The sequence below is a fragment of the Thrips palmi genome, unplaced genomic scaffold (assembly GCF_012932325.1).
Source record: "Thrips palmi isolate BJ-2018 unplaced genomic scaffold, TpBJ-2018v1 HiC_scaffold_15, whole genome shotgun sequence".
Taxonomy (NCBI): Eukaryota; Metazoa; Arthropoda; class Insecta; order Thysanoptera; family Thripidae; genus Thrips; species Thrips palmi.
Window position 1 is genome coordinate 72,993 of NW_023144624.1, and position 52,597 is coordinate 125,589.

A 52,597-nucleotide genomic window follows, 5' to 3' on the forward strand; every position below is an offset into this window, starting at 1 on the left:
TTTCGCCCCGTAATGGCCTGTGCATGGCCACGAGGGTTTGAGCATACTTTTCGTTTTCGACCGTTATTGAACCTAGTTTGGATTGGTTTAATAACTGTCGAAAATGAAAAGTATGCTGGTCCTAATCCTTTTAGGACCTAACCTTGAGAGCATGTTCCTGAAAGTTTTCATGCCACTACAAGGTACGAAAAAAAAGTAAAGGGGTTAAAGGTGCCGATGTGCGCTAAAAGTGGCCATTACGGGGCGCCTTTCCCTGTCCTACGCCTTTTAACGAGCAATTGAACCATTGCTCTCAGTCTAGATATCGACTCGTAGCTTACCGACCTGACCCCATGGTGGTACCTACGGCGAATGTTGGAATTCTCCTTGAAGAGGCATGAAGCACTGCCAGGACAACAACCATCGTAGTAACCAAAGTACTGTGTAAAGTCATGTTACACTATCCGGGCCGAATTGAATTAAAACCTGCAGTAACAGGGCAAAAACGATACACATATCAGCTCTCGGGGGCCGTGTTTTGTTTAGATCAGTGGCACTAGAGACAGCCGGGACATTCCATGTGAAGTCAACCAGGCCTTAGCCACCATGGGCTCCGATCCGGTTCTCGTTTTCAGGGTTTGTTACCCCTATGGTCCCATGAAATAATCGGTACTTGGTTTTGGGTCCGGCCCCCCAGGGGCTGGGCTATGGCCAATTTACTTTTTTGCTAAATATTGAAACAACACAACTTTGGAGGGCAATATCGCAGCAACCATTCGTCGTAGGTCAAATCCGAGACCAGATTTGGAAAGAGGATGAAAAACTGAATCTTTTTTGTCTTTGAAGTTTTTATGTCCAAAAACTTTTTATAACTTCAAAACTTTAGTTAAGTTTTAAAATTAGCGCCATTTCCTAGATCCTCAACCGATTTTGACCAATCTGGGCTTAAAAGATAGCTTAAACCCTTCCCTAAACGAAAATGTTAACCAAAAAATGTGTTCGGCTTCGTTCCCGAGAGCGAGCCATTTTCGTGAACCCCTGCAACCACGTATTTCACCAAATTGTAGTGACGGCCGCACTCGATACCACACTGGACGCTCTCTTAGGTGTTTTCGGCTCAAAGCGAGCTTCCTTGTTGTTTTTCTAAGGTCAGGGGACCCAAGCGCCTGTCAGGTAGGCCAACAACTAGCAGACCTGCAACGCACTAGTGACGACAGGGTGGCCTGCCTTGCCCCTCGAGAGTGCGCCAGGCAGCGCGCTCTGGGCGATCGGACCAGTACTACACCCCACCACCCCGCCGTGATATCTATACGTGGGGGTGGGTGTTGTTGTTGTTAGTTATTGTTGCACAGCAGGGTAGGGGATTTCAGGCGTTTCAGTGAGCATTTGGGTAAAGTACATGTTTGAGTTTTCTTTGTCAGTCCCAGCAGATTTGACAGCACGCTTCAACGGCATTTCGGAATTAATCTGAAGGCATACCAGTCAATAACATTGAAGATAGAGGCTAGTAGTGTTAAAGAAGATACTTTTATTAGGATATAGCTACAGTTTAAGTAGATACTTTTCTTCATGCTTTCCAGCAGACTTGACAGCACGGTTTAACGTCATTTTGGCATTAATCTGAAGGCATACCCAGAAGATACTTTTCTTTGGCTATAGCTAAAGAAAAGTATCTTCTTTAACACGAAAGCAAAATCGGTGGAGAACAAGTACCAGGTGGGTCACGGACCCCGTGTGAAATGGTTACTATGCAACCCGCTCGGAGCTCTGCATCCGGGCTTGCCTATGCGGCAGTCGGCGTGCGAACGGGAGGACTAGGGGTGCCACCCGTCTTGCCCAGCCCCAGTTGTCGTTCCGCGGACACCTCGCGGCCTCCGCGAGGGCAGCCCGCCGCGGGTCTCGCGAGTCCTCTCGCGGACTTCGCAAGTCCTTTCACGGGTTTCGCGAGGGCAGGCCGCGAGGACACGGAACGCCCGCGAGGACTCGCGAAGCCCGCGGCAGGACTCGCGGAATCCGCGGACTGCCCTCGCGGAGGCCGCGAGGTGTCCGCGGAACGACAACTGGGGCTGGGCAAGACGGGTGGCACCCCTAGTCCTCCCGTTCGCCCGCCGACTGCCGCATAGGCAAGCCCGGATGCAGGGCTCCGAGCGGGTTGCATAGTAACCATTTCACACGGGGTCCGTGACCCACCTGGTACAAAACCACCATAAGACTGTCAAAGAGAACTCAAACATGTATGTTTACCCAAATGCTGACTGAAACGCCTGAAACATCCCCTACCCTACCGAGCAACAATAACTTACAACAACACCCACCCCCACCTGTAATATATCACGGCGGTTTGTCAGGGTGTAGTACAGGCCCGACCCTGGATGGCGGGGTGTAGTACTGGCCCGATCGCCCAGAGCGCGCTGCCTGGCGCACTCTCGAGGGGCAAGGCAGGCCACCCTGTCGTCACTAGTGCGTTGCAGGTCTGCTGGTTGTTGGCCTACCTGACAGGCGCTTGGGTCCCCTGACCTTAGAAAAGCAACAAGGAAGCTTGCTTTGAGCCGAAAACACCTAAGAGAGCGTCCAGTGTGGTATCGAGTGCGGCCGTCACTTCAATTTGGTGAAATACGTGGTTGCAGGGGTTCACGAAAATGGCTCGCTCTCGGGAACGAAGCCGAACACATTTTTTGGTTAACATTTTCGTTTAGGGAAGGGTTTCAGCTATCTTTTAAGCCCAGATTGGTCAAAATCGGTTGAGGATCTAGGAAATGGCGCTAATTTTAAAACTTAACTAAAGTTTTGAAGTTATAAAAAGTTTTTGGACATAAAAACTTCAAAGACAAAAAAGATTCAGTTTTTCATCCTCTTTCCAAATCTGGTCTCGGATTTGACATGGTTGCTGCGATATTGCCCTCCAAAGTTGCGTTGTTTCAATATTTAGCAAAAAAGTAAATTGGCCATAGCCCAGCCCCTGGGGGGCCGGACCCAAATCCAAGTACCGATTATTTCATGGGACCATAGGGGTAACAAACCCTGAAAACGAGAACCGGATCGGAGCCCATGGTGGCTAAGGCCTGGTTGACTTCACATGGAATGTCCCAGCCACATATACACCAGAGATATTGTCAAAAAACTCTAAAAGCTATCTTAATGGATCCCCAGAAATTGACCATATGACACCCATATTGCTCCCGTGCATTAAAATGTTGTCCTAGTGTCTGTCTTAGCGCTCTGGAACTATGTCGAGGTGAAGGTCAGCATTACGCATAATACAAGGAATCTATGACCCGACTATTACGAGTTATTTCCCCAGGGAGCGGCAAGGGACTAGGGAGCGCGTGAAGCCATGCTCGAGCGAGGTGCGGGGGTTACGGACTTTTCTTCGATTGTGAAATCTAGGCCGTTGTTTGCAAAACGCTTTACACAGATCAAATGAGCCCGAACTTCGGGGTGCATTAGGCCTAGTAGACTGCCCGATACTTCCAATTCAACCGAACACAAGGGCGGAAACCTTTACATGAACATGGCGCAGACGAGGTTTTACCTACATTTTATGATTTCTCGTGTTTTTCGGTGCTTTCACTTCACTTTATTATAAGGTAAGGTGGGAGTTTTGGGAAGGGCGATTAGCCTAATGCCCCCTAAATTTCAAGTTCTTTCCACCGGTGCAAAGCATTTTGAAAAACACAGTCTAGTTTTCGTAATCTCGAACAAGTGCGCAACCTCTGCACTGACGGCGCGAGCATCGCTTCACGCTCTCCCTAGGCCGTTGCAACCACCCCTGGGTCTGCGTAGTCTTTATTGGCGTGGAACATTTTTAAGTTACCTCCTATTTCCATTAGTTTTTTAAAATGAATTCGGGGTTAAGTTGATTTGACTCTTTTTACATTAGAATCATGAAGACCTAAGTTGAGTTGACTCTTTTTACATTAGATTCATAAAGAGAGAAGTTGAGTTATCTCCTCTTGCCATTTTGTGGAACGGAGTCATGTGGACTTGCGCCCTTACCTGCCGTGCTGTGCCTGTAACGGGCGCAAAATCTTTTTGACTGGGGGAGCACTGCATGTTGTCATGAGTTATAAGTAATGAAATTCTTGAAATTATCGCTTTGCAACGAGTCCCTGTAAAGCTCTTCACGAAAGCGAATCAAAACAAGGTGGCAGGGCGGGGTGGAGTATGAAAAGTTGGCAACCACGCAACTGTTGGCGAGTAATTCAAACACCCCGGAGAGGCAACGGTGGCCAGAGGTCAACTTTTCGGCTGTTTTTTGCTGTTATCTGGGTGCACCGGCACACGTTGGGCCCCGTGGACGGCGAACGAGGCAAAAAAGATTCACAATATTTTAGGGCATTAAAGTAGATGGTCTAAGAAGCCTTTCCACGGGAGTAGAAATGAACGTCATAAACGTCATGGCATTACCGATGAGGATACGTACCCGGAAAGTCTTACACAACGTACACTGGAAGAAAAATGTACGGGAAAAGTACGGAACGTGTCCGGTCAATTTTTTTACCTGGACATTCCGTACCTTGCCAACCACAGAAGTTCTGTGCATGTTTTCCGTACCAGTTTACATGCGATCCTTATGGAGACCACCGAGAACCAGTTCGGAAGGTCCGGACCTTTTGCGTACCCCATTTTCCATATATTTTCCGTACCAAACCACGGAATTTTTCGCAGTGTGAGTGAAATCACGTGGTTGCAGCACCGCGGCCCGTTCAGCTAGCTTCGTGACATCCGAACTAACACTGTTAAGATCATGGCTGAAACCACTGCACGGCAGTAGGACTAGCATCAACGGCCAGTTCCGTCACGAGTGTTTAATGCCGTAAAAAACTTTAAACCCAGCAAATTGGCTCGTGAATAACACGAAACTGTGAGCTCAACTTCCGGCCTTGTTTCATTTTTTTTTCTTTTAATCGGCTGAGTGACACTGTGAGAAAGATCTCGGTGAATCTTTCACTGATTGGCTGAGCGATAGCGAAGCCTGTTACTTCAGTGGGGTTGAAAAGTTTTGTCTGTCTGTCTGTCCGCACTACTCGTCCTGAACGGCTCGGCCGATCTCGGTGAGATTTTGCACACTTTTTGGGTATGTCCTTGGCTCGGCCCACGCGAAATTTCACTATCCTAGCTCACCTGGTTCAGTTTTTATAGCTGAAAAACACCTAAAAAACGGCGAAAAATCGAGTTTTCTGCAAATAGATCACTTCTGTCTTGGAGAAGGGGGGGTCTGGAAGGCGGAGCCCCCCAGCCTCGACAAGTTAAAAAGGTGACAAGGGTCAAGATCGTGTTATCTGTAGATAAAACAACCCTATTTGGCTGAGCCCCCTATTCCTTTCACTGAAACTAAAACTTAAACTAGCGAAGCCCTTTAGTCCGGCCCAGAGACCCTCCCGAGTGAACCACGACGAAAGTGGCACCTCGCAATGTAGGCAACCTTTGAACGTATCGGTGGCAACAAAAGTCGTAGTGTTAAGCGTTGAAATTAACTAAGTAGGTGCCTTTGATGAATTTTTACAATGATCAGAACCCAATTTTTCAAAATGAACGAACAAACATTCGATTCGAGCTGGTAAAACGTTTAGTTTCGTTCACTGTTCAAGTGAAGTTTTCAGGTTGGCAACGATAAAAGTCGGGTGCAGTTTAGAAGCGTCGTTGAATTGCAACCCCGGTGGGTTTTGTAAACTGACCACAACAACACGAACAACACACACGGAGGCGGTAGTCGGCACTAGCGTTCACACTAGATAAAGTCAAAACTTAAAAAATGAAGTTGCAAATTACAAGTTAACATTCATATTGACAATATTATATGACATTATTATAAATCTTATAAAGTTTAAATCTGTAAGTGGTAGTATTTCTTCTTGTGGCAGCGCTCAGTCATGAACAATAAGAATTCACTTCCCAAGTTTTAAAGTTTCACAGTTTTATAAATTGTGTGTCTATCAACAAAAGTAATAATTTTTAACTGCTAAATTGACATTGGGAGGCACATGCTAACCATTCAACCCAGTTAAGAACCTTATCGTGCACATTTTGACTATATCTCTAAAAATCTTCTGACGCTTACTATTTTAACGTAAAAGGTTGGTCTTCACATTTTTACCTCTACGATTCATTTTGAAAAGATTGTGGAAACCACAACTCTTTGTGTCCATGATGTTACCTTCAACAAAGCTTTTCAAGCTGTGATGTATATAAAACTTGAATATCTTATAGATTTTTGTTAAATTTTAGTTAAATATCTCCCATGGGATCTCAACCTCTATTTCAATCTTCAGTTCAAGCTACTGCTGATTGCGCTTTATGTGGGGTGAAAGGCGGTCTTTGAGTCATGGAGTTTTCGGTGCATGAGGGATGTTACGATGTGAAGCCAAAGAACTGTATTTCAAAATTTTCCATGGGGACTTAAACTCCATCTCAAACTTTGGCCTGCTTACATGGGGCGGTGAGAAAAATAAGTTGTAACAAATGACTTCTTTGGTGAATACAAACAAAAAATTATAAAACCCCGTCCTAAACTAGGAAAACAAAGTGGAAATACTGTTAATCCCACATTCAAACTTAGAAAAATTAATAAGCATAATCAAAGTACAGAAAACAAATTATTTTATCTTTATGAAATGTCAACTTGCAAGTGGGAACTTAGGCTCAGCCTTAAGTTTAGACTTTACCTAGTTAGAATGTAGGGGGTCTGGGGGGCGGAGCCCTCCAGCATGCAACAAGTAAAACAAGGTAGGTTTACGCCAGAGCGCGTCTTGTCGTAACAGGCTTCGCGATGTCTCGCTGCCCGTTCCTCCAATACGCGCCTGGCGTACCTACCTTGGCCTGCGACGCTAGCCTGCCTTCGGCAGGCAATGGATCGTCCATAGTCGGTAATTTTTTTAACTTTTTACATGCCGGGGGGCTCCGCCCGCAAACCCCCCTACATTCTAGACAAAGATGCTTCATCAACAGATAACACGATCTTGACCCTTGTAACTTTTTAACTTGTCGAGGCTGGGGGGGACCCCCCTTTCTACAAGTCAGGAGTGATCTATCTGCAGAAAACTCGATTTTTCGCCGTTTTTTAGGTGTTTTTCGACTATTAAAACTGAACCAGTTGAGCTAGGATAGTGAAATTTCGCGTGTGCCGAGCCAAGGGCATACCTACAAAGTGTGCAAAATCTCACCAAAATCGGCCGAGCCGTTCAGGAGGAGTAGTGCGGACACACGCACACACACACGCACGCACGCAGACAGGAAAAACTTTTCATCCCCACCTGAGTAACTGGCTTCGCTATCGCTCAGCCAATCAGCCAAAAATAACCGACGATGGATAAGCCATTGCCTGCCGCAGGCAGGCTAGCGCCGCAGGCCAAGGTAGGTATGCCAGGCGTGGATTGCTGGAACAGGCAGCGAGACATCGCGAAGCCTGTTACGACAAGACGCGGTCTGGCGTAAACCTACCTTGTACTCAAGACTTCACAGCACCCTCGAAGCCAGCATCTACCGTACAGCCTAGTGTTTACCGCACTTGTTTCACAAACCATAACGTAGTCTTTAAAAAAATAGATAAGGCAGCATCTACCGTACAGCCCACTGTGTTTACCGCACTTATTTTACAAACCATATCGTAGTCTTTTAAAGAATAGATACTACTTCTCTACAGCTCGTGTCGTGCCGTACTTTTTAACAGGCAATACCGTACTTTCTTGACGCAAAAACTGCAATTTTTTTTTTCATTCGGCTGATCCCCCTTTCCAAGATCCTGATGTGCCTCAGTCGGGCTCCTGGACTCCCCTTCCGACCCCTCGTTTGAAAAGGTCTTGCCGAGACCTATCGAAAGCCGCAATAAAAATTTTCAGTCGGTCAACCACCTTTTTCCAAGATCCTCATGTGGCAACTTTTAAAGCGGCCTTTCTCGGGACCAATTAAGCCACTTTGAGACCACGTACTGGCCGGACCCAACCTCGTAGAGCCTCGTGCGACCCGGCATTCGAAAGAACACACCTTTCTGAGTATGTGAGACCCCTGAAAGTCTCATTTCTACGAACAATTTTTTCGAGTTGAGGTCCATTGCTCCACTCTCACAAATAGCGTCAGGAAGGGTTCTCCGGGCGCCTGCTGAGTAGGCAACCCATCCTGCAGTCGTGCTGGTTGGGTGGCCTTCAGCGGGTCGGGGCTCCGCCAGCCACGGCGCGCCTCACACAAACCAGCCGAGGAGGCATTTATTTAAAATTAGCGCTCAAGGCGAGGCCTTATAGGTCGAGCCCGCAGGGCGAGTATTTTGCGGACAAGTGAATTTGTGCGTGTTTGAACAGAGGATTGGTGTGGCACTCCAAATCCAGTGGCAAGTTTCCTCGCCACTGGAGTGGCGTCTTTTCCAAAGCGCCAAAATTTGGCGTTGTCATCCCTGGTTTCCGGATTCCATGCCAAATTTTGGCGTTCCACAGAGAGCGCCAAAATTTGGCGTTCCATTCCCCAGAGCACCACAGACCAGAACGCCAAAAATTGGCGCTGCAAAAGAAATGCAATAATTTGGGTTGGAAAGCGATACCCATTCACAGAAAAATAAATGTGCATACAATAGTTTTCAGTGCATAGGATCCCCAGTTCAAATCACAGCAATTATACTATGAAAAGTAGAACTGGACCAGTAAAATACAAGACCTGCATTTGTATTTTCAGGTTACGTGTCAATGCCGCTGACCAACTATTGAATCACTTCGGTTTGGCCAGCGATTCCTGAGACACTTGGAAAATGGTACTCACATCAACACAAAAAGCTGGATATCACTGAGTCACTCTCTCTTGATAAAGGGTTGACACAGCATGGGGTCTCAGTCCATTCTCAAATCAGGAAGGCTTGAGCTAGCCTCAGAGCCCTAGCCTGGCCCTGCCGCATCACACTACTCCCTCTTCAAAATCTTCCTCAGAACAACACTTGAATAGTTTTGAAATGGCCCGAGAGCACTCAGGCCTTTTGAAAGTACTGCGACACGATAAAACATGACTGACACACACTATCGTTGACCGTGGCGAGACGAAATGCACACAAAAGTAACAATTTGAATGTTTCGTTTGTCTAAGAGGAGTAGCCATGTTTACTGTTTTTGTTGTTTTGCTTTTGTTGATTGCTTATGCGCCCTAACCTGTTGAGTGCGAATAAAACGTGGAGGGCGAATAACATGTTATTCGCACGCATTATGTTATTCGCCCTCCACCTCCACGTTTTATTCGCACTCAACAGGTTAGGGCGCATAAGCAATCAACAAAAGCAAAACAACAAAAACAGTAAACATGGCTACCCCTCTTAGACAAACGAAACATTAAAATTGTTACTTTTGTGTGCATTTCGTCTCGCCACGGTCAACGATAGTGTGTGTCAGTCATGTTTTATCGTGTCACAGTACTTTCGAAAGGCCTGAGTTCTCTCGGGCCATTTCAAAACTATTCAAGTGTTGTTCTGAGGAAGATTTTGAAGAGGGAGTGGTGTGATGCGGCAGGGCCAGGCTAGGGCTCTGAGGCTAGCTCAAGTCTTCCTGATTTGAGAATGGACTGAGACCCCTTGCTGTGTCAACCCTTTATCAAGAGAGAGTGACGCAGTGATATCCAGCTTTTTGTGTTGATGTGAGTACCATTTTCCAAGTGTCTCAGGAATCGCTGGCCAAACCGAAGTGATTCAATAGTTGGTCAGCGGCATTGACACGTAACCTGAAAATACAAATGCAGGTCTTGTTTTTTACTGGTCCAGTTCTACTTTTCATAGTATAATTGCTGTGATTTGAACTGGGGATCCTAAGCACTGAAAACTTTGTATGCACATTTATTTTTCTGTGAATGGGTATCGCTTTCCAACCCAAATTATTGCATTTCTTTTGCAGCGCCAATTTTTGGCGTTCTGGTCTGTGGTGCTCTGGGGAATGGAACGCCAAATTTTGGCGCTCTCTGTGGAACGCCAAAATTTGGCATGGAATCCGGAAACCAGGGATGACAACGCCAAATTTTGGCGCTTTGGAAAAGACGCCACTCCAGTGGCGAGGAAACTAGCCACTGGATTTGGAGTGGGGTGATAAATCGACAAAATCAGAAACACTCCAAGGTTGAGTTACAATTGTTTTAAATGAATTCGATACTGACCAAGACATATTGTTAAAAGCGAGGGGGTATGCACTCTCGTAATAGTCGGTTCACTCTATCTGTAATAGCACGCGTAATAATACGCGTAATAGTCGCGTAATAGCCGAAATTGTCAAAATTTTATCAATTTTGGTGTGTTTTAGGCCGTTTTTAGCTAAATTCCGATTAATTTGTGGCGTAACAGAGAGTAATAGCGTAATAGTCGGTACACAGGTTCAGAGAGCGCATACCCCCTCGGTTAAAAGCCTGAATAAGACTGTATATTAGACCATGCTTTGAAAGATATTACAGTGCTCAAGAAGTTTGCCACCTTTTGTCAAGAGACAGTCTGTTCAGTGCTAGTGACAGACAATTTCTAGCAATAAATTTTTCCAAACAAGACTATCTTTTACTAAATACTGACCACGGTCGTAATGCTCAACTTACAAGAAAATCAGAAAAAAGTGTGATTGAAAGGTACTTGCAAAGACCACAACATTTACATGGTTTATCCTTACTTGAAACATGCAAGTATTACAGCATTGGCCGTTGGAAAGAAAGAGAACATTTTCAGAATATTTCCAAAGATAACATTGGTGAATGATGAAGAACAGAATGAAGAATAATACAAACATAAAGTGCTATTGTACATTCCCTGGAGAAATGAGGAACAATTCACACAACAGAATTTGCCGTGGAAACAATCATATACCCTTTCCAGATAATGAAAGAAAATTGTTTTACTAGAATGTGTATTGCCTAATATAAACACAGTCAGCGAAGAATATGAATATGATGATTCCAATGATGATAACCACGATCAGAACTTAAAGGCTATCATGGTTGCAGCACGAATGGGACCAAACTAGAATAGTTCGCTTATTGAACTTGGTTTGAGACAGATGGATCTTGAACATGCCTGGTCAAATGGTTTGCAAGAAAATAAACAGTATGGTTCATTGAAATATTTAGAAAATTTAATTAGAACGTCAAAGCAAGAAGCAGGATTCGACATAGAGGACAAACATTTTGATTCAACAATGTACAATTGAACAACAGCAGGTCATTGCAAAAAATTTGCTGGTGTTGCTGCTTCTGTCAATTGTATAAATTCTTTCCATTTTCTTGCAGAACCCAGAAAAATTTCATCATTCTGCATTCAGACAACATCAGTAATAGAGAATTTTGCTGTAACCATTGAAATATGAAGAAGACAATACAAAGCTCACGTACAGAAAGATGTTGTACAAGTCCCACAGATGCTGGTTTCTTTAGACATTCTTCATGATTGTAAATATTACCACCATTCTGTCGAAAAATAAACACTGTCGTTGGGAACGCTGAGGTTATGACTACGTGCAATATACGCACAAATTACACACTCACCTCTAGAAAATATAATTCTAATGCATTTCGAGGGGTCCTATTCAAAAGATCTTATCTGCGCGCTCCCCCCAAGACAATCTTATCTTAAACGCATGTGAATTTTACTCAGTTTGACCATTTAATACAGCTACAAATCAAAATCATTTGTGATAAAAATTCACTGAAATGTGGAGATGAAAGATCAAAGAAACCAAAAGTACATGTAAAAATATATTCCGCTTACTCTCGTACGTGTCCCAACTGGTCAAACTGAGTGAAATCCGCATGCGTTTAAAATAAGATTGTCTTGGGGGAACGCGCAGATAAGATCTTTTGAATAGGACCCCTCGATTTGCGTAAGTTAAGTTATTTTTTTTTAGGAGTCTTTCACATGTGTAGGCGACTTTGTTGACGGGGCAGCAGCCTGACTGCTGGGGGTCGGCCAACTGATTCCGAGAGTCGTTGCTCCGTCTCTCTCGCACATGTACTCAACGCCTAATGTGTGCGAGAGAGAGCTAAGACAACGACTTTCGGAATCGGCCTGCAGGCCGAGCATCGCCACACGTCCCGATACGTCTTGCCGCGCCGAAGGATCCTTTTGTCGCTCTGTCTTTGTCCCACTCCTTACTCGGAGTAAAAAGTACGGAATGACGTGTCTGGTCAAATTTTTTACCTGGACCGTCCGTACCTTGCCATCCACGAAAGTTCTGTACATGTTTTCCGTACTAGTGTTACATGAGATCCTTGTGGAGACCACAGAGAACCAGTACGGAAGGTCCTTACCTTTTCCGTACCTCCATTTCCCGTACATTTGCTGCACAAAACCACGGATTTTTTTTTGCAGTGTGGGCGTCCCACAGGAGTGAGGGAAAGACAGAGCGCGACGCGCCGATCCTTCGGAACCAGGCGCCTGCCGCGTTGGGCGTCGATGTTATTTTGACGGGCGCGTCGACCCGTCCACCGCATACATTACGTGCTTTGCACGTCCTGACCTCCGCGTATCCTGTCGAGGAGCCGTCCTTCCTCAATGACCTCCGACCAAGGGAAAATAACTCCAGCCAAATTTGTTCACCGAAATTCATCAAACTTGTAAAATTCACTGACATTCATTTTAATTCCTCGAAATTTGATTGAAATTTATCGAAATTCGACTGAAATTCATTAATTTTGACTGAAATTCGTCAAATTTTGACAAGTTTAACGAAATTTGACTGAAATTCTTAGGATTTGTGCTCCGAAATTCACAGTTATATCCCCTTTCCTCCGACGGACCAGCCTTCCGTCCGAATCAGGCTTTTTCTCATTTGTTCGACAGTCATCAACGACGACACTGCGAGTCCAGTGGAAAATTTGCTTGCAACAAAGTTGGCAAGCAAGCCGTTTTGGAATGGCACAAATTATCATGCCTTGACCTAAAATCTTCGGAAGCTCCCCATTATTTACCGCTTTGTCCGCCTGCAATTCCAAATTTTGGCAAGGTGGAGTGTAATTCCGAGCCAGGCTTGCCAGTTTTTGGGAATCGAAACGGCTTGCCAATCATATGGTGCGCAAAGCAGCCTCTATCTATCTGGAATCAAATGTTGCAAGATTTCTCCGCAGCGAAAGGAATTAGAGCACACTCAATTCGTATACTAAACAAACTGGATATATTTTTTGTCTTGAAAGGGGTACAATAGGCACTATTTTGCTGTTTTGTTTTTAAACAATTCATTTTGTATATTTTTGCTCTGTTTTCGAATTGAATTAATGGGGTATAAGTTAGATTCGGTTTAGAGGCATTGACGCACCACTATCAACGGGCGTCTACAAGTTCGGACGGTCCATGACCGGTCAATCGAGATGCATCTGCGTGACGACTAGAGCGTATGAAACGTACAACTTTCCAGCCTTGCACTGAAAGCAACTTGGGTGTGGAGCTAGAAACTCTTAGCAACCAAATGTTTACGCTCTTTTTTGTCCATAGTTACCGTATTTGTGCAGGTGTAAGCTATTGAACTGGCATGGAAGGTTGGTCTAAGAACACGCCAGAATAAGAGTGCACTGTTAACCCAATTGTGGATCAAGTCCAATATGGTACACGCCTCGAAGCGTGGACTACCTGGCAGTCGTTTAATGCGTACTTACTGTCGGTGTATGTGTAGTTGGAGGGTTAAAATGTAATAACTCCTACTAAACCGAAACAGTCGCTTACGGCTGAGTGTTGCTCGGACGGAGGGGATCAAGGCCATGCTAACTGAGTAACTAGGACCTGAATCTTTGGGAAAGGAGGAACCACCAAGTATTCACTCCAGATGTGGTGCTGTCGAAGGCCCTGACACGTCTGCCTGCGTGTCGCTACCCGCGAGCTGGCCAAACCCAGAATCGCAAGCTAAGCAACAGTGTCGCCAGTTCGTCTTTTCTAGCCCGCGCGATTCAAACTCGCGCCATCCCTGAAACTGGCCCACACTTTTCAAAGGAGTGATTTTACTAGCCAGGGGAAGGCCTTCGGCCTCGATGCTGAGCTGGATTCTGCTGGAGATGGAAATGCATTTTCATCAGTAGTTAATTTGGATGTATTTATTTTGAAAATGGGTCTCTTTTCTTTTTGGGGGGTGATAGCCAGGAAGTATGCATTTGCACGAAGGATTGTGATTCGACAATGGTTGGTTTCTCCTTAAATCGAAGGAAGGGTATTTAATGATCTAAAACTAAATTGTCCAACCTAACCTAACCTAACGGGCTCGTGACAGATCTTACCCTACTCGTGACAGATCTTTCCCTACTCTCGATAGATCTTATTCTCAAACTAAATGGTCCAACCAATCCTAACCTAACCTAACGGGCTCGTGACAGATCTTACTCTACTCGTGACAGATCTTTTCCTACTCTCGACACATCATATTCTCAAACTAAATGGTCCAACCAATCCTAACCAAACCTAACGGGCTCGTGACAGATCTTACTCTACTCGCGACAAATCTTACCCTACTCTCGACAGATCTTATTCTCAAACTAAATGGTTCAACCAATCCTAACAAAACCTGACGGTCTAATGACAGATCTTACTCTACTCGCGACAGATCATACCCTGCTCGCTTGGACTATTGAGCTCGGACTGGGGATTATGGACTAAGGAGCTTGGACTATAGAGTTTGGACTATAGAGTTTGGACTATGGAGCTTGGACTATATGGAGCTTGGACTATAGAGTTTGGACTATAGAGCTTGGACTATGGAGCTTCGACTATGTATACGCATATGAATATAGTAAAAATAAACAGAGGAAGATACCTCTTGTAAACTAAAGGGATGGGGGGGGGGGGGGGGGGGCGGACAAATGAGCTATTCAAAATCCCAAACAGGGTGCTTCGCTTCGCTCAGCAAACAGGGTGTGGATGAAACATACCTAGAAGACTTCACAGGGTACGGTTTGGCTGAAGCATCTCGAGACGTCGAAAGTTATATTTGAGCAACGCAAGGCGTGGGAGCCTAAGGCAGCGACGGGATGGAAGAGAGAGAGATTGGTATGACGGAAGAGCGAGAGGGACGGAGTGGTGTTGTGAGTTATGTACGCCTCTCTATTGGCACCGTCGAATATAAAAGCGGACCGCGACCGCCCGTGCCTCACAATGCCTGAAGCAGTGAACACGACGAGAACCATGGGGACTTTCTCGGTGAGTTTTGTACACACTAAATGTTTATTATACAATTTTGTACGTGCCTCTTGCACGATTTTGTGCATGCGGGGAATTTGCATAATCATGCGTGAAAATGCATAAATTTATGCAAATTCACGCACAATTTTATGCACTTCGGAACACAAGTTCAAAATTAGGTACGCATCACCACGTACAAAATTGTACATAAACATTCAGTGTGTAGCCTGTACGTACATAATTCATGGAAAATTTTATACCTGATCGAAGGAAAAAGGATTATCCAAGGTGCTACAAGACACAACTAACCATCTCTTGTTTTGAGAAGTTTTCTGCCAGTAATGGATACTTTTTGAGGGCGGATAATAATCCCGCAGTTTGGAAAAAAACCTATGCGATTGGGAAGAGTTTGCGCCATGAGGATAATTCAAGATATTAGATCAAAGCTACTTCCAGGCCCTCCCCTCTCATAAAATTACACACTCTGCACTCGAATGAGCATTCCAGGCCAGACCACCTGGGACTCCAAATTTTACGTCTCAGATTTTGTTAAGGCCTTACGTTAGGTCAGGTCGTTTAAAACACTTATCTGAACACATTTTTTTAAAGATGAGGGTTTTGGGACTGCTTTGTGCTGAATCTATGTTCCTAGATGGAACAGTCACTTTACCATTTTATTGAAAAAAGCTAAAATTTCATCTTGCGCGCGCTAAGTTTCTTCGACAAAAAATGAGACCATTGGAACGCTCCACAACAACCACCTCCAAACCTAGAACAGAAAGTTAGAACAGCTTTAAAAAAAGTCATGGCAAGCTTTTATTGTTTAAACGAAAGTTAAAACTTTGGTTTTGAGGGTTTTTTCTGACAAAGACTCTTTGTCACGAACATTCATCGTAAATTCATGAAAATTCTTCGTAATTTACAAATATCTTCGTGAATTGATAAAGAAATTTTGGCATCATATTTGCCCGACACCTGCGTTAACTCACAATTTGTATTTCATGTAGTGCACAGTCTCTCGTTCGCTGATTTTCAATGTTCAGTTGCTTTCATGTTACTAATGTGTTGCAGACGAGCCTGGTGGTCATCATGGCTGCAGCCATGGTGTCAGCGCAGTATAGTGGAGGTGGTGGTGGTGCCTATGGAGGCGGCGGCGGCGGCCCCTACGGAGGTGGCGGTGGATACGGCGGCAACGGAGGCGGCGGCGGCGGTAATGGAGGCTATGGTGGTTATGGAGCGAACGGAGGCTATGGAGGTTATGGATCGAACGGAGGCGGCGGCGGTGGTTACGGAGGCTATGGAGGCAACGGAGGCTATGGAGGTTATGGAGGCAACGGAGGCTATGGGGGTTATGGAGGTGGAGGAGGCGGCGGCGGCGGATATGGAGGTGGAGGCGGCGGAGGCGGTTAATATCACCGCTTAGACATCATTTTTCTTTGACCGCGCCTTTACCATGCCTGTGAATCTCGTCAACATAAAGTTAAAAAAACATATGTCAAAAATTGTCAAAATAAAATATCACGTTTACGAGCAAGCTGCTTCCATTTTAGATCCTGTGCCTTATCGATCTCGTCTTCTTCTTTGCAAACCAAACGCCAACTAAACAAGATTATTCTTAGTGAATTGGAGTTAATTTTTTATTTCTTTGCTGTAAATGCATTTTGTAAATCCCTACCATGTTTCAAATTTTTGCGGAAAATTCATGTAAATTTCCGGAACTGTCTTTTTATTCCTCATTGTCAGTCCGCGGCAACCAGACTCCGTGCAAAACTAAAATCAACCAGGATGCAGATGCAATCTTTTGACCCATTCGATCTGGCCTCTTTTCAACTGCAACCGTTTTTGGACTATCATTTGATGATTGTTTTGATTATTTATCTTTGGCGCAAAACACATTCTTTTCTTTTCTTTAAAAAAAAACACATTTGTAGTCCATGACAGTCATGGCGTTTATCCTTTTCACTACCACCGACCATATTTCTTTGTAGAAAACAAGCTGAAACACTGCAAACCATACTTACCCAACGACATTTTGGCCGGATCAGCCGAGCCGGAGTGGAGCACTGAGGATGGACAGATGTAGGCAAGTCCACGGTTTGAAAGAGCAACATAGTAACACCTATTGCCTTCTTACAGGGAGGTTTCCAGGTAAAATCCTAGTGAGCGAGTGCAAGTGGGTGTGAGTTTAAGCCTGGAAATAGCACAGAGAGTGCAAGAAGTGGTAGGCCCCTCGGGTTCCGCACACTGCACTCTCAGACTCGCACTGAGTTTTCGTTCAATGACTAATGGGCCTTTGTACGCATAAGCGTATTACAATCAATTTCGTCTTGACAAATCTGTTTTGATTTCTTTTGAACGTGATTACAGCCTCGTCCAGGCCCGCGGGACCAGCCTTGGGACCAGCCGATTCGCATTCAAACGAACGTGACGTCACTTTCACGGCCCAGTGCTTCTGAACGAAATTCTTTTCACGCGCACAAACGTCAATGAATATTGATAAAATATCGATTGGAGGAGGAGGGTGTGCTTGTAGCAAGTAATACCTGTGCTTGCCGCAGGCTGGGGGATGCAGCGGCGACCGGCAGGGGGGGAGAGGGAACCGTGCACTCACCCTCACCGGCAGCTTTGGGTGCCTTCTTGCGCGTCGATACATTCTCTTCTCTATTCTCTTCAAAATCACTACATCTCCTGACTCCAGGTGCCGTCCCAAGTCAGTAGTACACACAAAGTACTCTAAATCTTCGAGATACACCGCATAAGCAAAGCCTTAAACAGATGAACATCACATGAGCCCAATTTTCACCCGTTTATGTTGCACTTTGTGACTAAAGAGGTTAGCGATGCAGCAGGAGTACAAACACCACACTCCACAAACCAGGAGCACATGTCCAAAGCACATTTAGAGCGGCACAAGATGTGAAAATCAACTCACGTGGTCATGTTGAGAATGGATGGTGTGTCCAGGGGAAACTAACAATTTGAAGAGACGAGGGAGTTGTGCGAGCTCAGAGCCGGCCAGACGGCCACGGGCCGCCCGGACCCTTCCCCTCCCCTCCCCCGGCCTCCACCTCCTCCCCCTCACCTGAGGAAAGGGGGAGAGGAGGAGTAGGGCGACGTGGCCGAGCCCCTGCGAAGTGTTGGGTAGGCCAGCCCGCCCAGCAAGCGCACCTGCGTGGCTGCCTACCCTGGACGTCGCAGGCGCTCGGCCGCGGAGTCGAGGGACCGGACCGAGGGGGAAACGACTGAGAAATTTTGTGTACATCGGATAGGGATAATCCCGGATAACCCGCGGATTACCTTCGGATTCCATCGAAAAATTTCCATGATTACCATTGGATTGCGCCGGATTACCCCGGATTACCTCAGAATTTCCCCGGATTACCCCGGATTACCGCAGAATTTCCCCGGATTACTTCGAAATTTCTGGTTATCCGGATAGCGGATAACCAATTTGCTGTACATCGGATAACCGAAGTCGTTTCCCCCTCGGACCGGACCGAGTACTAACGTATAGAAATAGGGAGAGTGTATGTAATTAGAAGCACATTTCAGAAGTGCAGCCTGGGAGTGTATTGGAAATGACAAGCTGAATTGCATGAGGAAACGCACATCAATGTGCACCCAGGACTCGATTCGAAATCTGTTGTAGTGAGTATTGTGCGTATTACACTGAGAATGAATTGGTCACCACCATCACCCTTTAAATAGGTGATGCAACTTCGTTGCCCAAATTGTGGTGACGAAAAATTCATCACCCGAAATTTGGTAACAGGCGTTTGGTCGCCCAAATTTGGATAACGCCCTCGGCGACGCCGTGAGGTTCCCGATGACGTCCTTCCGGGGCCACCACGATGACCGGAGGCCTCAACGCCCCATTGGGTCATTGTGGTGGCCCCGGGAGATCGTCATCGAGGACCTCACGGCGTCGCCAACGACGTTACCCAAATTTGGGCGACGATTTTATGACTGCCCAAAATTTGGTCACCGCGGGCTCGTCACCCAAATTTGGGCAACGGCGCGTGCGTTACCCAATGAAAGGGCGATGGTGGTGACTCTTTCATTCACAGTGATTCTGTCGTAATGTAGTGGAAGTTGCACGGGTGATTGCAGCGAGCACTGTAATCGGCTACTTCGCTTGCAACTGTGGTTCAACTGTGGGCTGAGTGCATGCACCCAACTGCAGTTTGCAGTTGCAATCCGGACAGCATTCCTAACACAGATTTGCTTGGTATATTTTCTACACACAAACTACAGTCGCAACTTGCGGTTTCTACACTGTAGTCCAAACTTAGTAAGGACTACAGTCCTTTCCACCCAGGAGTTAATCCCTTAAGATTCTGGGCGTGCATGAGAAGTAGCTGGACAGGAACGGAGGAGAACGCCTCCTCAGAATGTCCTGAGCAACTCCAGAGTACGCCATCATTGGGCATTGCCATCCACTCAAAAATTTAAATTTCACCCGGAATAATTGCCCTTTCCGGGACGGTCCCTACGCTTGCCGATGGTTACCTCGGCACATTGAGCGTGCGCGCACCGGATAGACCCGTGGACAACTTCGGGCTGTCCGATACCTGCGTTACCATCGGCTAGTCCACTTGGTTGGGTGGTCCACCCGGTCCACCCGACTCGCGTTCGAAAAGTCAAGTTTTAGACGCATCCTTGTTGTGCTTTCGACAGTCACTCAGCTATAGATCGACCTCAGCCACTGCCACACAGAATCGGTTGGGTAATTTCAGGATTTGCGGATAGGTGGCAAGTTTACATGCTACAAAATTGGCAAGCCGCTTTGATCCAAAAATTGGCAAGCCTGGCCCTGATATACTTCCCAGTATGACAAATATCCACGAGCTAATGAGGATTTCGGGTCTAAGCTTGCCAAACTTTTGGCATTCGAAACGGGTTGCCAATTTTGTGGCACTTGCCACAGGTTTGCAGTTGGAATTATATTCTTACACACATTCGCTTAAATCTTGGGTTAGATAAAGGACACTTGGACACGTTTTCACTCTATTTTATTAGATTTCAGATTTTCAGCGTTTTATGTTTCTCAGTAATTTAGAGTCGGAGTGAATATGTCAGCGGATCGCCATCGGCATCTAGAGTCTTTGTGGTCGAAATTGGTGATCGTTGCGGTTGCCACCTTAGGTGTTGAGTAAAGAGTTGACAGTTTGAGGGTGACAACCATAAACGTCAAAGCTCATGGTGACCAAAATATCACTGGATTTCGCGTCACTGTCACTGTTGGTTTATTGACTAGTATCCTGGCGCCCCAGGTGCGCCGGCGCCGCCTGCATTTCCGGGAGCTCCTGCTCTTCCTCCAGAGGTGCCGTATCCACCTCTCTGTCCCCCGCTGTAGCCGCCTCCGCCGCCGTTCTGACCGCCGCCGTATCCGCCTCCACCGCCGTTTTGTCCGCCGCCGTATCCGCCGCCGCCGCCGTTCTGTCCGCCGCCATAACCGCCTCCGCCGCCGTTTTGCCCGCCTCCGCCGCCGCTGTAACCGCCGCCGCCGCCGTTTTGTCCGCCGCCGCCGTAACCGCCTCCACCGCCGTTCTGTCCGCCGCCGCCGCCGTACCCAACAGGACCTCCTCCGCCGCCGCCGCCACCACCGCCGCCGCCGCCTCCTGCGGACAGGAAAAAAAAATCATTTTTCAGGGCTATTTTACAGGATTTTTAATTGGTGATACCTAAACTACACACGTCAAACAAACCTAGGGTCGTCTAGATTTAACTCCCACAAAGATTCCTTTTCTGGATCATTAAAACACTATTCTAAAAATTAAAGTACAACGCTAATAAATGTGATACTCTGAGCCACAATTAATGGAACTGCTTTGAACTTAAAGTGTTAGAGGACCTCACTTCACTACGTACAAATTCTTCATAAAGTTTTAACCAGACATTTTTTTCAGTGTGTGTTCCCTCGGCAATTCTTTTTTTTCCGTTGGTACCTCTGTAACGAGCTCTGTAATTTCCGGAGCATGAATTGTTCGTACGGTGCACGCACTAATGAATGACAAGTTACTTACCGCCGCCAGGAGCGCCGGGTTGTCCAGGTTGTCCGGGTCCACCGCCGCGGCCGCCCTCGCCGTAGAGAGCTCTCAAGTCCCGGCCGTCGGGGCCGAGGAGGATCGCGTCATCGCGGGCAGCGACGCACACCGTCGCCACCGCCAGCATGGCCACAAGCTGAGACATGAGAACAGTCGACACGCTTTAAAACTTATGAAATTTTATTACCACAAGACAGGTATAAACTATTCAGTTTGTAGTAATACGAAGAAATCGAGGAAGAAATAGTTCGTTAATAACGAAGTATTTTCTTTGTAAACAAAATACTTTGCTATATCAAGCTACTTTCTTTCGTGCGCACACTTCTTGTTTATGTACAATTTTGTACGTGGTGATGCAAATTCCACGTATGCACAAAATCGTGCAAAGTTGCACGTACAAAATTCGACTTAAACATTTAGTCTGTGAGGCCTAAAATAGTTTGAAGCGTTTTAAGAGGAGAGGTGTCAATGCCTTCAAGTTGGCAAAGAAAAACGCCTCGTCTGGGAGTGACGCGCTGAACGAGGAACGGGTCAAGTTGCGGTCGATGACCCGTCCGGCCCACAGACCCACATCAACACACTCCATCTACGCGCCGCCAAGTTCAATGTCGGCACTAGGAAGGTCGACCGCGGCAAGGCCAGCAGCTCAGTCGGCCACACGAACTTTTTTAGCGGGGTTTTCATTTTTTTTATCGTGTTGGTGCGCCACTATCGACTACTTTGCTCACCGTCCAGGTCGCCATGATGCCGCCTGCTGTGCTTCTCGCTGAGTAACACAGCTGAGGCTTAGCCAAGACGCTTTATAGACGAGTGTCCACTTGCCCTTCCCCCACCAGTTTGTCACGCGAGTTCGAACGGACTGTATTCAGAGACAAAAGGCAAGCAGACAGGAAGGGGAAGATGTCTCCCTCGCCTCCTCCTACACTTTCTCGTCTCTCTCGCTCTCACGCATCTCTTCTGTGTTCGACAGCTCTCTCTCTCCCTCCCCCTCTCTCTCTCTCTCTCTCTCTCTCTCTCTGTTTTTTTTTTGCGCATGAAACTGAGTCAAACTTTAAATGGTTCTTGGTAAATCCACGTACATTCATGAAATTCACCTCAAATTTACGAAGACTATTACCGCAATAATAAAGAGACTAGAGCAATTTTTCTCCGAAGATACCTTTTGTTTGGAAATTCAACCAGAAAGCGGAATGAAGACCAAGGGGAATAAGAGGCACTTGAATCAGTTTTGGAGGGTTTGACGGGTTTAAATCGTGTAATTGATCTTTGGTTAATTTTTGACTATTTTTGGAACCCAAATGAACAGAATATTCACAAACTGTTGAGTATAACTTTGAAAAACTTAATTAGTCACGGTTTGCCGTATTGTATGGATTCATCATCGTTTAGCAAATTGTTTAGACGGCTTCTCTCGCATTTCACTCAACGCAAAAATAATTTTTCGGGCGTGATTATTATTGTATCAAAATTAATTTATTCACGACCTTCAATGTAACCGGGCCCCCTCCCCTCCCCCCTAAAAATTAAAACATTTTTCTCTCTCTCTCTCTCTCTCTCTCTCTCTCTCTCTCTCTCTCTCTCTCTCTTTCTCTATCTGTTATCGGTTTCTTTCATTCCTCTCTGCGCCCACTCTCCCTCTGGACCCCCTCCCTTGCCCCCTCCTCTGCCTGCCTTGTATGTTTAGAATGAGGAACGACGACGCCGGCCGGTACGTGCCGCGGTGCGCGTGCGTCACTCAGCCACGGGCGGATCCAGAGACGGTTTGGAGGGAAGGGCGGGGGGGGGCAAAGTTGCGTACGCACAGAGGACAAGACTTTTTGACATTTGCAGGCTTCGGACATTTTGACACCCACGTCCAATAGCTTCGAGACTCACCCTTTTCTAACATGTGCGTTACCATTTGTTACCATTTTAGCTTAACACGTCGCAAACATTTTTAGGGGTTCCCAAGAACCCCTATTGTCCGAGGTCCGTGGATTCCTTCCCCCCCCTCCTCTCCGATTTTCAAATAAACTGCGCTAAACTATTTCAACCATGGAAAAAACGAAAATTCCAATTTCTTTCGAAAATTCATCGTGGAAATTTTGCGTAAACTAGAAAAACATAAATTTGCAACAATCGAAAACGAGAACCGTTAATGATATGAAAAAATGGTTCGAATAAAAAATGTGCCACTCCTCAAAACTAAACCTCCTGGCTCATCAAAGTAACGAGAAATCGTCTGTGTACTGAGCAAATGGTTAAAACATGAAAAAAAAATCTCCATGGCAACGGCATGGTCCCATCGTACCACCCGTCAAAATTCAAAGTCGCCGATAAAGAGAAATCAAAACGCCGTGAAATTCGAAAATGCTAATGCTAACGCATTGCACGGTGTCCCGACGTTGGAACATCTTTATAGTCTGTCACTAGTAAAAAGTTCGTAGCAGAAACGACGCATCAAATTAATTTTCGTGGGTTGGCACCGATTTGCTTGCCGTCTGCGCCCTTTCGAAAATCGCGAGGCTGAAAAAACGAGTAGGCGCGCATTGAAACTGCCCCTCCATTGTTGCTGAGGTTGGATTGTTTGGCATGCTTTTAAAGGCGGCGGTTGTCTTGTCATGTTTTCCTCAATTCTGTGGAACAATTCTTACTCACAACGTAAAAATAGCACGATGGTTGGTTTGACAAATTTTATAAACTCGGGAGGGGTGATTTCGGAACGCGGGTGACTTTCGTTCGGCGAACATGAGCACTGTAAGTCGCGAGATGGAGTGAGGTGGTCATGGTTTTAACTGAATCAGGTTTGACCAGAACTCTTTCCTATTGGTTAGTTTGAATTTAGCGCATGCGCACTTTGAAATTCTTGGGTTTTCTCTTAATCATTGAACAGTTGACACTGGCACGGTCCAATACATGGCTATTTCAAAATAGCCAAATGTGAAAATGGGAACACCTTGCAATGCGATTAGCATTGGAATTTTTCAAATTGGCATGCCCAGACTGAGCGCCTCTGTGACCTAAAAGAACGTGCGTGCACTGGAAACCAACGTCTGTCACGTCGCATTCTTTTCCACACGCAAACTACAATGCCAATTTGATCGTGACAAACGGTGAAAATCGACACTTAAGGGGGCTCATACATGTTTAAAGCACTTCGTAAAAACATTTTTTTTGTGTAGAAGGATCAAGATTTTATGGTTTTTGTGTTAAAACGCTTTAAGATAATTGAGTAAGCTTCATTTTGACATAAAGTAAAGTGACTTTGGACATTTTGTAGAAATTTAGTAGAAACGTTTAAAATTTTGGTTCTCGTTAGATTTTCTTCCCATACTTGCTCAGATCTGTGGGGGAGAAATCAGGGACAACGAATGTGACACACTGAACCGCTTTGTCACATTACTTCGGGTGTGACACGAAATCAGTGGGTGAACTGTCAGATTAAAAAGAATGGCATACAGGACATGAGCCCCGTCCCGTTTGAGCCCCGATGGTCTGAGCCCCGACCTGAGCCCCAACCTGAGCCCGGGTTGAGCCCCGACTTGAGCCCCGACCCAAGCCCCAATTTTCAGAGCCCGGTTTGAGCCCCGACCTGAGCCCCGTTTGAGCCCCATTTGAGCCCCACTTGAGCCCCGTGGCAATAAATCATGCAAAAAAATGCCTGATTTCAGGTCGCGGGGCTCAAATGGGGCTCAAACGGGGCTCACGTCGGGGCTCAATCCGGGCTCTGAAAATTGGGGCTTCGGTCGGGGCTCAAGTCGGGGCTCAACCCGGGCTCAAGTTGGGGCTCAGGTCGGGGCTCAGACCATCGGGGCTCAAACGGGACGGGGCTCATGTCCTGTATGCCAAAAGAATGTGACACAGTAGTACTGTCACGTTCGTTTCAATGTGACACGCCATGATTGTCAGATCATGAGGTCTCACGTTCGTTTTAATGTGATAATTTGGGCAGTAAGGCACAGCACTTATTACTGGGAGCTCCAGTTAGTTAGTAAGAGTGCAGTCACCAGATTACGAGAAATCACTTTTCAGCGTGCGGACAATAAATTGAACAGAAAATGCTATCAATGTTTACGATGTAGAACAAACGACATTGTTTTGATTTTGGCCCCTGTGCGAAATGGGTCTGTCCGATTGAAACCAGTCCGAGACAGTCAAGAGCTGCCCAGACTGCTGAGGGCGATGTCCGGATCCGACCGGATCGCCAAACAGGCGATATCTTTGGTCTCCCGCCAGACAGCAATGAAGGGTTTCCCCAAATCGCCAGCGAGCTGCGTCAGCGTGTGTGCGCGCATATGGGTTGGGTGTGTGTGTGCGCGCGCGCAAGTGTGTACGTGTGTGTGCTCTGATCGGGCACCTTGACGTCATGTGCCCAAGAGGTGATTGTTGTTTCATGTGACCCGCTGTCTCCATTTTGGAGAACCAACGTCTTGACAACGACTCTCTTATTCTGAGAGCAAGCACCTTTGTCAGTTCCATCGACTTTTAGGGCGCCTCAAGGTTCTTTATGTGAAAGAGCCAATAGGCGATTCTGAAGGGCCTATGTAGTTCCCCGCCGAGATTCCTTGCAGACAAACTAGTCGATGAATGATAGCATCTGATTCATCCAAGAAGCGTCTGGATTCAAAGGTGCCCCCCATTGAAACACCTTTGCCTGGTGTGGCCGTCCATAAACTTTGTGCAGCCTGGCACAGGTATTTGCTGCTTTGCTCAGACCCTGCTCCCTGCAATGCGTATGAGAAGGTGGGAAAGGTGTTTGGCACCAAAACGCCTTTGTCAATGGCTGGTAAATGCGAGGGGGAAATCACTCGCGTAATAGCCGGGTCACCGATTCCGAGTATTACGCGTAATAGTAATAGCGTAATAGCCAAATTTTTTAAAATTTTCTCTATTTAGGGTCCGATTTTAGCCTGAATCTGGATATTTTGGAGCGTAATAAGTCTTCTGTAATAGCGTAATAGAACGTAATAGGGAGTAGTCGGGTCACAGTTTTTAAGAGTGATTCCCCCCTCGGGTAAATGTTGGCAAAAGAGCGCCCCAGGCCGAGGAGCAAACAGCTTAGAAAAATTGTGTACACCGTTATTTCAAAGTCACGTTATTTCAAAGGAAATGTACATGAAAATTCGAGTTGTTTCCTCAGTCGAAGATTGCTTTCTTTCGTTGACTGGTTTGTCTGCATAAGGTGCCTCGGCAGAGAGCGAAACTTTTAGGAAGAAACGCCAAGGCGTCCCAAAAGAAGTAAGAATGTACTCGGTTCACGTAGTCAGTCACCAATACTTCAATAACACGGCGTAGTAACCGGTAGTAACATTACTGATCTGCCCGTTAAAACAAAAAGTGACATATCCCGGTTTATCGGTTTCTCCTTTCCACGAGTGATCTAAGCTTTGTCAGTTCTTTGCGAAAGAATGAAAAATGCACCTCAAAAAGTCACAAAAACCGTTAAGTTTATTGTTTATTTAACGTAGCTTTTTCATTATACATTTTACTCTGCTAATATTTGGAAAGAGTCACAAAATGGCTGAAGCGATGGACTGAACTTCTTAAAAACAAGAGAAAGACAGCAAAAAAAGAAGACTTTTTCTCAGAGTGTAGTGTGGTGCAAACGGCCAATCACCGATTCGAACGATCTGATTGACACTGACGAGTGGGCTAAGCTGGAGTAGCTAGGACGAGTGGGCCAAGCTGGAGTAGTTAGGACGAGTGGGCCCAGGTGGAGTAGCTTGGACGAGTGGGCCCAGGTGGAGTAGCTTGGACGAGTGGGCCAAGCTGGAGTAGTTAGGACGAGTGGGCCCAGGTGGAGTAGCTTGGACGAGTGGGCCAAGCTGGAGTAGTTAGGACGAGTGGGCCCAGGTGGAGTAGCTTGGACGAGTGGGCCAAGCTGGAGTAGTTAGGACGAGTGGGCCAAGCTGGAGTAGCTAGGACGAGTGGGCCAAGCTGGAGTAGCTAGGACGAGTGGGCCCAGGTGGAGCAGTTAGGACGAGTGGGCCAAGCTGGAGTAGAGGCCGACTAGGCTAGCGCCGAATCGGCCGACGTTCCTTCGGGGCTCCTCAGCCCTGCATCCACGGCGGGCACGGTGCGTCGGGGCCTCGGGGTCCTCCGGGGCCGCCGGGCGCCCCGCCCGAACCGTAGTGTCCTCGCTGCCCGTCGCTGGAGCGTCCCTGGCCACAGGCACGGCCAGCACCGCCGCCGCCCCCGCCGCCACCACCGCCACCGTAAGGACTCCGGGCTACGCGCATGAGCCTCTCAGACAACGCCTCGGATCTGCTCGGCGCAGCCATGTGCAGGACCACGACGGCCAGCACCAGGAACGCAACCTGCAGGCACAGAGACGATCATTAGCGCTCTGAAAACCATACAAACTATTTAAGGCCTTACAAGGAACCGCAGCTTGTTTTATCAAAGTATTTGGAGCACACATAAGCTTACAAAGAAAATACTTCGTAATTTACGAACTGTTTCTTCAAAAAAGTAAATTATAGTTTACACTCTTATCATTCCAGGACGCGACACTTTGAGAGCATTGTGTCGCACATTCGTTTGAATGTGAATTGGCCAAAAATTAGCTTGTTCACATCCAAACGAATGTGACACTTTATCACGTTCGTTTCAACGCGATGTCACGCGCTGGGAATGAGAGTGTAAATGCTCAAAACACTTCGTAAGGTTTGAAGCGTGTAGATTAATCACAGCTCACGTGACGATTTCGCCGTTTTCCCTAATATTCAACGAATCTGGCAGGCTCGTTTCGATAGAGATATTAGTTAGAAGGTAAATTTCGTCACGTTCGTTTGAATTTGATGCCACGTACGTTAGAACTTGACACGGCCGTTTCGTTAGGATGTCACGCTCGTGTGATCGTGGATCAAACACTTAGCATTTTTTAAAGTATTGCAATTGCAAATTACTGTACTCATATTCTCTCTTTTTTTTTTAAGACTTTCAAAGAAATTTTCAACAAATGGGAAAATGTCAGTGCCGGGCTGTGTCGGCCAAAGTCGACAGTGCGATACGATTGCAGAGTCGCAAGCGACCAGTGCACGAGTGCACTTTCAGACTGCACATTTCGCTCAAGACTATCTAGCAGAAAGTTGAACCCTACGTTTGAAGTCAATTCATCCCACCCCTTCCATCTACCCCTGCCTACACTCTCAGCCTCCCATTGGCTTATTCTCTCTGCACTGTGGCAAAAAGGTACGGAAAATCCTGTTAATTTTTTTGCCAGTATTCTCCGTAGCCCTCTTATCAATATTCTCCGTAGGTTCTTACAGTATTCTCCGTAGGTTCTTACAGTATTCTCCGTAGGGCCGTACAGTATTCTCTGTAAGTCCGCACAGTCTTCTCCGTAGGACCTCGAAGACAGCATAGTCCTACGGAGATCACTGTAAGGTCCTACGGAAAAGACTGTGCGGTCCTACAGAAAATACTGTAAGAGCCTACGGAGAATATTGATAAGGGGCATACGGAGAATTACCACAAGCTGTTTACAGAATTTTCCGTAGCTTTTTGCCACAGTGATGGCTTATAAAGTTGTTGTTTTTTAAGAGACATGTACATAATCGTGCGTAGTTACTAGTACATACTAGTACATACTACGCCTGTTATTAAACTTTAAAAGCTAGAGAGAAAAGGTCAATAAATTGGCAATGATTGTCAATACGAGGCTGAGAGAGCAGGGCATGTGACGGAATACTTACCGTCACTCTGGCCATGCTGCGCGGTGTCCTCTCTAGCAATGCTCCAGTCGCGGCGACCCCTCGCTTTTTATATCTGACGTCTGACAGGCCGAGCCGTCCGGTCGAGGGGCAGTCGGGTGGGTCACGGAGTCGGCGTCGGGGGCACCCCGAGGGGGTAAACCAAGGGGTCCCCCACTTGCAAAATATATGTACGCTAGAAGGAGACAATCCCTCAATATTGCGTCAGAAAACGCCTGCAAGTCTCTGCAAACTGAAGTGTGTAACATAGTACACTCTTATTGAAGCATGCTTCCAAAGCACACTCTTATTTACATCATACTTGCCAGGCACACGCTAAAATAGAGTGTGCCTGGCATGTACACGCTAAATAAGAGTGTACCTTGGAAGTACACGCTCAAATACACTCGATTAGTCCTATCTAAAAGCATGGGCCAGTTTGGAGAGTAGGCATGAAGCGCGACACGACACAATCTTACAATCTTTGCATGCTTCAAACATTATTGTCCAGGAGCAATCACTAGGTAAAACCACATCACCGGAGAAAGCTAGATGAGATTATATTTTTTTCGGTCAAGCGATTATAAACTAAGTGTCGTTAAAATCTCAGACATCGCTTAAATTTTATGGTCATTTTTCACCTTTTCATTCATATTTTTTTTGAAATATTTTGTTCATTCATTTTTGTTTTAATCCAATAGAGGATTTTCTCTCTCGCAGCACGTTGAAGTGGAAATGAAAACCAAAGGGGTCTCCCACCTAAAGGACAAGATGTCAAATATTAAAATTCCCAAAATATTATCGGTTACAACCCCGGTGAAAATTGTTGTAAACAAAATCCTCCAACTGGGGTTCCCTTCAGAGCGCAATGCACGGATTTAAAGAGGTTTTGACCGAATCTATCGACGGGAAACCCAGACCGTCGTCGGTTCGGCGGGGAATGACCCAGATATCGTTGTTTCGCATCCAAGAGGCGCAACGGCATCGCCCGCTGAATTGCCAGAGACTATCTATTGTTTATAAAAAATCTCTGGGTTTTTTTCGCTATCGAAAGAACCGTCACGTGTTTCAAAGGAGCCAATCGTTTAGCGCTGGCCTGCTTCATAGCAGCCCCATCAAGTCTGCTAAAACTAAGGTAACGTCGTGAAACACTTGATGTGAAGACGTCGGCCTGTGACGTGACAGTCAGTAACCAAGACAGAATTTCTTTGTTGAAAATTTGACGAAAAGTGAACGGTATGTTGTGGAATCTGCACTGTAAGCGCCGACGAAACTAACCACGTCGATTTGGACTGAACGTTTACGTTTATGACCCCCCTCCAATGACAAAATATATACTGTATGTACTTGCATGCACTTGCAAGTACACAACTACAAATGCATACTCAGCTGAGTACACATCTACGTAAAAATGTGTTCTCAGTTAAGTATGCATCTGTAGACGTGTACTCAGCCAAGTATGCATCTGTAGATGTGTACTTCCAAGTAAGCATCTGTAGAAGCATACTGCGCACTTCAGTTTGTAGAGTACCCGCCGAATCAACTGGTAGGTCGATTCAAACTACTCTTTTTGACGGCGTTAGATGTCGAGGGAGAGGGGGCCTGAGAAAACCTTACAAACTATTTTGGGCCTTAAAAAAAAGGTATTATGCATAATAAGCTAAAGAAATCTTCGTAATTTACAAACTTTTCTTCGTAAACAAAATATTTGTTAATGTATCAAAATACTTGTAAGGTTTTGATGCTCAAACATCGTATAGGAGGCTTTGCGTGTGGAGGCCAGGTGCAGATGCATCCCTTTCCTGTTAAGGTTGCCGGGGTGCATGAGCATACGCGGCCATGAGTATGGCCCAAACATTTGGCCGGCGATGGTCCAGACTTCCCGCCCATACGCATTTTGGGACGTGCCACGCTCGACTTCGGGGCCCAGGCGGGCCATTGTCGCCTCTCCGGTTTTTGCGCCGGGGCGGATGAAGCAAAACTGCTGAGACAAATCTTTCGGCATGGTGATATAAAATCAGGGCCTGTCGCCGGATCGCCGTCAGTTGCACAGACTGCTACATTCCGAGGCAGAGAGAATATCACGAGCGCTCGGAAAGAGACTTGCACGGCGGAGCGGCACCTTGGCGGAGGCCTGCACGCCAGCATGGCGAGAATACTGGTAAGTCCTTCGTGAACCGCCAGCGAGAAGAAATCTTCTCTTACCACTCGCGAAGGAACGTTTCATTCAAATCCTTATTGTTTTGCAGTTACCTGTGGCCATAGTGGTGGCTCTGGGGCTATGCATTTCGGCCTCCCCGTATGAAGTATACGACACCGTTGCGCTGGAAAAGGCAGGGCGGTGCCGGCGCCGGTGTTGCACAGACGTCGCTACTTCCGAAACGCGAAACTGAGCATCAGCAAGGAAAATTAGTTCACCCGGAGGCGGCGGCGGGGGCGCGGCGGTGGCGAGAATACGGAGCTCGTGGAAGCCCAGGGGGAAGGTCGCAACGTCGTGAAGGAAAGAATCATCCAGGAAATATTTCTCTTGGATGCCGTGGCCGTGGTGGCTCTGGGCCTATGCATTTCGGCCTCCCCGTATGAAGTATACGACACCGTTGCGCTGGAAGGCGGCGGAGGTGGCGGTGGAGGCGGCGGCGGCGGTCGCAAGCGTCGTGAAGCTGAAAGCATCATCCAGGAAGATTATGTATCACTCCTTGGAGGCGGCGGCGGTGGCGGCGGCGGTGGAGGAGGAGGATGGCGGCGGAGGCGGTGGCGGCGGTCGCAAGCGTCGCGAAGCCAAGGCTACGCCGCAGTGGAACGGAGGCGGCGGCGGCCCTCAGGGTGGAGGCGGCGGTGGCCCTTGGGGCGGTGGTGGCGGTGGCCCCCAGGGTGGAGGCGGTGGTGGCCCTCAAGGTGGAGGCGGCGGTGGCCCTTGGGGAGGTGGTGGCGGTGGCCCCCAGGGTGGAGGCGGCGGAGGCCCTCAAGGTGGAGGTGGAGGAGGCCCCCAGGGCGGAGGCGGCGGTGGCCCTTGGGGAGGTGGCGGCGGTGGCCCCCAGGGTGGAGGCGGCGGTGGCCCCCGGAGCGGAGGCAGCGGTGGTCATAGGGGAGGTGGCGGCTATTACCGTTGAATCACGTAGCCGCCAGTGCGTGTACCATCCACGTGAGAGGAGAAACAGGTGACCAGATTTCATTCCGTTTCACCTTGTTGTGTGTCTTGTCATAAACAAATAAAATCATACATGTCATGAACGTACTCTTGTTTTGTTACCCTATAATTTTTGGCCCACCGTGTTAAATAAAAGAAATCACCCACAACACTGCGAGAAAAGATCACGGTAAATCCTGTACTGATTACTCCAGACTTCACCGTACTTTTTTTAACAGGCAAAACCGTGGTTTTTTTCAGGGCAATCCTCGGGTTTTTTTGCAGGACCCGTACTTTTTTTACAAGGAATCCCGTGCTTTTTCGGCAATCCCGTACTTTAAGTGCATCAAAAACTGCTATAATTTATTTCGGGTCGGTCGCCCCGTTTGCAAGATTCTGATGTACATAGTGCGAAGTCGGACCTGGCCACCCCGTCCCGGGACCGCTCGTTGAGAAGGTCGACGAGACCTATCGAAGGTGGAATAACAGTCGGTCGACCCCCCAAGATCCTGATGTGGACGTTTCCCTTGGGGGGGCGGCTTTGTTGGGATCAGATCGGGCCAGTGCGTGGCCCATCACTGAGAGAGAACGGAACTACTGATTTATCCCTTTTCCCCGGTGTTTTGTAAAAAAAAGTAAAAATACTGTAGATGTAGGGTATCTGGTTTTTGATTACGGTAAATTTTTGGCCCCAAAAAAATAAATTACCCACCAAATTAATTGCTGCAATGGCAGACTTTGCAAGTTGCACTCGTCGGGAGCCTTATAAATTAGATGTTTGTCAAGACACTCCTCTTGGCAAACGTTGAGTTTACCACACATTTCTCCAGCACAAGCACGATGTCAAGATTAAACAAATTGATGAAAAATGAAATATAATTGTCACTGATTACAAGTTTGAGACTATGGAAAGGGATTCATTTCTCCCAGAAGTATTAAAGGTTTCATGATTATGACCTTCATTTTTATCACCCAAAATGTTTCGAGTCGTTTGGTTTGACTGCATCTTGTCATAGACACAGAGCCCAGTTCAAACTGGCCAAATACCTCGTTTACGCGCAACCGCCATCACAGCACCCAGCGGCGCCCTATCTTTCTCGTAGCAAACATACTAGACTGGCCCACAGAAAAAAGTCTACGAAGCAATCGCTTCATAAAACGAAGAAAACGATGGCACTGTCAAATCTACTTTAAGATATGTTTCGCATTATGTAGCAAAACCCTTCGTAATACGAAATATCTCTTCACAGCGCGAATCAATTTTACAATGCCTTTATTTTCTTCGTAGCGACGAAGCAGATGCTTCGTAGACTTTTGGGCGCGCCTTGGGTGCGCCGCGTGAAACACCGACAAGCCGGCACGGCTGGCGGATGGGTTGCCTAGACATCGGGCGCTCGACCGGCGGGACCGGAGTGGATTAGAGGTTTATCATGAAAGCCCGAGGGGAAATCACTCGCGTAATAGTCGGGTCGCCGATTCCTTGTATTACGCGTATGTAATAGTATTAGCGTAATAGCCAAAATTTTCTGAATTTTCCGTTATAGCGGTCTGATTTTAGCTTAAATCTCGATATTTGCAAACGTAATAAGACTTCTGTAATAGCGTAATAATGCGGAATAGAACGTAATAGGGAGTAGTCGGGTCACAATTTTTAAGAGTGATTTCCCCCTCGTGAAAGCCCATACACCAGGATTGAACAGAAATGCTGATCTATGGTCATATTCTCGTGCCTTCGTCAATTTTACTTGGGATCGCCAAATTTAAGCCTGCTTCTGCGGACATTTTGAATCCAGGGCAAACCCAACTATGTATTGTTTTCCTCTGAGGAATAACTAAACTTAACCAAACCTCAGCCCATTAACTCCTTTATCCAAAATTCATTGTGAAAGCTATTGTCAACACGCTTTAGACTATATATTTACCCCCTCCCCGGACGGACACTGTTTCGTAGAAGGGGTACGATTAACCAGCTGCGGTACACTGCAAATCCAAGTGTAGGACAGGTCGACACTTTAAAGCGTAGACCAGTTTGTCCTACGCTTGCAAGTGTCGACCACTTGTGTCCGACGCTTTGAAGTGTCGACCACTCAGTGTCCGACGCCTGCAAGTGTCGACCACAGCATGTCCGACGGCTGAAGTGTGGGGCCACAATAGGAAACTCAGTGTAATTTGCCGTAGGACAAACAGTGTCCTACACATGCAAGCGTCGGACAGAGTGTGGTCGACACTTCAAAGCGTCGGACACAGCTGGTCGACACTTGCAAGCGTAGGACAAACTGGTCTACGCCTTAAAGTGTCGACCTGTCCTACACTTGGATTTGCAGTGTAGTACGCTCTAATGCTTCTCCTTTGTAGATGATTGCATTCCGCGGCAAGGACAAGCGAAAGAAAGACGCTTAAAACCGCACTCTTAAAGCCTTACGAAATATTTTGAGCATACGTATAACAAACTAAAATACTTTGTTATACGAAGAAATAGTTCGTAAATTACGAAGTATTTTCTTTGTAAGCTTACGTATGCTCAAAATACTTTGTTATACAAACTACTTTTCTTTGTAAGGCCCAAAATAGTTTGTAAGGTTTTCTCAGTGCGTAGCAGCTTTATGATAGTCTGACCAATACTAGAGCAATTTCCTTTGAAAGCTTATTTATACTCAAAATACTTTGTTAACAATTTTCTTTGTAAGGCCGAAACTAGTTTGTAAGGTTTTTCAGAGTGTACGAACTATTGGTTTGAGTGAGGGGGCAACCACTCAATTTTTTTCGTAGACAGGATTGTTCACAAGAAGTGATTTTGCAGATTTCACAGGATTTCGCGCCAAAATAATTGAAAATCTTTTGAGATTTTGAGGAGATCTCGCGAGATTTCACCAGATTCTTACAAGATCTCCTGAGATTTCACTAGATTTCGAAGGGATTTCGCGCAAGATTTCGCGCAAGATTTTGGCTTCTCAAGTGTACTCAGGATTTCGTGAGTACACTGAAAATCCAAGTGTGGGACAGGCATGCACTAGATAACGTGGGACAAAATGTCCCACGCTTGCAAGCGTGGGACACGGTTTGTCCCACGCTTGTAAGTGTGGGACACGGATTTGTCCCACGCTTACAAACGTGGGACACCGTTTGTCCCACGCTTGTAAGTGTGGGACACGGATTTGTCCCACGCTTGTAAGTGTGGGACACGGTTTGTCCCACGCTTGTAAGCGTGTAACACGGTTTGTCCCACGTTATCTAGTGCATGCCTGTCCCACACTTGGATTATCAGTGTAGTTGCTCGGTTTTCAGTCTGACTCCATGGAAAAAACTGTCATGGGAATTAAGTGTGCACATCTCTCGACATCCCCAGTGTTCATCCCAATCGGGTTCAACGCATTGCAAGATCTGCAGACGAAATCAACAACCAAAACTGGACTGTATTCCAAGTCAAGTTTAAATTAGCATACCGCCTCCGATGCCGGTTTTCCCGCACTCCACGCAAACAACAGCTGGAGCCGAATGTGGAGCGGGTGGACCGACATGACGCGAAGGGAGGGCAACACGCAAAGGCGAGAGAAGGGGAAGGAAGGTCGCTGACTTTCCCAGCTTCAACAAGTGTGGGGTCATCACAATTCATTCGGAGCCCCACCAAAAACACACTGCCAATCCAACTATGAGACAGTCTCACACTATTTAATGCGAACCACGATGCCTCACGCTTTCAAGTGTGAGACATCATTTGTCTCACACTTACAAACTTACAAACTTGTAAGTGTGAGGCAAATGATGTCTCACACTTGCAAGTGTGGGACAAACGTGGCTCACACTTGTAAGCGTGACACATCGTGGTTCGCACTTAATAGTGGGAGACTGTCTCACACTTAGATTGGCTGTGTTACCAAGAATCTTCCTGAAGAACCAAGACCTCGCGTGAAATATCAAAGGTGCCTTCAGCAATTCTTTTTTGCCAGAGGCACTGCAAATGCAACGGCAATACCAAAGTACATTTTTTGGCGATACAATTGAGTATCGCCAATAAACGGCCTTACGGAAAAGTAATGCCTTCAGAACGGCGATACAAAAAAGTATTGCCAAAATTTGGCAATACTTTTGGATATTGCCAAAACCACGGCATTATACCAAGGTCTTGTCCCCTTGATTTGTTCGACGTTTATTGCCAAATCGTGGCAATACTCTAAAAGTATCGCCAAATTTTGGCAATACTTTTGCGTATCGCCGTTTTGAAGGCAATACTTTCCCGTAAGGCCGTTTATTGACGATACTCAATTGTATCGCCAAAAAAGGTACTAAAAGTATTGCCTGTGGATTTACATGAATTCCAGGGATTCGTGTTTACATTGAAGGCTTTCGTCTTCACGGAGTTAGAGGGAAGTAAAAATACACACGCCCAGTGTAGAAAAATGTTCATGAACTGCGTTAGAACTTGAAGTTCCGCATCGAATTGTACATAGTAGTTGTGTGTAAATTTCCAATTTTACACACGTGCAGAATAACGAACCGTGACAAGTCACGAAGCGACCCGTTTTTCAGTACACTGCAAACCTAACTGTCTACTAAGTACACACTTACAAATGCGTGCTTGCAAGTACACACTTACGAACGCATGCTTGGCCAAGTACACACTTACAAATGCATGCTTGCAAGTACACACTTACAAACGCATGCTTGACACCGTATAACTCCATGCGCCAAGCATGCGTTTGTAAGTGTGTACTTGCAAGCATGCATTTGTAAGTGTGTACTTGGCCAAGCATGCGTTTGTAAGTGTGTACTTGCAAGAACGCATTTGTAGGTGTGTACTTAGAAGACAGTAAGTTTTGTTGTGTAATCGTCTCTTAAGGGCCTCAAATTTGTCACGTTCTTGGTGGCTTCCAACTTAGGTGATTCACGTCAAAACTGTAACACGAGTTGACTTTTTTCGCCTCGTTGAGAGGAATACAGAGCACGCACTAGGAAGCCTGCACCAAAAATCCAAAGGTCAGACTTCTCGCCACTCCAGAGGCGACATATTAAGTCTCGCCAAAATTTGGTCACCGCTTAAGTGCGACTTGAACCCACAGCCTCCCGCCTCGCACTCCGACAAGAGAGCAGCTGCGTTAGAGCTCTTCCAGATGTGTCGGTCAAGCCAGTCCGCCCACGTACGGGGAATTTTCGGAAAAACTGGTTGTGATGAACCCAAAGCGAAGGGATCACACATTTGGACTTGACGGAAAAAACTTTTCTTGCGTCATTGTTGAAAACTATGAGGACAAAAGCAGAACACGGAGGTGACTTGTGACGTCAGCAGAAAGGCCGGGGCGGCGACCCCGCGGCCGCACAGCTGGGCCTTTTGGTGCGGCGCTGCGGGCAGCAAAACAAGCAGGGACACATCCTTTCGGCTTGGTGATATAAAATCAGTGCCCGCCGCCGGACCGTCGTCAGTCCTGCAGACTCTCTCCCGAGGCAGACTGAACACGGGCCGAGCGCGAGCAGGTCGACAGAGACGCGAGCTTGCACCGAGCGGCACCTCGGCGGAGGCCGGCACGCCAGCATGGCGAGGACACTGGTAAGTCCTTCGTGAACCGCCCGCGCACTGTGATTCACTCTCAGCACGTTACTGACCTTTCTCATGAAGTACGTATTCGTTAAAGCAAGGATAATACTTAGTATGTTCTAAGTAAGAAAGTAATTTCTTTTGTCTCATGAGTTACAATAACAAATTGTAAGTACACTGTTTAATAATTGCTAAGTAGATCTTTTAGAAATGAAAAGTACGTATTGTAGTTGCACAAATTACTTGCACACGCACGGATAAATTGAGCAGAAAGTCAGTAACGCGCTGTGAGTGAATTCGAAGTGTGGCACAAACCTAGACAGCTACACGTGACAGACAATGCGGTCAGCACCCTCCAAAACCTGTGGTTAGAGTCTCACAAGACAATCGAAGTAAATATATCCGCTTTTATCGTGGGTTCGTTTTCAGAAGATCGCATTCTTGTGCGTAAGTCTGATCAGGTTGGACGGCCAGACAAAAAACAAGGATCGTAAAGTAGTGGACCTTAAATTAAAGAGAAAAGACCAAATAAAACAGGGTTGCTTGTGATGGTCTATTTACTCTCTTATACTTCCTCAAGCCTCCTAGTTGAACCCCTAACTTGAAACTTGGAACTTCCCAAATGATCAAAATTAGAGAAAAATTCCCGGGCACTTAAGATAGGAATCTTTGCCAGGAAACGATGATCCCTCCATTGTGTCGTCAGTTCCGTAGACCCCCAGAAAAGTGTGGAGGTAACCACTCGATACATAAAGCAACAGCCAAATTACTGGCGTTTTGCGCCAATTAAATGAGGTAACCACACCTCAGGTCTCACCGCAGTCAAATGTAGTAAATACCACATGTAGGATTTCAGTGCAAGGAGCAATCTTATCTTAGCCCCCCCCCCCAAAAAAAAGTGTTACATTAAAACCCTTTGCGTTTTACAGTTGCTTTTGGCCATCGTAGTGGCCCTGGGGCTATGCACCTCGGCCGCCCCGTTTGAAGTGCCAGACACCTCCGACCTGGAAGGCGTGGGAGGCGACGGCAGAGGCGCCAAAATGCGTCGATCCGTCGAGGACATCGCTCCCCACGACCCAGCAGCCATGCTGGAAGGCGGTGGAGGCGGCGGCGGCGGAGGCGGCGGTGGTGGTGGAGGCGGCGGGGGCGGCGGCCGCAAGCGTCGTGATGCTGAGAACATCATCCTGGAAGAGAACGCATCACTCCTTGGAGGCGGCGGCGGCGGTGGCGGCGGTGGAGGCGGCGGAGGCGGCGGTCGCAAGCGTCGTGATGCTGAGAACATCATCCTGGAAGAGAACGTATCACTCCTTGGAGGCGGTGGTGGCGGCGGAGGCGGCGGAGGTGGAGGCGGCGGCGGCGGAGGCGGCGGTCGCAAGCGTCGTGATGCTGAGAACATCATCCTGGAAGAGAACGTATCACTCCTTGGAGGCGGCGGCGGCGGTGGCGGCGGAGGCGGCGGTGGTGGAGGCGGCGGCGGTGGCGGTCGCAAACGCCGCGGGGCTGAGAACATCATCGTGGAAGACAATGTATCACTCCTTGGAGGCGGCGGAGGCGGCGGCGGTGGTGGCGGCGGCGGAGGAGGCGGAGGCGGCGGTGGTGGAGGCGGTGGCGGCGGCGGCGGTGGTCGCTAGCGTCGTCCATAGCCCAAGCCTTCGCAGCAGTGCAACAACGGAGGCGACCGTTGAATTACAACCCGTCAGAGCGTCAACCACCTACGCGGGAGGAGAAACAAGCGATGAGTTATCATTTCGTGTGACTATATTGTGTCTCTTGTCAACAACAAATAAAATTATGCTTCACACTTATGTGGTCTTGTTTGTTAACCTTTGACTCTCCTGGTACAGAAAAAAATAAATCACCAATAAAATAATCTTTGCTTGAACGGCACAGAACACAGATTCAAGGTTCCATGGGTCCTATGAACAAAGTTAGATGAGCTGAGAAAAGATCCGATGTCTAGAGCTCCAGTATAGCACAAAGTTTTTGTGGATCCGGCATTTGTATGTGACTTGCTTGATCAACCAAGAACATAGAATATTTTGTTCCCGAACATGTCTTTGAATGATTTGAAAATACACAGCGGGTCCGAAATTGCGCGGAGATCAAAGATCGGCCCACCAAAACATTAGTGAAATCCAAAGGGGTCACTGAGGTCGAGCTTTTCTGAAATAAACCTGCTCGCACATCAAACATGCTGGATCGGCGCCGCGTGAGAGGCCAGCAAGTCAGCATGGGTGGTGAATGGGTGGCCTACCTTTCAGGCGCTCCGTGCCGGAGAAGTCTATCACCGCAGGCCCTGAAACGAACTTATACGCCTTTCTTGACGCATTATCACGCTTGGCCTCACTCCATACCTATAGTGTATCGGTGTGTGATGCTGAGTTGAGTCAATATAACCAAGAATCGGAAAGGCTGATTCTGATCCTCACACGCTGACCCTTTCATTCTCAGTGGCAGCTAGGTTGGGCTACGTTGGGCGTTAGGAGGCTTGTCGGGTCAACGCATGCAACGCATTTTCACGTTACCTTGGCTCCTTGTGGTCCATGTTTTCACTGTTTTGTAGTTCCAAACCAGCGGTTAAAGTTTTAAAAACGGAACAAATGATGAAACGCTCTAACGCACAAAAAACCAAACATCGGCAAACAAAATTAATCGGCATTGCCACGAAGACCATCTTTAACATCGTACCGCACGCAGCTCATTTGTTATGTTGGCACTTTATGATTCCAGCTAGCCTGAGTTTGCCAATCTTAATTAAGATTGGAAAAGGAAATCATTAACGTAGGATGGGACATGAGGCTTCGTTATACGCAGAGGTAATCATTACCTTCGACAACAAACACCAAAACGTTAAGAAAAGTAAAAATAATTTTCAAAATTGTCAAAAGATTACAGGCAGTTTTTGTTTCTGCAGAACAATGTCTTCTCACGTTAAGGGGGTAGTACACTTCGCGACTTTCAAAAAATCGATTTTTTTTTTGCATTTTCGGGTCCCTAGTACCTTACTTTATAAGTTCCGACCGGAGCTGGGTCGGGGCGCGGCCGAAATCCCATTTTTAAGCGCGCCCGGGAAGTGGCGGAGTGGGGGAACTTTCCCCCACTTAAAACTTTAAACGCGATTATCTCGAAACACTATTTTTCAAACTGGTTTGCGCGATTCCAGGCGCAATTTTCAACCGATTTTGATGAAATTTTGCAGGGACACGGCAAAAACACGTCATTTTGGCGTGAACTACGGAAAATACGATTAAACAAAAACTACTACCTTTTTCGGGGCCAAACGTGGGCGAAAAAAGGGGCTTTTTTCGTACTTTTTTTTTACAGTGTAGTTTAAGGCACTAAATTTTTTCCAAACTTTTTCTCCGTAGTTCACGCTAGAATTACATGTGTACTGATAGTCCATACCGAGTTTGGACCCCCTAGGTCGCACCGTTCGATCCCAATCACGCAAACCAACGGACTATGTATTTGTTGCAGTCATTTGGGAAAATTGGCCAAAGTCGCTGCAGCTACCTCGGAGGACCTTCAAAATTGACAATTGTGATCTTCAATAGTACTATAATAGAGACCTATCATCAATTTTGACGTGTCTCACTTCCCTTGTCCGCAAATAGACGTCCCATAAATGCGATTTTTTGACCTTGCGAAGTGTACTACCCCCTTAATGGCACCCGCGAACAAGCGGCTGAACTCATGTCTGCACAACGGTTACTGATGACAAGAGTTCAGAAAGCAGTGGCCTTTCCGTTGGAGGCAAGGTGCCTGCGCACTAAGAATAGTCGCAGCCCAGCCCAGCCGAATCAATGGGGACTCAACGCCTGCAAACTGCGGGTAGGCAAGCCCGCAACACGTCCAATCTCAACGGGGTGCCTACCCTGGGTTCGCAGGCGCTCGGTCGCAGAGGTGCACTGGAGCAGGGCTGGGAAATACCTAGGTAAAAAGTACCTAGGTACTGTACCTAGGTACTTTTTTGGTACCTATAACTGTAACTAGGTTCTCAAGTCATAATTGTAACTGTACCTGTACCTAGGTACATTTTGGGCAGTAACTTTACCTCGAACTGCAGGTACTTTTACAGGTACTTTTGGGCGCGAATGTAGGGAAAGACGGGTAATGAGCTGCGCTCAAAACAGTGCGGGGATAAAGAAAGACACTCAGAGGACTGCCTGTTTTCGGGGAAGAAACAGATATTCGGCCACCTCCCCTTTTTATGTGCCTCCTCCGGGCTCCATGTGGCTGGTCTGCTCACCGCACGCACTGCCAAGGTGAACGCAGAGGACTTGCACTATGAAACAATGGACACATCTCAGCAGGGATCATAGGGTTTGTCCCTAAAATGCGTTACCGGAACCATCCCATTATAGGAGCGAGGTCAAGGATGGTCCCTGGAGCCGCCAGCGATGCGGCGTGACGAATCGGGCTTGTAAACAGCACACACGTTGGCATGAAAAGGGTCATTGACGCAAGAAAGTTTAAAGGGGCGAAAAAGTCGCGCGAGGTTTGTTTTGGTTGCGTTACTGGGCGGATGTGTTGAAATATCAAAATAACTGAAAGTACCTAAAAAGTACCTAGGTATTTTGCCAAAGTACCTGTAACTGTACCTAGGTACTGAGCTCGATCAAGTACCTGTAACTGTACCTAGGTACTTTTTTGATCCAGTATCTGTATCTGTACCTAGGTAAAAATATAAAGTATCTGTCCCAGCCCTGCACTGGAGGCCGTCGACAGTTGCGCTCAGAGACTCCCTACACACTTAATGTTTTTGCACAAATATTGTAGGCGACGTAACACACTGAGAAAACCTTACTATTTCAGGGCTTACGATGAAAAGAAGTTTGTTAGAACAAAGTATTTTGAGCATTCATAAGCTTACAAAGACAATACTTCGTAATTTACGAACTATTTTTTTCGTAGATCAAAGTAAATTAGTTTGTGTTATGTATGCTCAAAATAGTTTGTAAGGTTTTCAGTATGCAGTGTTTTTTGAACAGATGAAATTTTGATACAAAATTGTACGCGGCTTTGCCCACAAGTACAGAAATATGTGCAGTTTCCGTATGAAATCGTGCAAAAAGTTCATCTGCATAAAAAATTGTAATGGCCCCTTATAGACCTGTGAGTTACATTTGGTGTGTAGTCGTAGGCAAGCCCGGCACACGCCCGAGCTCAACGGGCCCTCAGCGCCTGCGAACTGCAGGTAGGCAAGCCCGCAACACGTCCGAGCTCAACAGGCCGGCCTGCCCGGGGTTCGCGGGCGCTCCTTTACAGAGTGCACGGTGAGTTTCCAAGAGTTCGATAGTTCGGCATGGAATCGCCCACAAGGAGTCGCGCTAACCGTGCTCACAGTTACACTACAGTAGAAACCGTCTGGACGCAGTTAAAATTTTGAGTTTTTGTCTCAATAGACTAGCCGTGTCTATATATTTAGACCACCTATTTCTAAATTTCACACCCCCCCCCCAATCCTTTCAGACCACCCGTTTCCAAAACTTCAGACCGCCGACATGGTCTGAAATTTCAGAACCAATTACTGTCAATTAACTTCAGCCAAATTTGGTGTAAAAAATTTCAGATTTTTTTTAAACAGTGTACTGATATGATCATTTCCTGAGTAAATTACAAAGAAATTTTTAAGTATTTAAGAACGAAATACTAAGAATTATGGCTGCTTACAGAAATATTTCTGAAGGCTGAGTGAGAGTGTGGACCCACGTTCAAGCACTTCAAGGTATTCCAAGACAAGGAACCCATCTCCACTGGACCCATCGGAGCCTCACCAATCCCGCGAAGAGTGAGTACGACGTTGTGTCAAAAGGACCAAATCGACACTTGTTGCCTTTTGGAGATCGATCAAACGACCAGTTCTCCATCAAACGGCTGGGTTCGCAATTCAGTGCAGAATTTATCTCAGAACACAAGATTTAAACGGCTGAACTTTGTGCAACGGCAAAGGCGATAACATCCTAAGCTTGGCCAAAAGCAATTGACGGGGCAACGCGAAGGATTTTCAGCAAAAGTGTTGTTTTTAACAGGTCGTAGGTCAGAAAATCTGGGCTTCCAACTAAGAGGTGCATAATATCTTAGTCGGAACGCTAGCTTTGCGTGCGACGTAAACTCATCTGTCGTAGGCCAAGGTAGGTGTAAACGACAGGATTGATGGAACTGGCGCAGTGTTGCGAAACCTGTTTCGACACGACGCGATCTGGACTCTCCTTGTTTGTGATATGGGATGAAATTCACAAATCTCAACTTCATTCAGAAGTTCTGTTTTCCAGAGCATTGATAACCTTCACACTAGGCGCATGGATGACAGCGACAGTCCACGTGAGTGTTGCGTTTCGCGCATGAAAGACAAATCAGACCACCAGTGCTGCTTACTATGTGTTTATTCTAGTATCAATGTATAAAAGTAAAAACTTAAACTATTTCTTAAAAAATAACAATATGCTAAAAGAAACAAAAAAGTGATTGCCCTACATTATGCTAAAAGAAACAATAACGTGATTGCCCTACAATATGCCAAAAGAAACAAAAAATGTGATTGCCCTACAATATGCTAAAAGAAACAATAATGTGATTGCCCTACAATATGCTAAAAGAAACAATAATGTGATAGCCCTACAACATGCTAAAAGAAACAATAATGTGATTGCCCTACAATATGCTAAAAGAAACAATAATGTGATTGCCCTCTGCTAAAAGAAACAATAATGTGATTGCCTTCCGGGGTGAGTCTTGATGATTGAGGTACACTTCTGGTTACAGGTGGTCGGGTTGTTCTGCTTCGGTCCTGCTAGGCTTGTTCTTGCGCTGAGGAGGCATTCCTGTAAGATGGAATTTGCCTTCGTTAAAATACAAATAGAAAACGTGAGCAGCTGTGCCCAGCATAAACTCTTGTTCCGATGAGGTCCAAAGTAAATCCTGTTCAAGTTAATTGTATGCACTTTGATTTCACTATTATTCAATGAATGGGACGCCATATTCGTTAGATTGTGAATTTTGTCACGTTCTTTGGAATACAATGTCACATTCGTTTAAACGTGACACGGCTGTCTAATTTGGGTGTCACTTTGACAGAGTCTTGATCAATACCACACTGCAAATCCAAGTGTGGGGCAGGCATCCACTAGATAACGTGGGACAAACTGTCTCACTCATGTAAGCGTGGGACAAAGTATCCCACGCTTCACTGTGGCAAAAAAATACGGAAAATTCCGTTAATTTTTTTTTACCAAGATGCCCATGTATCAATGTCCTCCGTAGGCTCGCTCTTTCAGTATCCTCCTTTGCACTTCAAACAGAATCATTCGGATTCCTTCGTGGGCTGCGAAGCCACTGTTTTCTTTGTATCACGACGAGCAGTTCTCTGTAGGGCTCTACGTGTTTAGGATTGTTAGGTACACTCTTAGACTCGTAATGTTTTTTTTAGGGGTTCCGACGAAGGAGGACCCCTATTGTTTTTGACGGCTCAGATTCTTTTCCTTCCGCCGACGCAAATCGAAAAATGGTTCCCGCCAAATTACTCGTTATAATAATAAAATAAAAATACCTGAAAATTTCGAAAATTTATCGTGAGAATTTAACGTAAACGACAGAAACATAAATTTGCAACAATCAAGCACCCTTATCCGTTCACATTTTCCAGAAACGTTTTCAAAGAGAAAATGTGCCACTTCTCAAAACTAAACCTCCTGCCTCATCAAAGTGACAAGAAATCGTCTGTGTTCTGAGAAAATGGTTAAAACATGAAAAAAAAGTCTCGATGGCAACGACACGGTGCCATCGTACCAACTGTCAAAATTTAAAGTCACTGATAAAAAGAAATCAAAACGCCGCGAAATTCGAAAATGCCAATGCTAACGCATTGCACGGTGTCCCTACATTGGAACATCTTTGAAGTCTGTCAGTAAAACGTTCGTAGCAGAAAAGACGCAAGAAATTAATTTTCGGGGGTTGGCAATCATTTTCTCGGCGTCTGCGCCCTTTCGAAAATCGCGAAGCTGAAAAAACGAGTAGTCGCGCATTCAAACTGCCCCTCCATTGTTGCTGAGGTTGGATTGTTTGGCCTGATTTTAAAGGTTGCGGTTCTCTTGTGATGTTTTCCTGAATTCTGTAACCAGCACGACGGTTGGTTTGACAAACTTTATAAACTCGGGAGGGGTGGTTTCGGAACACGGATAACTTTCGTTTAACGAACGTGAGCACTGTAAATCGGGAGATCGTGAGATGGACTGAGATGGTCATTGTGTTAACTGAATCAGGTTTTGGGATGTAAAAATACCGGTAGGATTCAATGTTACGTAAATAACGGTAAAATTAACGTAATTAACGTTTAGACGACAGACTTCAAATTGATTTCCACAACCGGAACACCGTGCAATGCGTTAGCATTGGAATTTTTTAAAATAACGTATTGACGTTTGTGTGCGTTAAAAAGCGTATTAGCATTTTTCATTGTTCTACAAACAATATTATGAATTTCGTCTTAACAAATTCGTAACAATACTCTTTGAACACGCACAAACGTCAATTAATATTAGCAAAATGTCGATTGAAGGATGGGAGTGTAGCCTGCTCAAAATAAAATGAATCGAAAGGAAGAATTCGACGCGTCCTAATAGAATAATCCTACCTGTCAGAGCAGATCCAAGACAATCCTAACCGTCAGTGCAGATTTAGAACTATCAAAACTGCAGAGCAGAGGCACCTAAAAGTGTTCATGAAGTTCTTCACTGCAAATCAGAGAATCTCGATATATCTGAAATACAATGTCCACGTATTTGTATAAGGATAAAACTTTGTAACAAGCCCTTCGGCGAGTAGTTTTATGAAGTATGTTGGCGTCACGTACTTTGAGAAAACACCGCTTTTCACGTGATGTGCAGTTAGGATAGTTCTGAATGGACATGAGAAGTTAGGATTGTCTTGGATACTGCTCTGACAGTTAGGATTGTCTTGGATGTACCCTAGCAGTTAGGATTATTTTATTACACACTAAATGTCATGGGACTTTTTTTGTCCCACGATTTATGCAATTTTAAGCACATCCGACGCTGATAAAATTTTGTTCCCGCCTGGCGACACATTTTGTCCGACACCTGCTGCAAATTGTACTTTCACTAGACAATTTGTCTCGCCTGGCGGACACGAAATTGCATCACCACCGGATGTGTTTAAAATTGAATCATTCATGGGACAAAAAAAAGTCCCATGACATTTAGTGTGTACACAGTAAAAACTCTACGAAGAATCGCTTCGTAATACGAAGAAAATGGAGGCATAGTAAAATCTACGAAGAAATGCTTCGTATTATGAAGCAAAATCCTTCGTAATACGAAGCAATTCTACAATGCCTTCATTTTCTTCGTAGTTATGAAGCAAATTCTTCGTAGGCTTTTAAGGGGGGACCCTGGTGAAAAATCGCCAAAATTCCAATAAATTGTATTTTCAAAGTTTATAGATAAAAATGTGCATAGAAGGTTTCAGATTCAACAGGTTGAACACCTTTAAGCTAAGTGGGTAGTTTCTTTATCATTTGGAAGGAAATAACATCGAGATCAGTTGTCGTTGGCTTCTACGCTCAACTTCACAGCTTTGCTCAGTCGACAAAAAAATTGGTCGTAGAAAGACTTCCTGCGTTCCTGGTTGACACCTACATGAGTCGTCTTGCATGGACTCTATTCATTGATGACTTGTCGACAAATTTTAGTGACGGAATCTTGATATCAGCCCTACTTTTTTTAAAACACACCTAAAAGTTTGAAAAAAGGGAAAAGAATCACTTTTTTTTAAATGTTAAAATTTGAAAACTCATATCTCAGGACAGAAGTTGAATTTGAAAATTCCGTCACTAAAATCTCTTCTATACATCTTTAGGATAACCCAAAAAAATTTTCAGGACTTTCCGTCCCAATGAAAGACGCAGGAAGATTTTTCCCCAACGCTCCAAAAAACTCTAAAAAGCCACTTTTCTCAGAGACCGTTCAACATTTTGGATTGAATTTTGTTTTGGGAACTCACCATAATGAACCTAATAATCAAGCAAAGTTTCAACTTCCTGGGATTATTTTGAAGCCTACTTGAAAGTTTCACCAGGGTCCCCCCTTAAGAGTGTAGGACGCGTCGAAGTCGACGACTGTCTCACCTGTGTTAACGGAAGCTGCTCCAGTTCTGCTGGTCGGCGAAGGCTGGCGTGCGTCCCCCCTCGCCCTCACTGCGCCGCGCCGGGCCGCTGCTCCCGGCCGCGCTTCTTCTTCGCGTCCCTCTGCCTCGAGGTGAGCGAGCCGCGGCTGCGGGTCACCTCCAGCGGCCGCACCACGATGGAGTCCCTGCGCACGCGGCCGGGCGCCTCGCCGTGCAGCCTCTGGGCCTCCCAGCGGGGCAGCGGGGCCGCGTCGGGGCCGTCCAGGGCCGCGCTGGGGAAGGACGAGAAGCGTCAAGGGCAAGAGCCTTGTCACTCTTAAAAGCCTACAAAGCATTTGCTTCATAGCCACGAAGAAAATGAAGGCATTGTAGAATTGCTTCCTATTACGAAGGATTTTGCTTCAGAATACGAAGCAATTCTTCGTAGATATTACAACGCAAAATGCATGGGAAGGTTTCCTCTGCACGCTTTTGGGCCCAGGATCAGTAGTGTGCCCTAGAGCTTAATGTTCCGTATTAATTTTACTTGTGGAGGAATTTTAAAACTGCGTTGTTTAAGGAAAAAGTGCTGCTTCCGATTGCAAAAACAAACACAATGGATTCCTTCGTAGATTATTAAAAATAAATGCCTTTGCCACGTGACGAAGCGATGCTTAGGAGACTTTTAACCGTGCGTGTTCCTTCCTCTGGAGTATGTCAGACGATTCACACACCATATTCCTGACGGGTGCAAAGGATTTGTACGTTGCGGAAGTTTTGTGCAGACTTAACACGGATATCCGTATATACACTTTAGCTTTCAATACATATGATTTTGTCCGTATTTCAAAGGTATTAGTGTCCGTAAGATACAGAGAAATTTTTCGTAAGTTACGGACAGCAAAACCTGTCTGTTGCGGTCAAAATAATTTGTATTCCAAGTTAGGGTCAGGGCGGGGAAGAACTGGACAGGGGAAGAACTGGACACTCCATATTTAACTTCAAATACCGGAGGCACAGGAATAACAACTATCAAAAGTTGTTCCGTGGCATCAGCGGTTCATTACATGACAGTTGTCAGGCCAGTACATACGGCATTTGAAGTAAAATGTGGTGTGTCCAGTTCTTCCCCTGTCCAGTTTTTCCCCGCCCTGACCCTAAATATCATCCGCAATTATGGCTGCACGAAACTATCCGCAACCCACAAACCCGGTATTCACTTAAAATTGAATGTTAAGACACATGACAAAAGTTCTCGCCACAAATTGGCGTGACAGGAATTTCACGCCGAAAAACGGCATGCATGCCGTGTGCGTCACGCCATCATCTGGCGTGAATGTACCATGTGGATTCGTGCGTAGAATGCGTTTCAGGAAGAAAGTTGCGCCAAACACCGGCATGAGAGGATATTTACGCAAAAACAAATGGCTTGAATTTCTGTCAGTTTTTTTTTGGGAGGGGGGGGGCATGACACTTAATTCACGCCCCTGCAGAGGCACGAAGTCACGCCGATATATTTTCAGTGCTCGTAAGAGATTAGTTTCGTGTGCGGGCCACCCATGGATGCAACTGCAACGCACACGCCAAAGTAACAAAATGGGGCCACTTGTCACACTTACGATTCGAACTTAATCAGATATGTCTCGTCTTCGAAGTCTTCCGATTCAGCATCAAGGGAGTCTTGAGGGGCCACTGCATCCTAAAAACAGTCAGGATCGAAAAGTAGCGTTAGTTACATCTCCTGGATAAAAACGCATGTCAATGAAAGTGCTAAATTTTGTCCAACGCCTACTGCAAATTTTACTTTCATAACAAAATTTGTCCCAGAAGCAAAGCTGTACCAGAAACAACATTGTACCACCTTCGGATAAGCTTAAAATTGCATCATTTATGGGTCAAAACAGTCCATGACATTCAGTGCACTGTGAATACAAAAGTGATACTTACCTTTTCTGGCAATACAATTAAGTATCGCCAAGAAACGGCCTCACCGAAAAATCCTGCCTTCAAAACGACGATACACGGGAGTATTGCCACGATTTGGCAATAAACCTTGAATAAATCGAGGGCACTAGTTCTTTGTTAGAGATATATTGTTAAAAAGATATTCGCAATACTTTAAAGTATCGCCAAAGTTTGGCGATAACCCCGTGTATGTATCGCCATTTTGAAGGCAAGATTTTTCGGTACGGCCGACTGTTGCCGATTCTTAATTGTATCGCCAAGAAAGAATCTAAAGTATCGCCTTTGGATTTGCAGTGAGTGTAAGTATATACCCTTACAAATGCATGCTTGGCAAGTACACATTTACAAATTTTGGTGTTATAAGGCGCCAATCATGCTAGTGCTGTCAGTGTATACTTGCCAAGTAAGCATTTGTAAGTGTAGGCCAAGTATGTGTTTATGATATGAAATCATAAACAGCCAGACATCTTGCGGGCATGCATTCAATAGTAAGTTTGTACTTAGACAGGTATGTAGTGTGGACAATTTATCATCAAGGGTTTACTGTTGTGAGTGCATCGTTACTGCAAGACTTGCGAGGTCGACTTACCTGCATGGGGGTAGTGTATTCCACCCCGACATTCGTCACTGCTGGTTCTGTGGTAGAGGGGAGGTCGTCGCGGGACGTTTCGACGCTGTCCGTCCGTAACAGAACGGAAGACGATGCAACGATCTGCACCATCACTGCGAACATCATCGCCAGACACACCTGAAAGCGGTAAGAGATTCGGTCAGATTTGCTTTGTCACTGAAGTGCTGTGCACAGCTTGCGGTTGGGAAATGTTGCACACTAAATGACCCAGGAAGCGGAAGAAGGGAATAATTTGACTTATCTCCAAATTGAGTTTTTATTATGTCGTTGTGCGTTAGAATGGTTTGCATCATTGCACCAAATTATTTGACCCAATTCCTAGCAGTTCAAGAGAAAATCCACTTCGAAAAAAGATGTAACTCAACTTGACCCCTTTTACGCTCTCAATTTAGCGGAAAATGGATACATCTCAACCAAAGTCAACATGACTCCGTTCAACATATTGTTGATAGGAGATAACTCAACTTGTGTTTTTATGTATCCATTGTAAAAAGAATCAAGTCAACTTACCCCCCTTTAATTTTAAGAACTTAAACGGAAAAAAGAGCTAAGTCCAAAAAATGCACCAGAGGAACCAACACTCTCTGCTGACTATAGTTCCACGTGACATGTCTCCTAATTCCACTTCGCTTAAGAAATATAAGTTGAGATGACTCTGTTTTCCATTTTAGCGGAAAGTGATAAGTCACACATATCCTATACGCAGTGACCTGACACTCCTGATGTTCATCTCAAAGTTTAACTTACATTTTTTGAACTTGTTATCATCTATAACATTCCATTGTTCAGTTTTAGATTTCCCTGCTAACAGTTTTTTGTTGCTCCTGAAAAATGGTCAAAATGGAGTTATTCCCTTCTTCCGCTTCCTGGATCAAATGTTTATGTACAATTTTGTACGTGGTGATGCATAATTTTAAGGGGGGACATCACTCCCAAAACAGTGCTTTTGTAAAATCGTCATAAAAACCAAACGGAAAGAGATAAATTGTTCATATTTTAACAGATAAAGTATCAAACATCACAAAGTCAATCCGCCAGGGCAGTACAGCGCTTTCGTTGAAAACACAATTTTGAGTGTTAGGTTAGACCATTTCGCACTGTTGCAGCGCTGGACGCCAAACGGTTTGACATAGAACAACGAAATTTGGTGACAGCCTTCCTGAGATGTCTGGCTATGGTGGGTACCTCAATCACTTTCAAAAAACCATTTTAAGTTGTATTTGTTACACACCAAAAAAATCTGTTCAATTTTTTTGGTCAAAATTGTTCAATTTTGAACGTTAAAAAAATAATTAAAATTTACCAATGCAAAATATTTTGCTACCCACCATAGCGGCATGTCGTAGGTGCTTCCATGCTAAATCTCCCCGCTGTGGCTCAAAAACTGCGGCCTAGAGGCCTGCAACCGTTTGCAATTTCATGTTCCGAGAAAAACGCGATCAAAGTTGGGGAAACTGGGCTTTTCCCCTATGCATGTTTTCGGCCCACAACCTCCTAAAACTGCAATTTTTTGAATTTTGGAATGCGGTTTTCACCATTCGACGCAGAATAGAATGGTCAATAATATAAACTAATAAAAAAAAGTTGCAATTTTTGACCATTTTGGAGTGATGTCCCCCCTTAAACTTGTGTGCCGTCGTGCATAAAATTGTGCGTGAATTTCCATAAATTTATGCATTTTCACGCATAATATTATGCAAATTCCCCGCAAGCACAAAATCGTGCGAGTGGCACGTACAAAATTCTACATAAACATTTAGTGTGTGCGTTCGGAACGCCCTGCCTAACTGAGGTCCAGGAATTATTAATCGCTGACTAGACATCGGTATGGAATGTTTACAGTATAATGCATGATGACTATACTTGACGAATTCTAACAGTGCGATGTTTCTCCCGCCCAAGTGCGAAGAATGCATTGACACCCACGTTTAATAAATTTTCAAAAGTTAATTGAAAAGGAGGGTAGGGCATCTAGTGCACTCTTAAAACCTTACGAAGTATTTTGAGCATACGTATAACAAACGAAAATACTTTGTTATACGAAGAAATAGTTCGTAAATTACGAAGTATTTTCTTTGTAAGCTTACGTATGCTCAAAATACTTTTTTATACAAACTACTCTTCTTCGTAAGGCCCAAAATAGTTTGCAAGGTTTTCTCAGTGTGACACTTTTAACATTTTTGGCTGAGCGATAGCGAAGCCCGTTACTCCAGTGCGGTTGAAAAGTTTTGTCTGTCTGTCTGTCTGTGTGTCCGTGTGTGTGTGTGTGTGTGTGTGTACACTACTCCTCCTGAACGGCTCGGCCGATCTGGCTGAGATTTTGCAGGCTTATTAGGTATGTTCTTGGCTCGGCACACGCGAAATTTCACTGTCCTAGCTCAACCGGTTCAGTTTTTATAGCCCAAAAACACCTAAAAAACGGCGAAAAATCG

At 45.8% G+C, this 52,597-nt stretch overlaps 5 protein-coding genes across 7 annotated transcripts in view; 2 read left to right on the forward strand and 3 right to left on the reverse strand.

Moving 5' to 3' along the window:
- Positions 1-14,974: 14,974 nt before the first annotated feature.
- LOC117641386 (glycine-rich cell wall structural protein-like) lies at positions 14,975-16,631 on the forward strand. The gene is made up of 2 exons (XM_034378655.1): positions 14,975-15,088; positions 16,142-16,631. Exons 1-2 carry the CDS (start codon positions 14,981-14,983, stop codon positions 16,478-16,480), a joined length of 447 nt encoding a protein of 148 aa, XP_034234546.1. The 5' UTR covers positions 14,975-14,980; the 3' UTR covers positions 16,481-16,631.
- A 3,535-nt stretch (positions 16,632-20,166) lies between these two features.
- Positions 20,167-21,997, reverse strand: LOC117641015 (glycine-rich protein 2-like). Its single transcript, XM_034378108.1, has 4 exons — positions 21,846-21,997; positions 21,097-21,253; positions 20,629-20,691; positions 20,167-20,210 (listed from the first exon to the last, which is right to left on the reverse strand). Exons 1-4 carry the CDS (start codon positions 21,858-21,860, stop codon positions 20,167-20,169), a joined length of 279 nt encoding a protein of 92 aa, XP_034233999.1. The 5' UTR covers positions 21,861-21,997.
- Positions 21,998-26,520: 4,523 nt separating this feature from the next.
- On the reverse strand, positions 26,521-28,990 carry LOC117641193 (putative glycine-rich cell wall structural protein 1). The gene is made up of 2 exons (XM_034378338.1): positions 28,794-28,990; positions 26,521-27,413 (listed from the first exon to the last, which is right to left on the reverse strand). The coding sequence occupies exons 1-2, from the start codon at positions 28,806-28,808 to the stop codon at positions 27,147-27,149; spliced, it is 282 nt and encodes a 93-aa protein (XP_034234229.1). The 5' UTR covers positions 28,809-28,990; the 3' UTR covers positions 26,521-27,146.
- An 8,313-nt stretch (positions 28,991-37,303) lies between these two features.
- Positions 37,304-39,252, forward strand: LOC117641126 (glycine-rich protein 23-like). The gene is made up of 2 exons (XM_034378240.1): positions 37,304-37,459; positions 38,377-39,252. The coding sequence occupies exons 1-2, from the start codon at positions 37,445-37,447 to the stop codon at positions 39,076-39,078; spliced, it is 717 nt and encodes a 238-aa protein (XP_034234131.1). The 5' UTR covers positions 37,304-37,444; the 3' UTR covers positions 39,079-39,252.
- A 4,563-nt stretch (positions 39,253-43,815) lies between these two features.
- Positions 43,816-52,597, reverse strand: part of LOC117641881 — a 9,576-nt gene continuing 794 nt past the window's right edge. For 2 of the 3 annotated variants that reach the window (XM_034379638.1, XM_034379639.1), the window contains 4 exons: positions 50,124-50,282; positions 49,189-49,268; positions 47,592-47,862; positions 43,816-44,271 (listed from right to left, as the gene is read on the reverse strand). In XM_034379638.1, the coding sequence (XP_034235529.1) occupies positions 47,658-47,862; positions 49,189-49,268; positions 50,124-50,282 (444 nt within the window). In that variant the 3' untranslated portion in view covers positions 43,816-44,271; positions 47,592-47,657. Of the gene's footprint in view, positions 44,272-47,591; positions 47,863-49,188; positions 49,269-50,123; positions 50,361-51,932; positions 52,357-52,597 lie in introns of those variants that run through there. The other variant, XM_034379640.1, reaches the window with a different exon arrangement.

What these genes read in the sequence shown, in the direction of transcription:
- LOC117641386 (XM_034378655.1), top strand. Translation starts at nt 14,981, where the DNA reads ATGTACGCCTCTCTATTGGCACCGTCGAATATAAAAGCGGACCGCGAC. An exon ending in GAACCATGGGGACTTTCTCG is followed by an intron (nt 15,089 to 16,141) that starts GTGAGTTTTGTA and finishes AATGTGTTGCAG; the next exon opens with ACGAGCCTGGTGGTCATCAT.
- LOC117641015 (XM_034378108.1), bottom strand. An exon ending in ACCCGGCGCTCCTGGCGGCG is followed by an intron (nt 20,692 to 21,096) that starts GTAAGTAACTTG and finishes TCCTGTCCGCAG; the next exon opens with GAGGCGGCGGCGGCGGTGGT. An exon ending in TGTTGGGTACGGCGGCGGCG is followed by an intron (nt 20,211 to 20,628) that starts GCGGACAGAACG and finishes TCAACACCTAAG; the next exon opens with GTGGCAACCGCAACGATCAC.